Raw genomic sequence first — 72,089 nt, 5'->3', positions numbered from 1 at the left:
GTGTGGACAGACATAGTGCCATGCCTGACTGCTGCCGTGTTCCCCTCCATGAGAGTCATGGACTTCCCTTCAAAACTGTGAGATTCAACGAACTCTTCTACAAGTTGTCTTGGTCATGGCGTCTTTTCACTATTGAAAAGTAACTAAGACAAAAGTTGGTACCAGGAAACACCGAGAGACCCTATCCAATGCAAAAGCAAAGAGTTCTTAATTAATTAATGAGTTAACTGTATTAACTCCAGTCCTCTGTCTGTCCAACACAGCAGGTGGAGTTAGAAGGACCTGGAGGGACTGTAAGTAGGGAATATATTGGGGTACAACAAGGGGAGTGTCTGGGGTCTGTAACAGTCTCAGGATTGGTGGGCTTCTGGGCTTTGGCAGCCTGTCCTGTGTCGATTGGTCATCTGCAGCTGTAGCAAGGTTGCTATGGCCTGTAGGCCCTCCAGGGCGGTTGCTATGCTCTGCATTCCTCTGTTACCATAATGCACATCCAGAGCCTGAGAGCTAACTTGTGATTGGTTCTTTGCCACAGGGGTGATATCTGGCTTCCTAGAGACTGGGGCAAGGTCCAAAGCTCAGCACATGTTGCTGAGTCAGAGGCTTACATCTTTCTGGGTCCTTTCTGCAACCTGTTATGGCTGCCAAAGCAAGGGGCTGGATGAGGGTGTAGTCCCTTCAGCCAGAACTGGAGACCTCTGGGAGAGTCCAGAGTGGACATGAACAGACTGATCTTGGTGATATGAGGAGATGGGGAAGTGGAAGGGAGAAGGCAGAGAGTAGAACCAGGTGCTGCAGCCGGGAGGCCCAAAGGTACAAAGAGAGTGGACAACCAGAATGGTTGGATTATATAGGGAAGGGCAGCCCAGCCCCCTGGGCTGTAATGTTCAGGGTAGGGGGGCAGGGTATGCCAACCAGGAGGGCCCTGTAACAGGTAGGGACTGGGAAAACCTGGTGGCTGGGCCCACTTTAAATAGGCACCTAAGCCATTTGTCCTAGGCTTGAAACTTAACAGTAGGAATTAGGGAGGATGGATACTACATAAATTACCCATAAAAGTTCATATATCTGGGACTGGAGAAATGGCTCAATGGTTAAGAGCACTGGCTGCACTTTCAGAGGACCCTGGTTCAATTCCCAGAACGCCCGTGGCAGCTCACAACTGTCTCTAACTCCAGTTCCTGGAGATACATCACCTTCGCAGAGACCTACATGCAGGCACACCACCAATGCACAGAAAAATAAATACCTTTTTCAAAAAAAGTCACATAGCCCCTTTCCCTTCCTTTTCTTGGCACTGGGCCACAGGAAAGATCTGGCACACACTGGAGCTACTCTGTATCTTGTTAGACCAGAGGGGGGGAAAAAAAAACAGTTCCACAACTGTTTGATTAAAGCAAGCTTTATGGAGAGATGCACCAGGAACTGGCCAGCTGCTGTGTCTCACATTTCAGAGAGCAGCCCCTCACTGGCGTTTGAGCTCCCTTTCACAGAGAAGGGTTGGGGTCAATGGAAAACAGCTGTGGGGTAATTGACTGTTAGGCAATGACAATGCAATAATCCATCCATCATGTGGAAAGGGCATCATCAAGCTATCTGGAAAGAGGTGTTTTCCCAAGACAAAAGGGCAATCACATATCACAGGTTTAGGAATTAAGCAAGGTGAAGGGGTGGCCATAGGTCATGGGGTCACAAGTTCAGTGTAGGACGGAAAACTTGGTTTGCAGGATACATAAGGCTTCAGGAACAGAAACTTTTGTAAGGTTCAGCTGGGAGTGGGTGTGGTCACTGTGGAAGAGGGCGTGGAAAGAGCGTGAGAGCCAGAGGCAGTGGATAATTACAAGGAAACTGTTTTCCAGTCACAATGGAGCAGCTGCTCAGACATCCAGTCTTGTGGACTGAGCAACTACATAATACAGTATGAACTCAGGGCAGTTGTGGCAGCATGCACAAGACATGCCCATCCTCAAGCAACCAGACAGAAATCCCAGGAGGGAGAGGCAAGGCGGGCACAAAGTCCTGCCCCTAGCTGAGGAGCTATTGGCAACGAGTAACTGCTGGGAGAGAGAACCGCTTTTCTTTAAGGGTATGTGCTGCTAGGTTGACCATGCTCCAGCAGGTGCCCATACACCCAAAAAGTATCTAGACAGCACGAATAGGTCTCTATGGGTGTGAAAAATGAGTACAAAATGGTGAATATGTCCAAAATACATTGTATGAAATTCTCAAAGCATTGACTTAAAAAATTAACAGTATAAAATCAATGTAAAACTTCTTTGTGCATCAAAGAGGATGAAAGTATACACAAAATGGTTAGAATCTGCTACATGAACCAGATGGGAAAGTAACAATATTTAGAAAAAATAATAAATCACCATTAATCACAATGGTTTAAAATAAGGTATTATTCCTGAGTTCTGAACTATTACAAATAAATATCAACTCACTAATGAGTCCAACACAGTTTAAAATAGCAGGAGAAATAATGACCTAATTGGATTAAAAAAAGAAAAACTATTTAAATGTATGTAATATTATTGTGACAAAGCTTACAAAATTGTCTTGTGTTAGTGTCCTGCATTTTATTTTTGTGGTTTATCCAGATGTAGGTCTCACTAGTCTCCATTTTCTGGTTTTAAGAAATCCTTCCATCTACCTTAGTCAGATAGAAACTTACTTCTCTAGAGTAAAAATTAAAAATGTGGAGTCAAAAAGGAAAAAAAGAAAAAATATGGAGTCCAGAAATACAATTTAAGAATGAGCTAGCCATGGTACACCACACAGAAGACAAAGGCAGGTGGATCTCTGTAGACCAGTCTGGTCTACAGAGTGAGTTCCAGGACAGCTAGGGCTACACAGAGAACCCAGTCTTGAAAAACCAAGCCTGGGGCTGGAGAGATGATGGCTCATGCTTCCTGCCATGATGACAATGGACTAAATCTCTGAACTGTAGGCAAGTCCCAATTAAATGCTTTCCTTTATATGAGTTGCCATGGCCATGCTGTCTCTTCACAGCAACAAAACACTAAGACAATGTTTTTATTGTTTATACATCACACAGCAATTCTAACAGTTAATTGAAGTTCTCAGATAAAGCAACAGCAGAATAGGTTCATCCTATGTGCTGGTAGGTTACACTAGTTTCTCTTTGTATACTGGGTCTGTTTAACAACTTTATAACAAATTGTGGCTTCCAAATGCCTATAAGAGAATAATAGCAACAACAAAAACCAACCAAATAACCAAACAAACAGACAGACAAGCAAAAAAAAAATAAACTCACCTATCATGAGACTGTACAGTTTTTGGAAATTTCAGAGAAAGAAATTTCTACCTCATTTGGTGTGACTGTTAGCTTTGACTGTCCACTTAACACAACCTAGAATTTCTTGGGAAGAGAGTTTCGATGAGGGGATGTCTACCATGGGTTGATTTGTGAGTGTGTCTGTGGGGGGTTATCTTAATTAGGTAAATCAGTATGAAAAGAGGCAGCCTACTGTGGGTAGTACCATTCCTTAGGTGAACAGGGATAAACTGAGTTGTACAAGAGTAGAGCAATCAAGCTGAGCACAGCAAACGGCAAGTGAACATTTATGCATTCATTTCCCTCTGCACTTGAGTGTGAAAGTGATGTGACTAGCTATCGGAAGTTCTTGCCTTGAGTACCCCACCTAACCCAAGCTTCACTCTCTCTCTCTCTGTGTGTGTATGTGTGTGTGTGTGTGTGTGTGTGTGTGTGTGTGTGTGTGTCCTTCCTTATTGCCCTTTCCATCCCTAGTCAGGATTCTGAGACCCAAGTTGTGCAGTACATGGGTAGATCTAAACTGAAGACTTTTTGTTTGTTTGGTTGGTTTTTGGTTTTTTGAGACAGGGTTTCTCTGTGTAGCCCTGTCTGTCCTGGAACTCGTTCTGTAGACCAGGATGACCTCCAACTCATAGATCACCAGTCTCTGCCTCCTGAGTGCTGGGATTAAAGGTGTGTGCCACCACTGCCCAGCTAAGTTTTTTTTTTAAGTGATTAAAAATATCTCTATGTGTGACTCTGTGTGTGTGTGCATGCACACACATACATATCTCTTACATATGCTTATATTTTGTGTTGTTTACATAGTACCTAATTGGCTAATAGGATGAATGAGTGCTCACATGAATTACAACTGTCAAACTGGTTCAAATTCCTTCTACTTTATAATATAAGTAGAGTTTAAAAATAAAAAAAAAAATCCTGACTGGCTGACCTGGCAGGTTAGATATAATTGGTTATCCTTGATAAGACTGTTACCTGTTTAATCTTCTTTTACCTTCATCATTGTCTCAATTCTGATTCTATATGATAGGCAAAAAATTCCATATTGTGGCAGCAGTGGTGCCTTTAATCCCAGCACTCAGGAGGCAGATGTAGGTGGATCTTTGCATTTGAGGCCAGCCTGGTCTATAGAGTGGGTTCCAGGACAGTTGGGGCTACCCAGCAAAACCATGTCTCAAAAACAAAAACAAAAACAAAAACAAAAACAAAAACAACAAAAGGAAAGGAAGGAAGGAAGGAAGGAAGAAAGAAAAAAAAAAGAGGATTTCTTAACTTTCAGGCTCTCGTGTGAGCCTGGTCCAGTTAGGCTCTGACTGAAATTGGAAATTCAAGAGAGCTACAGATTTAGAAGGATGATTGCCTCTGTGCTTGTAGTTTTCCCAAAGGACAAACTCCAGACAGAGACACCAGAGTATTATCTTGCCATTTTGTGGTCTTAGGGGTCAAAATAAAAGTTGAACTTTAAAACGAAACCTGTTTTGAAATGCTGGTAATGGAAAGACTTGAATCTTACACTAGTTAGTCTATGTCACCTGCTATGACATAAACTAGAGTCACGTGGGAAGAGCAACCTCAATTGAGAAATTGCCTCTGTCCGGCTGACCCATAGGCAAGTCTGTGGAAGGACGTTTTTGATTAATGATTAATGTATGGAGGGCCCAAGTAGCATCAGTTACAGGGGATTGGATTCCTTCTGCTCTCTAATGCATAGAAGTCAAACAGCTTACAACACTGCCCTACTATTATAGGCATGGCTCTAGAACTAACGTGGGAAAGGAGGCCAGGGATAAATTCAGGTGTATTTACTACAGTGCACTCACCGCAGACGAACTAACCCACTCCGCTGCTGATCCAGCGGTTGCCGCCTCTTCGTTCCCAAAGGAGATGCAGAAGGTCCAGAGAAGGTCACTAGACCGTGGCTCTGCCAGCTCCTACACCCGAGCCAGCTCGTAACTCCCCTCCAACTTAATGGGGCAATAGCTCCAGAGAAGACCACGCCCATGGGCCAAGCTTCCACATATGATTGGCTATGAGACCGGATTCCTACAACATAGCACACTGTTCTAGTTACCTTCGTAATGCTATGATAAACAGCCCGACTAAAAGCAAGCAAGGAAAGAGCAGCATTTACTCTGGTTCACAGCTCCCGAAGACTAGAGTCTGTACTGGCAGGGAGGGCATGGCAGAAACACAGTTAACAGAGACATCACATTCAGTCACACGGGAGTTCAGGTGAGCCAATCAATCCCCAGGCCAAGAAAGCCACTCCTCAGGAAGACAGATTCACTTAAAGCATGCAAAAAAGATGAGAGGCATAACTGTTCCCTTAACAAGGTAATGTACTCTTCCTTCCCAGAAGCCCCTACCATGCAACCTGTTTTCCTCAATCGGAAAAGTGTGACTTTTTTTGGACACCAACCCCCTGGCTGCTCTGGGCCTTCTCATTCAGTCTGTGAAGCTTATTATTCCCCTAACCACGCTGGTGCTTTCTACCAAGCCCCCACTGTAGACGGCTTTTCCTTCCTGTGTCCATCTTCCTATTCCAGCAGCTGCCAAGGGTTACATCATGCCTATTGTGTTAGTCACTTTTCTATTGCAGTGATAAAACACCATGCCCTAGATTTATGTGGGCTTTTGGGTCCACAGGTGGAGAACCATGGCGGCAAGCGGCAGACATGACAGCAGGAACAGAAAGCTGAGGGCCCACATCTTGAACCACAAGCACAAAGCAGAGAGAGCCAACTGGATATGGCACGTGTCTTTAAACTCTCCAACCCCACTTTCTCCAAGAAGCCCCCTCTCATAGATGTCCCCACTAGACAACCCTGCCAACTGAGGACCAAATATGAGCCCCTAGGGGTCATTCTCATTCAAACACACCTGCTCTGTTAGTTTTCCTCTTAAATTCTAATACAGTTGTCTTTGTGCCCCTTCCTAAATTCTTTTATTCTTTTATTAATAAAACTAAGAAAACACACACACACACACACACACACAGAGAGAGAGAGAGAGAGAGAGAGAGAGAGAGAGAGAGAGAGAGAGAGACTTGTAGGGAAACTTGTGGATCAAACGCTCGGGCTTTCTCTTACTGCTACACACATTTCACGTACAGTCATAGCCTACCTCTACCAAGATTTTGCATTTTAATTGAATGTCTAATCCTATTACTTAGTGAAGCAGAAGCAAGAAGAGTTCCAGGCCAGGCCGAACTACATAGTGAGACCCTGTCTCGGAAAAAAAGTAAAATGTCCTAAACAGTCCAAGGGCCGATACCTGTCACCCATGGATGTGGATATCCTTTTGCAGTTAGCTTAGCAATATTGGAAATTCAGGTTATTGCTGCTAGTTCTAAGAATCACTGTGGGTAAGGGCACAGGCCAATAACCTTTAGGAAGTTCCCCTCCAATCTGTGAGTAAAAGCAGGTGCCACCGACATGACAGAGGGACAGGGTGAGAAAGACAGGCTGATGGCTCTGGGGTTACTGTATCTTTTGTTGTTGTGCCAAACATTGGCTCTTTCAATTAAGCAACAGTGTTAACCTGATTTGCTTCATTTTAGTAGAACATGTGCCAAGAAAGATGAACCTTGTTTACAAGTAAACAGCCACCCTCTGGCAGCACACTGGAAGATAAACTTGACAACTGTTGTACTGATAAACAGTATCAGAAACTCCAGCCAGGTGAGTTTACCAACAACACAAAGTGCAATAATCTTTTTATCCAAGGCTATAAAAGAAGGATCTCTGGGCTCAAGAGATGGCTCAGAGGTTAAGAGGTCCTGAGTTCAATTCCCAGCAACCACATGGTGGCTCACAACCATATCTTATGAGATCTGGTGCCCTCTTCTGGTGTGCAGATATACATGGAAGCAGAATGTTGTATACATAATAAATAAATTAAATCTTAAAAAAAAAGGACAACCCCAAGGCCAAAGTGTGGCAGGCACTGAGTGATCTGCTCAACTGTCCAGAGCCAGGAAACTTAGCATAGGAAGGACTCCTGCTACTTCAGTCCCGCAGAGCTTCTCCTGCTTGTGATACTAGGGCCCCCTCAAACTCACAGCCTGCTGTCCCCACGCACATTTGCCACCTCTGTACCTTTTCCTTGCTGCAGCCTCAGCTCTCTGCTTCGACTTCAAGACAGGATCTCTGATCTCCGCCACTTGTTTAACTCCTTCTTAGCCAATCTGTGACCGGCACGATAGCATATAACTGTGTAAAACATTAATGTGTGATCTGCCAGTGAATAACAGCGGTTAGGTTGTTACAAACTCATCTGTGATTGCTACCTGCTAGCTAGCAAGCACAATATGGCCACGAAACAGACATACTTGAGAACTTATTTATCATTCCGTCTACCGGTCTCACATAAAAAGTTCAGGACCCAGGATCACCACATGAATTCCACCAGCGCATGAATTCCAAACTGCAAATATCCTCACCGTCTCCGCTACCACTGCCCAGACTGCAGAGACGCAGGCTCCCAGAGCCCAGCTGCTCAGAGAGGCCGCAGAGCTCAGTGAGGGACTGGACAGGGCCTTTGTCTGCTGCCTAGCAGCGGGACCCGCCCAGCAGAGCCAGACTACTGCTTCGAGGAGGTTAAGTCCCCACTGTGGCTCCCGCTGGCAGCAGCCTCCTCCTCAAACCCAGGACGCTCGGCAGCAGCCACCTTTTTCAGCCACTAGATGTCCTAGGATCCTCTTGTAACTATAGCAGCCGGTGGACGCGATGCAGACATGAAGGGGGAAAACCTGGAATCTCTCTTCTCCTTGGACAGACATTTAATATGGCGAGTACAAAAGGTGGCACCCCACGTGTTTTGTAGCATCTCTCTCCAAAGGCCTAATCTTCTGGCTGGACAGTTTATTTTTGGTTCTGAGCCTAGCCTTTAACGGCTGAGCTATCCCTCCAGCCCCTGGGTGGACAGTTTATGCAGTATGAAACAATCCCCCTCTCATCGGGCAGCAATCCACGGGTCCACTTCTCAGTGGCAAGAGACCGGATTACAGAGTCTTTGCACAAAGGTCCCAGACTGCCAGAGACAAAAGCCTGAGTTCGTTCACTCGCAGAACTTTGTCCTGGCCTCCAAGCAGCAGGCGATTTCTGCTTCTTGTTAACGTGATAGGGCCACCATGCTGGGGGTACCGCATATTCCGTATTGTTACACATTTATATTTCATTTTGTAGGAAGGAGTCTACAGCACACACGGCTAATGATTTGTTTTTTGCATGTTTTTTGCCCCTAACAAAATGTCACATTCTATGTCCACCAGACAAGCAAACAACCCAATAGTCTCTAAGATGGCCACCACAGTAACTCTCCAAGATATAATAAATGAAAACAGAGGGTAAGACAGAAAATCATTAGAATCCTCATCCCACCGAAGAAAGAACTCTATGTAGCAATTAGGAATAAAGTGAGAGAGAAAGGGAAAACTTAGAGGAAACTGAAAAGTAAAAAAGCCCCTCAGAGGCGTCCTGGTTAAAACCTCTCGTTAGGGAGTTAAGAATTGTTGCCCAGGAGCCTGGTAGCTTAGTGAGTAAGCCACCAAGCCTGCAGAACAAGCTGAGTTCACTGTCTGGAGGGAGCGAGCTCTGCCAAGCACACATGCATCCATGTACACATGGACAAAAGTACACAGTTAAAGGAGGTATCCAAAGAAAAGAATTCCAGCACAGTTAACATTTGTTGTGAAGGCTGTCAATACCATGACAATACTTTTTGTCAAAACAATTTTTAAGGATTTATTTAATTTTATGTGTATAAGTGTTTTGCCTGCATGTATGTATGTGTAATACATGTCTGTCTGGTGCCCATGGAGGTCAAAAGAGGGTAACAGAACCCCTGGAACTGAAGTTACTAATGGTTGTCAGAGGTCTGAGGCATTGTAAAGAGATTGAAGGCAGAAAAAGACAGAACTTTTCAGCAGATGGGACTATGTTTATTGTGTACACAGCAAGGGAGCAGACTCCCTTCCAGGAAGTTGAAGGATCTGCCAGGAAAAGAAAAGATGGTTGTTGTAGGGAGACACTGAAACATGCCTCCTAAGGGCTGGCTACAGGTGTGCCCGACCATGCCCATCAGGGTGTGGTCAAGGTGATGTCAGGGTGACAGGTGAGAGGTTTAAAGGGAGAGACAAGGCACATGGTAGCTTTTTCTTTCCTTGCTGCTTTGGCACTCTCTGTCTTCCTGTTGGTTGGTATTTACCTATTAAAGTTATCCTGGCCAGGCGTTGGTGGCACATGCCTTTAATCCCAGCACTCGGGAGGCAGAGGCAGGCAGATCTCTGTGAGTTTGAGGCCAGCCTGGTCTCCAGAGCAAGTGGCTCCAAAGGATAGGCTCCAAAGCTACACAGAGAAACCCTGTCTTGAAAAACAAACAAAAAAAAAAAAAGAAAAGAAAAACCAAAACAAAGTTATCCTGGCCTTACGGGCTACGCATTATTCACCATAATAGGCTGTGCCCCTTTATAGGGGCAGAAATGGTTCTTGCCTGCCTAAGGAGACATGCTGTCCCAACATGTCCCACTCTATCAGTTGCAAGCCACCACATCTTAACCACTGAGCCATCTCTCCACACAATAAAGACAATATTCTTTTTATATAGACATATTCTGAGATAAAAATTTTAAAATTCCAATGAATCATGCTTTAGATGTGAATATATATGACCTTGAATATGGCCTGTTTCATATACTCCATATATTCCTGCCCCAGATATTTTATGAGACTCTCCCAAGTAAGACTATTAACTTCTAGTGGTGGTAAAAATAATCTGGCTTACTCATGCAACTCTGTATCATAAGGATTTCTGTTGTCAGATACAGTCCTATCCAATGTGCCTCAGAATCTAGCCTGCAATGTCTCTTGTAAAGGGCTTATTTCTGTTGTTGTTGTTGTTGTTGTGTGTGACCACGCACATGTATGCTGATGCTCGCAGAAACCAAAAAAGGACATTGGATCCCTGAAGCTGAAGTTACAGGTGACTGTGAGTTCTCTAAGGCCCTGGGAACTGACCTTGCAAGTGCTCTCAGTTGCGGAATCATCTGTAGTCCTCACTCTGTAATTTCATTTAAATTTTTTGCAGTCTTTGAAGATATAACTAAAGAACACATTATAATCACATCTACGGTCATTATAAAAACAATTAAGTGTAATATTCTCCTCCGGGAAGTCTGCAGTCAGTCTTGGGTGTGTCTTATTCTTTTCTCTTTCTAGTAGCCCTAGTGCTTAAATCTATTTCAAACATACAAATGGAAGAAAGCACTCCTTAAGAAACACCTGTCCACCAGGTGGTGGTGGCGCACGCCTTTAATCTCAGCACCCGGGAGGCAGATGGATCTCTGTGAGTTTGAGGCCAACCTGGTCTACTCAGTGAGCTCCAGGACAGCCAGAGCCAAGCCATGAGATAAATATATGTATATCTGAAACTGAGGGTGTGGCACCAGATGTATAAACTGAGTACCAGATTTCTCTGAGGTGTGGTTGGGGGGAACATTTTTTATTGTAGATATGAGGGAAAGTACAGTCAGAAGCATCTAGAAGAACCCAGAGCAGAGAGAAAGTAGTACACCAAACATGCCAGGAAGGAAAGAGAGAGGTGGAGAGTAACAGAGGAAGACGAGGGTGTGGGCAAAGGAGACTGAGAGAGAGGGGACCAAGAGAGGAAGACAAAGAGAGAAGAGGACTGAGAGAGGAAGGTAAAAGAGAGAGTATAGCTGAAACACCAGAGTTATAAGGACAATGAAAAGCTGGGGGAGGAGTAGGTAGGGAAGCCCATGAGTTAGAGCAGTTTAGGGTAGGGGGCAAGGTGAGAAGAGCCACAAAAGTACTGGTAGTACTGAGAGACCCTGGAGGCCAGCAAGTGCTTTTGTGTGTTAATAAACACCACAGATAGCCAAATATTCCAAGTGTCTTTTGGACTTGACATCAAGAATTCTCTAGATTTACCTGAGTAGAAGTCGCTGAAGACTGCACATGATGCTAAGGCAGAAGCTTGGAACCACGTGTCACCTGCACCCAACTGCTGCACACAGGAGCTAAGCAAGAGCATTTGCTTAGATCAAACTCCAGATGCTTTGGTGGAGATTTTCTCACTAATCTCCTTTAGTGGAGATTCTGGGGTGAGATCCAATCTCTAGATTACCTCTTTCTGTCTAATCTCAGGTCTGTAACTCCCTTGCTTCTTTCCTTTGCTCCAGGTAGGAGAGAAAGGGGCTCTGTCTTTTCCTCTTTAACCAGGTTCTTTACCTTTTACCTTTTACCAGGCTGGGACACTCTGTAAGTTTGTCTTAGGGTTTCTATTGCTGCAACAAAACACCATGACAAAAAGCATGTTGGGGGGGAGTTTTTGGCTTACACTTCTTCATTGCTGTTCATCAGTGAAGGAAATCAGGACAGGAACTCAAACAGGGCAGGAACCTGGAGGCAGGAGCTGATGCAGAGGCCATGGAGGGTGCTGCTTACTGGCTTGCTCCTCATGGCTTGCTCAATTTGCTTTCTCATAGAACCCAGCACCACTAGCCCAAGGATGGCACCTTCCACTATGGATTGGACCCTCTTCTACTGATCACTAATTGAGAAAATGCCTTCCAGCTGGATCTCATGGAGGCATTTCCTCTACCGAGGCTCCTTCCTTTCTGATGACTCTGGCTTGTGTCAAGTATCAAAGTGACATGCAAAACCAGCAGGTACAGACATGCAGTACACATGCAAATCCTTTCTTTCTTGGGATCTTGTCCCATGTGCCCCAGTGGCTAGCAGCCATGATGGGGAATGTAAGGAAGACTAGAGCTTTTGACTCCCTGTAGCCTTCTTCTGGTGCCAGGACTCACTCCCTTTATTGGTTTTTCTCCACAGTGCCTTTGGCCACCAATTCCAGACTAAGAATTGGATGAACACTAAGGGCTTCCAGTTCTTTGGATAGGTAGATTCATGGCAAGGGAGGTCATCTATGTGTATTTTGATGTTGGTGGTGGTAGTGATAGTGGGCTTTTTGTTTTTGTTTTGAGAAAGGGTCTCACCATGTGATACTGGCTAGAATGGAGCTTGGTATATAGACCAGGCTGGCCTTGAACTCATAGAGACCCATTTGCCTCTGCCTTCCGAGTGCTGAGCTTAAAGGTGTACACAATCATGCCTGGCTCATCTATTTGTATTCTGTGCACACATGAGCAAAAATTATAGTGCAGAATTTCAGCTCATACTTTCACAAGCTAAAATACCAGTCATTTCCTCTGTTTCAGGGCCCAGGCAAAGAATTACAGTGGGGACTATGTAGTAGAGTCCAGTGGCTCACCTCATGGCAGACATGAGGCAGGGAGCACCTATGCCAGCGTGCCTCCTTGCTCATTACTCTTATTTTGCATCTGGGAACCTATTGAATGTTACAACTTACATACCCCAACAGTGTCTTGCATTAATTCTGCCCAGAAACACTTTCATAATTACATCTGCTAGTACATTACTAATTTTCTAGACATCCATAATCCTTAACCATCACAGCTGGCCATGCCGAGTCAGGGGAGTAATCTCAATACTTGCAAGTTTGTGGCAAGTGGATCAAGTGTGAGGACAGCTGTGGTCATCTGAATGTAATTTCTCCCCATAATCTTGGGGAATGGTGCTATTAAGATGTGTGGCTTTGTTGGAGAGGTATGACCTTGTTGGAGGAAGTGTGTCACTATGGGGATGGGCTTTGAGGTTTTCTATGCTCAGTGTCAGGGTACTGCCCAGTGTCTCAGTCAACTTCCTGCAAGATGTAGGACTGTCAGCTACTACTCCAGCACCACATCTGCCTGCCTCCATGCTCCCTGTCATGGTGATAATGGACCAAACCTCTGAAACTGTAATCGAACCATCCCAATTAAATGTTTTCTTTCTAAGAGTTGCCATGGTCATGGTGTTACTTCACAGTAATGAAAAACCCTAATTAAGGCAAGAGCCTTGGCTACAAAGCATCTAAAAAAAATTAAGTTACATAGATCCACCGTTTCTGAGAGAAGGACCATTTTCCATGTTTTCTTTGCTATTTAATTCTTCAGAAGATCAGGTAACTTCACAGGTTATGAGTGTTTCTGTGGACACTTAGGTTGTTTCTTTCCCCCAGGTAGTTCTCAGGAGTTAAAATTAATTTGGGCTGGTAAGATCACTCAGCCTGCCTACTGACAAGCCTTACACCTGTGTTTGACATCCAGAAGTTACATGCTGGTAAGAGAACAAACTCTCGAAAGTTGTCCTCTTACCTCCTCCTGAGGTGTGCCTTCTCTTTAAGGACAGATGTCAAGCTTGGTTTGCTTCCATCAGTCAAACAGTGGTGCAACACCATGAGTTTGAGACATTTGTTTCCTGTCAGTCTTCAGATTAGAGCAGGGAAGGCTCTGGGAGGAGCTTTTGATTCTGACAGGTGTCCCAGATATGAAAGAGAAGCCTGCAAATCCAATGCAGCCTCAAGGTAGACCTGACTCTTGATGGTGGTCGGCAGCTCTTAGATGCCAGTTAAGAAAGAATGACAGGACTCCATCTCAGCCTCACTTCCTCCTCTTTAGGTAAGCTTTCACTGCTGAAGAACAAGAATGGCCCCCATGGGCTCATATATTTAAAAGCTTGATCGCTAGTTGGTGAAACTCTTTTTGGGAAAGAATATGTGTGGTCTTTGTTGGAGGTGTGCCACTGGGGGTAGACTTTGAGGTTTCAAAAGCCCACACCAGGGCTAGTCTCTCTGTCTGTCTGTCTGTCTTTCTGTCTGTCTGTCTCCTGAATGGTGATTTGAAATGTCAACTCTCAGCTACTACTCCAGTGCAATGCTTGCCTGCCTGCCACTATGCTCTCCACCATGATTGTCATGGATACATCCTCTGAAACTATAAGCAGGCCTCCAATTAAATGCTTTTTTTTGTAAGTTGTCTTGTTCATGGTGTCTCTTCATAGCAATAGAAAGTAACTAAAACACACAGTATTGGGTGAATTTTCCTGGGGATAGATGCACAAATATACATCTATTTAAGTGAATCAAAGGTAGCTAGCTGCATTGTTAAAGGTATCAGAACAAGCAAAATCTTTCCCACAACACTTGTATCTTAGGGTTTTCTCCATTGTACATCCTCTCGTGGAAGTGAAGAGAACTGTAGTGAGTGAAAGCTTTCCTACATTTTTTCATACATAAGGTCTCGCTAGTGTTATTTTGTGTTTTATAAGGGAATAAGAACAAGAAAAGGTTTTTCCATACTGCTTACACAAATAGGATTCTCACCAGTGTGACTTCTTCCATGTGTTTTTAGGGAACTGGAACAAGTGGAGGCTTTCCCACATTGTTTACATACATAAGGTTTCTCTCCAGTTTGAATTCTTTCATGTCTTTGTAGGATATGGGAATGAGCGAAGGCTTCCCCACATTGCTTACATACATACATACATGGGATTTCTTGGCATGGTAATGTCATTCATGCTTTTGAAAAGACCTGAAAGAACTGAAAACTTTCTGATATTGCTTACATATTTCTTCAGTGGAAGTCCTTTCATAATTTTCACCAAATCTGGAGACTTTATTTATCACAGTGTTTATTTTTACAGTTTCTTTCCATATTCCTGATCTTCATATGATCTGTGCCCTGTGTCAGGTTTAAAGTGTATACGTAGAGATAAATGGCCAAAACTACTTTTCATACTCATTGCTTTCAATATCTGTGTACTCATGGGTAAGAGTTCTGACTTACAGGGCAGGAGAGACGACACTTGTTGCTCTTCCACAGGACTAGGGTTCAATTCCTAGCACTCACAAGATAGCTCATAACTGTCTGCAACTCCATTTCCAGGGGTCCAACACCCTCAACAAAGATATACACGCAGGCAAAAAGCCAAAGCACATTTAAGGTAAAAATAAATAAAATTTTTAAAAGAAAGTATGAGCTGGGCAGTTGTAATACACACCTTTAATCCCAGCACTCAGGAGGCAGAGGGTGGCCTCTGAGTTTGAGGCCAGCCTGGTCTACAGAGTGAGTTCCAGGACATCCAGGGCTACACAAAGAAACTCTGTCTGGAAAAACAAACAAACAACAAAAAGAGTTCTGATTCACAATACCCTCAGTAGAGAAGTTGAAGACTTTTGCATACTGATAACCTTTTTTGCACCCACAGAGTTTCTCCACTAGTTGATTGCTGCAAGAAAGCAAAGGTGCATTGTATTTTCCTTGTTAATGATTTACTAGTAGAAATATTGGTTCCATGAGCTGTGAGAATTTTTTAACATGTCTGAATGTTCTGTGACTTTATTTGAGGACAGCTCCAATAAAAACAGTGGTTTTCATGAGTGGTTGTATTATATTACTTCCACATCAGGCAAAAATGTCTATGTCACATTTAATACCCAATAGTATGTACAATTTGATACACTCTAATGGCCAAAATCATGCTGCATTTTCAATTTTTTATGTCCAAAATGAGATGTCTTAACAACTGGTCCCTGTCTAAAAAACTTATTTTTTGTTTCATATACCTTATACCAAAGGCTTTTAGATAAATAACTATTTTTATTTTAATACTGCATTATGGAATAAAGTTGATATATATGAAGCATGATGAAGTATCATTTTTGGCATCATGGTTCAGTTGTTTTCCTGTATGGGAATATTTTGAATGCTCTTCTGCTGATGCTAAACATGTTTGCCGTTTTTCCAAAAATTCCCAATCTTAACTGAGTTTGAAGCTGGATGTACATGTATCTTCTATTTCATGGTAACATGTCTGATCACAACATAGCCCTTAAGAAACATGGATGTCTCCCAAGGCACATGGATTCTGGTACTTATCTTCAATGTTTTGGTGTTTCCCTGTTTCCTAAAATACAGATCCAGAGAAACCATTATGAATTATTATGTTATAGTAGAAATATCAATAGATTTCAGATAAATTATCAGTACACAATAATCCCATCTGACATATTCACTGATGTTTCTTAAGCATTTTTTCAGTTCATGCAGCAGCAATGAAAAAGCAGAAATACTTTTTCTCTAATTGACCGACTAAAGGAATGGTGATATACTTAACCCACAGAGGCCAGTTTCCTCAAGGTTCCTGCATCATCTCTTATGGTGGTTCTTCTGGGGTAGAATCAGGACAGCCCACTCCTCCAGGGTGAAGTTTCCAGTGATGTTCTCAAAGGTCATTGACTCCTAAATGAGCCCACATACATTTTCACAGGAGGTATGACCCTCATAGTACTGAAACTCAAGGCTTAAGTCATTAAAAGTTGAAATAATACTATTTTCCATATGTGTTAAATTCTTTCTACTGTTTGCACATTCAAAGATTCTCTCACACAGCACTTCTGACAGTAGATAGGAGTTATCTTAAAACAACAGCACAATTAGACTTCCTTGACCTCAGAGGTCATGCTATCTTCTATTTGTATACTGTCACTATCACAAGTCATAAAATTCTGGGTTTTCTAATGACCCAAATACTGTATGTTCTTAAAAAATTCAAAAAGACTTTTTTTTTTTAACCTCTCTTGGTATCTGGGAACTGCTAGATTCAGAGGACTTCACATGAAAACTGAATACAGCAACAGAAGGTACACATTGATTTTAAATTTGACAGGAGACAAGCCGCCAGGTATGTGTGGAGATGCATTGGTTACATTAATTGAGGTGAGATGTTTTCCCTTAAATGTGGGCAGCATCATTTCTTGGGCTGAGGTCTTGAACTACAAACAAAAGACAAGAACAAGATAAACACTAGCATGACCACTCTGTTTCCCAACTGCAGATACAGTACTATCTTTTGCTTCAAGCCCTTGCTGCCATGCCTCCTCTGTCATGATGGTCTGTGTGTTTGAACACTGAACCAAATTAAATCCTTGTTCACTTATGTTTTCTTTTTAAGTCATTTGTCACAATGATGAGACAAGTAACTTATACAGGCCTGATTGAAGGTAAGTCACTGCACAAGTAAATTAGCATAACCATTTATATTTATGTTGTGTGCATGAATATGTGTGGGTTCATGCATTCTAGGGTGCAGATGTGAAGGCTAAAAGGCAACTGTGTAGAGTCTGCAGAAGTTTCTCCTTTCATTTATATGGAAGTTCCTGGGATTGAATTCAGTTCATAGGATTTACAATTTCAAGCAACAAGTGCACTTATTTATTTTTGGTTTTTCAAGACAGGGTTTCTCTGTGTAGCTTTGGAGCCTATCCTGGCACTCACTCTGGAGACCAGGCTGGTCTCGAACTCACAGAGATCCGCCTGCCTCTGCCTCCTGAGTGCTGGGATTAAAGGTGTGCGCCACCACCGCCTGGCAGCAAGTGCATTTATAAGCTGAGGCATCTTGCAGGCCCCACTATCATTGTTTCTATGAGAGAAATGCCAATGAAGAGTAAAACAAGGGAAAGGACGGTGCATATGCACATATTCTACAGAACAGCTCTAATGCAACAGTATGTCACCTTTCACAGATATGAGCAGCATTCTAGAACTTCTAAGGTAAACTTTTCAACAGTAAAAGTTGTAGTGGTCAGTATTCTCTAAAGGAACACAACAGAAAGCCCAAGAATATGGTAGTTGTTCAGTCCACATGGCTAGGTATCTGAGCTGTTCCCCAGTCTACATTGGAATCCTGAAGAAGCAGGTTCTCATATCAGTGAAATAGCAGCAGAAGAAATGAACTTACCAGTGAAAATGAGGGCAAGTAGGAAAAAGCAAAAAGCTTCCTTCTTCTAAATCCTTTCATGTAGGCTGCCACAAGAAGGTGTGACCCTAGTTTAAGGTGGGTCTTCTGACCCATATGATACAATTAAATTCTTCACAGGTGTACACAGCTGCTTGGGTTTTAGCTGATTCTAGATGTAGTTAAGTTGATAACCAAGATTGGCTATGACAATGGTTAGTTATTACCAACAGAACCAAGAATGATCTAGGAGACATGCCTCCAATTACACTGGCTCTTTGGCTGGGAAGGCTCTCCTGGCATTTCCTTCTGCCTGCAGGGACCTTGGAACCTGGTCTACATACAACAGCCTTCCTCCTCCGGATTGATGGGTCCCTCCATCCATGGGGGAGAACTTTGCAAGGTGAATAAGCCTCTCACATTCTGGGACAGACAAGATCAGATTAAGTCAATCTGGAGTGGAGAAACTGAGAAATAGAACTACCCATTCTCCCTTAGGACAGACTTCCTAACCAGTAGGAACAAAGGGACATAAAGTCTCTATGGACTGGCTCATATGAACAGTGATGAATTTTTCTTTTAAATTATGTTTTATGTCTACTTAGTATGTGTGCACATGTACATCAGGCTTGATGGTAGGGCTTTTATGTATTAGTTTTCCCTCATGGTACCACCTTGAAAAGGGACTCATGGACTATGGATAAGTTGGCCTGAGTATTACTGTGAGATCTTATAAATCCAAACCTACAGCCATCAAGTATTGACCCCTCTGAAGCTGCCCTTCTGGCACACACGGTTTGTGACTGAGTGAGACTAAAACCCGAGCCCACATTCTGGGGATGGTCAGTTTCCCATCTCCTCCGTCCTCATTAGCTTTAGCTTTAATAGTAAAAGTGTTTTTAAAAAGCAGAGGCCAGCCAGCCAATGGTGGTGCACTCCTTTAATCCCAGCACTCAGGAGGCAGAGGCAGGCGGATCTCTGTGAGTTCAAGGCCAGCTTGGTCTACAGATCAGGTTCTAGTACAACCAGGGTTGTTACACAGAGAAACCTTGTCTTGAAAATCAAAAAGCGGGCCAGGTGTTGGTGGCGCACACCTTTAATACCAGCACTCAGGAGGCAGAGGCAGACAGATCTCTGAGTTCGAGGCCAGCCTGGTCTCCAGAGCAAGTGCCAGGATAGGCTCCAAAGCTACACAGAGAACCCCCCCCCCAAAAAAAGGCAGACTTTGAAAATCAAAAAGAGGAGGAGGAAGAGGAAGAAGAGGTGGAGGTGGGCTTTTCCTTCCACAATGTGGTTCCCAGAGATTAAATGCAGGTCTTCAGACCTCACAGCAAGTGTCTTTACGCTTTGAGCCATTATGCAGGTCTAACAGATAACTTTTGGGGGGGTTGTCCTCAGCAGCCATGCAACAGCTTTAAAAGACAGAATGGCAAGAGCTCCTGCTTGGACTCCCATTTTTCCTCCTTGGAAGATTCCATTATTAGAGAAAATGTGGCAGTTCCAGGGCAGACATGAACAAATGACTGCTTAGTAAGGATAAGAAGCCAGCATCACACCAAAGTAATGACCCCACCAAAGACCAACTTGGAGAACAATGATTTTATTGAGATTTACTTACAGGAGTATGAATGAGGGGTTACTTACAGGCGTATGCGTGACTCAAAGTCAGTTGCATCACCAAAAAGTACACTGAGAAAGGGTGGTCACTCAAAAAAAAAAAAAAAAAAAAAAAAAAAGACAAAAACAATTCAACCCTACAGATGCTTCCTACACAACTTTCAGGCAGTCATAATATTTACAAAACTTTAAGTACTTCATTGTTTATTATCTTACATTTTATTCATATGAATAAAGTTAGAGTTGGAAAGAGAGAGACATTATAATACACAGTAAATAAAATCCAGATAACGATTTGAGGATACTTTAATACTTTCACAATAAACTGGAAAATCAAGAACAACCATTTCAAGATACTTTTGAAATTTTAAGTGAAGAGATGAAGTCCCATAGATGCCCCCAATATTATAAACTATTGCTATTGTCCTTGGTTACCACATAGAACTTGATGGTAAGACCCTATTACTAAAGACACTGCATACTGAGTCACAGAACACGAAGAAGTCAAGTTTATACTAACCTAGAGGCTTCATCCCATTGGCTGGCTCTCATGGTACTGGAAGGTGCTGTTCCTACCACCAGGGGAGAAGACTATTGTAGTGAGAGATCCAACTAGTCTCACCAAATGGGCGTGGTCACAGGTGTATATGTGGGCTTGTGGTATTTGGTCTGGGGTCTGGGACAGGTTTGCTCTCTCTTGGTTCCGGTTGGGTCATGGAGAACAGCCTGGATCCTTGGAGCTAGAATTTGCCGGTCATTGGTTTCTTATGTAAGTGACTTCTCCCCGAATAAAATTAACATATATTTAACCTAGTTTAATTATGTTTAATTTAACATCTTAATCTGTGCCGCTACAGATTATACGGCAAGTGTACCCAGCTGAGAACCCGCTGATCTACAAATGACCATCAGTCTGACAAGATATGACCATGGGTATGGCATGAATGTTGTGGGAATAACCAACAACTTTTTGACTAGGCTTAAGGCCCATTCCACACACTCCACAAGATGGAACTCATGCCCAGCCCCTTAATGTGGAGAACTTTCTACTAATCTACTATTATTCTGTTAAAATGACATCGTGCTAAAACCAACTCCTTTGGGTATCTTAACACTCATAGATACATTTATCTATCTCAACCTTCAACATGAAACTGGATTTTGTTTTTCGCAGTAGACAGCAATTAACAGACTTACAACTAGTCAGCACGCAGAAAATAAAGAGATTTTGGAGGGCTCAGTCCTAAACAGGACATCTATATCAAATCCCTTCTCTCAGAACCAGGGATCACTATGGAAGAAGGAGCAGAAAGACTAAGAGCCAGTAGATTATTATAGTCAAACAGTGTGTTCTGGACACAACAGTACAGTTGAACATATTAACTGCATACACAAGATCAATCCAGACAAGAATCCCAGCATAGAGGGAGGGGTTCAGAAAGCCCCACTCCTGAGTAGCTACTGGCAATTGATGACTGCTGGAGATGAAGTTTTAGTTTTCTTTAGAGAGGCTATTCATGCCACGGTAGGAATGGCCCTGCACCCATGTACACACTGGCAGCATTAAGGAAGCTCTATAGGTTAGAAATAGAAGAGAACACATGAAATGGAGAGGGAAAAGTGTTGGAAGAATAGAATTAGAAGGAAAGGAAGGTAGGTAGGCTTGATCAAAATGCATTATATGCATGTATATAATTTTCAATCAATAGCAAAATAAAATGAACTGATGAAGAAAAATAAATCAAGGGAATGTGAGCAATGTAAAAGGACAACATAACTAAGCTAGAAATGAATTTTGTCCCCAAAAGGAAAGCTTAGGACTTGATGAATTCACTACTGAATTCAACCAAGCTTCCTAAACTATTTCACCAAACATAAGGGGGAGAAACACTACTTTATTCTTGGAAGGTAGTATTACCCTGATAGCAAAACCATGAAGAACTCAACAATACAGAAACACACACACACACACACACACAAATTCCCTTGATGAAAACAGACCAAAAAACCCAACCAAACGACAAAACAAAACACCCCCACACACAACACAAAATTATATTTTAAAACAAACTCAATGTATTAAAAATACCACAAGCTATGATCAGGGTGATTTCATTTCTCATATATAAGCATGTTTCCACAGATAGAAATCAATAAATGTAATAGAAAACATTGATGTTCAAGGACTGAAATTCCCTGATCACCTCAATATATGGAGCAGTGGACTTTGTCCAAAGTTCTATGTTCCTTGATAATAAAGTCCTGAAGAAACTCTGAAAAGGAACACAAGTCACTGTAACAAGTTAAAAATGCCAAAACTACAGCCAAGATTATACCAGACAGGAAAACTAAGACAATTTTACCAATCAGGAATAACACAAAGGAGTCCACCTTCTCTATACTGCTATATGCATCTCTTGAATTCTCAACTGGAGAAGTAAGAGAAAAGAAAGGAAAGGGATCCATCCATCAGTGGTCCAGCACCTGCCTGCCACTCACAAGCTCCTCAGTTCACCCTGAACATGAGGAAAGAAAAAAGGAAGTGAAATGAAGTCAAATCTCTTATTTGCAGACAATATGATCATCTTCTAAAAAACTATTATTATACTGCATGGGTGCTTTGCCTGCATGCATGTCTGTATACCATGTGCGTCTAGTGCCCAGAGACTAGAAAAGGGAGCTGGGTTCCATGGAACTGGAGTTACAATTGTAAGCTACCATGTAGGTGCAGGCCCCCAGCCTCTACAAGATGAGCCAGGGCTCTTAACTGCTGAGTCATCTCTCTAGCCCAAAACGCCACACCAAAAGACTCTGCATCTGATCATTACTTCAGCAAACTAGTACAATAAAGTCAGCATAGAAAAATCAGTAACCGTTTATATGACAATGGAAATGGTGATAAAATAATCAAGAAAAAAATCATCTTCCAAAAGCCAAGGAAACAAGTTACAAGACAAAAAGTCAAATTCACCTATGAATATAGGTAGTCAAGCCAGTGAAAGGAAAATATAATGACAATTTAAAAACACTGAAGAACTGAAGGCTCTGGAAAACGGAAAACACTCCTATGCTCACAAATCAGCACCGTTATTATATGAAAAAGTGTAAAGTGTTCTTCATCGTCATCAAAGCTCCAATGCCATTATTTACAATAATACAAAACACAATCCTATAATTGTAAGAAAGCCAAAATACCCCAAATAGTCAAAGCAACAATGAGCAAAAAGAGCAATGTTAGCTAGAGTTATCACAACACTCAGCTAATTATGCTATAAAACCATAGTGAAACAGCGTAACTTAAAAACAGACACATAGAGCAATGGAAGAGCTCAGTCCCAGAACAACCAGGTAGCCACAGCCTTCTGACTTCAGCAAAGGCATCCAAACCATGTACAGTATAATGAATGGCCTCTTCAACAAGGAAAACAGAACCATATATACAAGAACATCCCTAAATCCCTCTATTATTCTGTACAAAAGCCACTCAAACTGAACCAAAGACCTTAACATAGGTCTAAAAAATCTGAAATTCATAGAGGAAAATCTAAAGAATACATGAAGCTAGGGGCACAGATAATGGCATTCTGAATCTAATAATTTACAGGAAGAATGGCAAATAGGAAATGGGCCTTAAAGGCCCATGATTACAATGTTAACGCCCAGGAACCAGAGGCAGGAAGACTGCTGTAAATTAGATGCCAACCTGGCGTGGGCAGCAAGCTCCAGACCAGTCAGGTCTCCATAGCAAGAAGCAATGTTAAAGACACACAAACAAAAAACCCCAGGGTATAAATGGGATTTAGTCACTGCAAGAAGCTAAAGAACTTTTACACAGAAAATGGAAACAACTGTCAGAGAAATCTACAGAATGGGGGAAAATATCTTTGGATACTCATTCATCTTTCAAGGGATTAATGTACAGAAAACACACCACACGCCACCCCCACACACACACTACAAACCAACACGTGACCGAATCTATACATGGGGAAACAATCAGTTCTCAAACAACGTACAAATAGCCAATAAATCATGAAAATTCTCAATACAATTACGCTCACCTCAATGTGATTAGCTATCAAGGAACCAAACTAAAACACAAGCTGTTGAGACTGTAGGGCTGGAAATGCACCTTAGCATGGTCACTCTGGAAAATAGTAGTATTTCATCAAGAACTCCAAATATAACTATTTTATGGTCCTACTTTGCTACTGTTTAATGTGTAGCAAAAGGGATCTAAGTCAAATCATACCATGCATGTTTGTATACTCGTTCATACACTACTACTCATAGTACTCAATTACAGAATCAGCCAAAGTGCCCATCAATAGATAAACTAAAAATTTTAAAATGTGGCATACATAAAATGTAGACTGTACTAGCTCACCGAGAACTTAACAGGAAACTTGACAGACAATGGATGGAACTAAGAACCATCACATAAATGGTTACTCAGCCCCAAATGGTGCTCCCTGGATACAAAACAGGATCCAGATTTTTAATGAACAAGAAAGATGAAACTGTAAGTGAGTTTATTAGGGAGAATGGGACCACTGGGGAGAAGGAAGGGAACAAGGGACAGTGCTTATGGCTAAAGTACATGGAAACCTGGGTCATAATGTCACGACAAAACCTTAAGTATGTCAACATACACACTAACAATTTTAAAACATTAAAAAACTTAAACATGAAGAAAAAGAAACTTTTGCCAACTTTAGGAAAATATAAGTGGGCCCAAAAATGTTGGTATAGGCTAGGTTAAGGTTTGATGATCAACAGGTTGAGCATAAAGTGCTTTTCTTATATTTTTCACTTTACTATGGGCTTATCATAATGTACTCCCATGGAAACCTATATAGGTGGATAACTGCATCCATCAGATTAAACATTAGTGTTTACATAGAAACTAAGAAATGCAAAAATAATCCAAACACTAGTTCACCTCACACAGCAAGACCACATTTTCTGCCACTGAAGGACATGCTGCAAGTCTCCACCAATGAGAAATGTTCCTTAATGACTATAACAGAAGGGCACTCCATAAGAACATCTGTAAGCTGAAAAACCGTAAAACATTCTGAATCATCAAAGTACCTTCTACTCTCTGATGGACTGGCTAGCACATGAATTGCATCCCCCTTTATCTTCTGGGTAACTACTACTGTGATTACAAGAGCAGAATTACATTTGCCCCCCAGTGCATCCAAATTGGGGGACATCTAACTACAGAATCAATCCTTGTAAGACCCCCAAAATAAAACACCAGTCCTGTCAGAAACTCTATGGAGAATGCTTTTACAGATGAGCCACTCACTTGTCATGTATGGAGAGAGTTAGTAGAATTTATTGAACATAGTTTTTGGCAAGAAGGCAGTAATACCAATATATCCTTTAGTATAATTACTAGAGAAATTACAATGAGAATGAAATATACAAGAAAACAAAATTCATACAGTGAAATTCCATAATCACATAGATATGATAATAGTTCATGACATAAAACAAAACTAAACACAAGTTGACAACAGCCTGGCCTATATAGAGTTCCAAGGCTATGTAGCATGACATCATCTCCAACCCCACCCCCCCAGGTTTCTGCCATCTACTCAGCTCTTGGCACCAACAGACACTGGCTACTCTCAACTTTGGTCAGAGCAGCTTCCTTCTACAGTGAACAGCTGTCAGTGGAGAGATGCATAGCTGACCAAAGTGCTAAGACATACTGAATGTTCACCTTTAAATGAGACAGCTATTAATTACTACCACCGCCAAGGCTCAGGGAAAGCCAAAGAAGAAGCAACAAGAAGGCAAGAACTAAAGGTTGGGGAGGATTGCTGTGAAATGCTGGCTTTTTTCTTTTTTTGACATGGTTACTAGAATCAGGAACTCATAGCAACTGTGGCTGCATGCACAAGACCTATAAAATTAAGCAAGCCAAAAATCCCAGTATAAATGGGTAGACAGGTTATCTCCAGGCCCCACCACTTACTGAGAAGCTACTGGCAGTGAATGGCTGCTGGGGTGTGGAGAATCATTTGCAAAGATGGAACTACTGGTAGGTCACCCATCCTACAGCGGGTGGTCCCATACCCATGCATGTATAGACTAACCAGACCTAATGGGTTATTTAAAAAGACATAAAAGAGGGGCATTAGGGAGAATACAGGGAGAGTTGGAAGGAGAAATAGTGGGTACATACGATCGTCTTTTATTGTATACATGTATGAAATAAGTAAAAACTAAGCCAACTTGGAAAAGTGCTCTGATCTATGATTACAATACTCTTATTCCTACCTTCTGAATAGGAAAAACAAAACTAAACACATCCTAGAACTTTCTATTCTAAAAGTATTTTGAAAATACTTCAAAGTTGAAAGAACAAGTACTCAAAGATTATGAGAACACATCACAGAGAAACAGAAACACAAGAGACAAAATCAATTTGAAAGCAGTTTAGGCCTGAGAAGGTTGCTGAGAAGGTAAAAGCACTTGCTGTGCACTCATGAGGACTCGAGCGTTATTCCCTGTCAACAAAAATCTGGGAATGACTGTGTCTGTACACCCAGCACCACAGGGAGTGAAGACAGGAAATGCTGGGTTTTCCTAGCTGACTGCTCAGCTCTAGGATCTGTGAGACCTGTCTTGGGGGAATAATATAGCAACAGAATAAGACACCCAATATATTACTTTGTTCACCTTGTGAACACCACCAACACATAAACCATACCATCAACACATAAACAATGTTCGAAATACACATTTGTACACTCAAGTGTTTTTTTTTTTCATGAAAAATAAGACTATACTCAAAATCAGCCACATGAAAATAATAGCACTATTCCGATATTCACAAAGTCATATTTTTAACCCATTAAACATGATTGAAAAAGAAGACATTTATGCAGGGGCATGAGGGATGGCTCGGCAGTTAAGAGTATTTACTGCTCTATCATGATGATTAGGATTTAGATTCCACCACACACATCAAGCATGTCACAGATATTTGTACTGCTAGCTCAAAAGATACATTGTCTTCAGGCTTCCACTGGTACAAACCTACTCTCTTATGTCTTTCTCTCTCAAACTCAGACATACATAAATACTAAAATGCTTTTTAAAGATATTTATGAGGACTGGCACATTTCAAGTATCAATTCACCAACAAATCCAACATAATTTACAATAAAAGCACCTACCTTAATTGATACAAAAAGACACCACTCATTAAACTAATAAATGATTGCTTTAAGAAACCTCACAAAATAATTTAATAAAATCCACTTTCTAGTTTTTTCATATGTAGGTCTTACTGGTCTCCAGTTCCTAGGTTTAAGCTGCAATCCATATTACACAATGCCCTTGCTCTAGGCTTACTTTTAAAATTTAGAAACCAGTCAAGAGATGAACTCTGAAACAGGAGTTAATGATGGTGAATATGGATGCAGACACCTTTCATTAAACATTCAAGAGTTAGAAGTTGGAAGATTACCAGTTCCAGATAAACCTGGGATACACAGCAATAGCTTTCCTGGGGGAGGGGAGGTTGAGAAAAACTTAAATTTTACTCTTATGTGAATCTATGTCAGGTGTGTGAGAAGAACTGGATCGCCTGGAACGGGAGTCACATGCAGTCGCCAGCCCTGTGATCTGGTAACGAAAAACAAGTGCAGGTCCTTTGGAAGAGCAGCAAATGCTCTCAAAGGCTAAGCCACCCCTATGTGCCTCTGAAATTTCCCAATAAATACAAAATCCTGTACTGATAACATTCTCTTCAGAGTATGCATTTCCTGGAGCATGCTACAAGAAAGAAAACAAAAAAACAAAACAAAACAAAACCCTAGTATGTCCAGTCCTTCATAACTCTGACATCAGATTAAACATGAAAAGATCTCAAGGGACTTTTCCTATAGTCACTACTGCTCTAGACTTCCTAATGTTTTTCAACAGCAAAGGTTTTCATCTGGTGTGTGTTTCCATGTGTGCCAAATGAAATCTCTTTCAAGCAAATCAGCACTTCATATCAGGTTCTTTCCTTATCTGTTACTTTAACCAAGTGGTGTTCATATCGGTTCTCCATTGATATGAATTCTCCCCATGTCCATTCTTGTGAGTGCTATCAGGATGACAATGAAGAGTTCACAAGTCCTATTTCTAAGATTTCTTTACAGTAGGTTCTTTCATGTCTGTGAGAGGAAGTGATGATAACTGAAGACTATCCACGATTGCTTATATGTGAAGGGTTTCTCTCCAGAGTGACTCCTTCCATGTGTTCCGGGGGAATGGGGAAGAAGTGAAGGGTTATTTACAACACCACATATACAAGTAAAAAGTTTCTTTAGAGTGCTCTTTCTCATGTATCCTCCATGATCTGGGATTTCAGAAGGCTTCACTGCATCACTTGCAGTCACAGGCCTGTTGCTCTTTCATGTACTTCAAGGAACTTGAAGCACAAAAAGCCATTTGCACATTGATTTTTGAAAAAACGTTTCTCTCCATTGTGGCGCTTCATGCTTGTTTCAATGAAACAAAACAAAAGGTTTTTCTGAATTGCTAGCACAAATCCAGTATTCCCCCCACCAGTGTGGTTTTGCTTATTTCTTTCAAAGCTACCAAGCCATTTTTTTCTTTATTATTAAAAAACACTGGAATCCAGGGTAGTGTGAAGTACTTCATGTCTATGCAAATGGTTCAAGGTGAAGAAGGGTTTCCCACAGTACTTACAATTGTAAGGCTCATCATCAATGTGTATTTTTTCATGCACTTGAAGATGACTGTAATAAGGGAAAGCCTGCCCGCACTGTTTGCACACATGGGGCTTTCCATCACTATGGGTTTTTTCATGTCTTTGAAGGGAGTAAGACCAAAGGAAGGTTTTGCCACACTGCTTACACTCATAGGGCTTCTCCCCAGTGTGAATCCTTTCATGCGTCTTCAATGACCTGGAAGAAGTGAAGCTTTTCCCACACTGCTTACAGATATAGGAAACTGGGACACTGTGAAGTGCTTTATGTTTTTGAAACTGACTCCAAAGCACAAAGGCGTTCCCACATTGCTCACATATGTAAGGTTTCTCATCAATGTGAGTTTGTTCATGTTCTAGAAGGTCAGTGGAAGTAGCGAAGGCAACCCCACACTGCTTGCATACAAAGGGTTTCTCCTCAGTGTGAATTTTTACATGTCTTTGAAGAGAAGCAGAACGAGGAAAAGTTTTCCCACAATGATTACACACATAGGGCTTCTCACCAGTGTGGGTTATTTTATGTCTTAAGAGGGAATTCAACCGAGTAAAGCTATACCCACACTGGTCACACACATAGGGCCTCTCGCCAGTGTGAATTCTTTCGTGCGTTCTCAGGGAACCAGAACAAGTAAAACTTTTCCCACACAGCTTACAAGCATAGGGTTTCACACCACTGTGAATTATTTCATGTTTTCGTAGTTGAATCCAACGCATGAAAGTGTTCCCACACTGCTTACACTCGTAAGGCGTTTCTCCAGTGTGAATTCTTTCATGGATTCGAAAGGAACGGTAAGTAATGAAGGCTTTGCCACATGGTTTACATACATAAGGTTTCTCTCCAGTGTGAATTCTTGTATGAATTTGAAGAGAACTATAATGACGTAGGGTTTTCCCACAGTAATTGCATACAAAGAGGTCCCTCACACTGTGAGTTCTTTTATGGGTTTTAAGGGAACGAGAATGTGCAAAGGTTTTCCCACACTGCACACACACATAGGGCTTCTCCCCAGTGTGAATTCTTTCATGTGTTTGTAGGTAGGTGGGAAAAGCAAATGCTTTCCCACATTGTTTACATATATAGGATTTCTTTGCACGATGGCGTCGCTCATGCCTTCGGAAGTACCTTGAAGAACTGAAACCTTTGCCACATTGCTTACATTGAAAGGGCTTCTCTTCAGCCAAAGCCTTTTCAAGATTTTGACCAAACCTATAGTCTTCATTACAATTCTCACTTTTATACAGTCTCTCTAGAGTGTAAGTACTTCCATAGTGCTCAAAGGACGGGAGAGAACTGGAGGTAGCCCCAAATTCCATACTGTTGTACGATTCTTTTCCATATTCCCGATCTTCATAGGATTCATGCTCTGTGTCAGGTTTAAGGAGCACGCTTAGAGACAAATGGCCAATGACTACTCTGGCACATCCACTGTTTTCACATATATGTACTCCTGGAAAAGGGTTCTGGTTTACAATACTATGTGTAGTGAAGTCAAAGATTTCTGTGCACTGATGGTCGTCTTTATAGTCATAAAGTCCCTCCACCACTTGACCACTGCAAAAAAGCAAACGTGTATCATTGATATTTTATTAACTACTCATCAGTACAAATGTTGCTTCTACACCGACTATTTTAATGCATTTGCTTGAATGTTCTCAGCAACTCTGAGGACAACTGTCACAAAAGCAGTGACATTCAACGGTGGCTGTATTATACCATCTACATATCTAGCAAACATGTCTTACATCACACTAAAGAACTGATGGCATCAATTCTTGATGCTATCTTGGTACCTGAAAAGGCCTACTAGAAACAGGACTTCTAAAAGGCAAGTATGTCTGGAAGGCTGTTGATGCAAGGCCATTTTTGCTGACTATAATAAATGAGGTCTCTAAAACCAAAGAAGGCACATGGCTTTTCTTAAAATTGAAGGAGTTTATGCCCAAGATGAAACCAAGTCTACTTAAGCAAGAGATGTGCTTATATGTATAAAGCATAAAACAACACAGTGACTCCTGGAAACAACACTAGCAGTTATTTGGGGAAGGTAACTCAGGTTCAAGAAATAGTGGCATGTTGCCAAACTGTGAAGAAAACTTGCTGCAAAGGCCACTGGACACGGAATCCAAGTGCTCCTGTACCCCTCATAGAGCAAGATGAATGAAAAAAATAAAGGTGGATCTGTAAAACAGTAACAACATATCTACTTCTCAATACTGTACAATTTTGATATACCATACAAATGATGTTACATTCTGAACTACCTGAAAGGCTACAATGAGATTTTGAGTCCAAGCCTAAAAAGATATCTGTCATATGTATTGTATATATCTTATACATAAGGTCTGTGGGTAAACCATTACTTAAATTTTAACAATATTGTATGGAGCATATCAAGTATGATAAAAAAAAAAAATCACTTTCAGGCATCAAGATGTTCCAGTTATTTCCAGTACTGGAATCCTTATAAGGTTTTCAGAATGTTGATGTTTAATGTCTCCAGTTTAAAGAAAATTTCCTGAGAGCAACTGAGTTTGAAACGGAATATATATGTGTCTTTTACTCCTTTGGACAATGTGCAACCACACACTCTTAAGGAGCATGGCTATTTCTCGAGGTCCATTATTACCTTAGTTTCCTCCAGGAATTTCGGTATATATTTTCAATGATATGGTGCTCCAAACTGCTTCCTAAAACACAAACCAAGTGAAATCATTATAAATTATGACATCACAGTAAATATGTTAATAGATTCTAGCAAAATGTACAGTAAAAAAGCGATACATCTCATGGGGGCTAGAGAGATGGCTCAGTAGTTAAGAGCACTGACTGCTCCTCCAGAGAACCCAGGTTCAATTCCCAACACCCACATGGCAGTTCACAAATATCTGTAACTCCAGTCCCAGTGAACTGGACACCCATGGTAAAACACCAATGCACATAAAATAAAAACTAAAATTAAAAAAAAGATCCATCTCACACATCACCTAATGTTTACCATATCACACTCATTCAGAAGCTTTTTCTCTGATTGACTAATTAAAAGAATGATGACATACTCACCTATAGAGGCTAGGTTCCTCAAAGTTTCCTGCATCACATCTTTGTAGAGGTTCTTCTGGGATGGATTCAGCATAGCCCACTCCTCCAGAGAGAAGTTCACAGCCACATCCTCAAAGGTTACTGACTCCTAAAAGCCCATATACATTTCCACAAGGAAGTGTGAGTCTCTTAGTACTGGACAGCTAATCTTAATTCATAAGAAGTTGCTAAGATTCAATATTGTATGTGCATTTAGGTCATACCTTGGTCATCACACTTACATTTCACACACACTAAGAATCTCTCACACAGTAGTTCGACAATAGACTGGAACCATCTGGTAAAGCAACAACAGGATAGGTCCATCTTTGTACAAATAGGTTGTGCTAACCTCTCTTTGTACACTGGTTCAACATTTACAATGAATTCTGATTACCTAATGCCTCATATGAGTCAACACCAGCTATCCCAAGACTGCAAGTTCTTAGTAATTCAGAAGACAATTTTACTTCTCCTGGTATTTGCAACTGCTATCCAGAGGGATTCTTCCCCTATCCCAATTGTAAAGAAGGAAGTGGCTTTCCCGACAGGTGATATTAATCACACGCTAGCTACTCTTACAATATCTATTTTCTTTCAGACTTCCTGTAATGTTTTTAAGTGTTCATCAGACACAGGTTAGAAAGCAATATATTCAGAGAACACAGAGATTAGAGAACCAGCATCTAGTTCCTGATGAGAAACGCAATGTCACAAGGTACCTCAAGCTCTTTCTGCAATGCCTTCCAGCCATGATGCTCTCCATCCTGGAACTATAAGGCAAAATAGGCTATCCTCCCCCAAGATTTCTTTTTAAGGGAGCCAAAGAGATAGCTTGGGGATCAGAAACACTTGTTGCTCTTGTGAGGACCAGTATGCTGGCTAGTTTTAGGTCAACTTGGCACTAGCTAAAAGTAACCTCAACTGAAAAATTGCCCCCAGTGCAATGTCATATCCACTTTGATGTGCATGGGATCATTCCCTAGGTATAGGACTCTGGACTGTAGAAAATGATGACAGTAACCTGAAAATCAGCATTTCTTCATCATTTTCTGTTTCTTGACTGGATGCCATGAGCATCTACTGTTACCTGACTGTGGCCCTGACTTCCCTATCATGGCAGACCGTACTCTATCTGTGAGCCAGAGGAAACCCTTTCTCCCTTAGCTTGTATGTCAGATTTTTATTTAATCACAGCTAGAGGAAAAATAACTAAGGAATATAACAAATCTATTTTATCAAAGTAGTTGAAGTCAATGTCTAACAGTTTACTATTTAACCAAGAAAATAAAAGCTTGCCTAACATAAACAAAAGACTGAAAATACAATAATCAGGGCACTAAGCTGTCAACGCAGACAGGCAAGTAGACTGCATTAAGGAAGGCCTTTCCTCAGCAATCTTGAGACAGAGGAACTGACTATTGAGTAGAGACGGCATATCACATACAAAAATCACAACACCTATACACATAAGGCCAAGAAAAACTGGCACCAACTTGGGAACATGCAATGTATTTCCCTCTACTCCATGGACAATAATAAAATATTCAGTCTTCAAAGTTACTGTCAGACTAAAATAATGGACAAATATAATCCCAGTGACCTGGAGAGATGGCTCAGAGGTTAAGAGCACTGGTTGCTTTTCCTGAGGTCCTGAGTTCAATTCCCAGCAACCACATGGTGGCTCACAACCATGCGTTATGAGATCTGGTGCCCTTTTCTGGTGTGCAGGCATACATGCAGGCAGAACACTGTATGCATAATAAATCTCTTTTTGTTGTTGTTTTGTTTTTCAAGATAGGGTTTCTCTGTGTAGCTTTGGAGCCTGTCCTGGAACTCACTTTGTAGATAAAGCTGGCCTTGAACTCACAGAGATCCACTGGCCTCTGCCTCCTGAGTGCTGGGATTAAAGTAAATAAATCTTTAAAGAAAAAATAATCCCAGAACTTGGGAAACTGAGGCAGGAGAATTTAAGGTTCATGGCTACTCTGGGTTATATATCCCACAAATAATCCTGAAGCAAGACTTTTGGAACACACACACACACCAACACCAAAAACAAAACAACAACAAAAACCCAACAAACAACAACATAGTAGGTCTGCAAAATGGGTGGGTCAACAAGTCTGACAACCTGAGTGTGACCCCCTCCCCAGAAGCCACATGCTGTTCTGACTTCCATACATGTCACAGCACACAACATACACAGCATTCAGTAAAATAAATGACTAAATAAAATGTAAACTAAAAAACATGAAAAAACAGCAATAAACCCAAATGACAAAGTCTGAGCTGAGCAGCAGACAGAGCCTTATAGTTTGACCATATGTGAGAAGAAAATTTTCACTTGTTCCATTATATCATAAACGGGAATTGAGTGGTAACTTCTGTTTAACAGGTCATTTTGCTTTGATGATACTGAAGAAAAAGAATCCAGAAGGGAGGAGAGATATGAATATGAATATGAATGTTAAACATATGTTAAAACAAATACAAGTAAAGACAGATTTTTTCTTCTTGCTTTAAATTACATGTATTTACTTATTTATTTATATGTCTGGCAGGGTGCAGAGAGGCAGAGAGAGGGAGAAGGGTGGGGAGAGGGACCTCCAGTGCCATAGCACACCTGTGGAGTTGATAGGACAACTTCCAGGAGTTGCATCTCTTCCAGGAGTTGGTCTCAGGGACCTAACTAAGGTGGTCAAGCTTGGTGGCAAATACTCAGGATCTAAGGGTGCATTTTTAGTAGGAAGTGTAACAGAAATGTAAAGGCTTTCAGTGAGAAAGGATTTTAAATCATGAATGTTTTTATTGGGATATATATATGTAAATATATACACATATACATACATACACATGCATATATATGTATATATACATGTAACACACACACACACACCACAAATAAAAACAATAATTAAATGAACAGTTTAGCTTATGACTGACAAATGATAAATCTAAGTAAATGCTATAACATTTTATATTTAAATCTGTGTATGGCTATGTGAGTATAAAACTTGTCTACATATGCTTATATTTTTATATTGTATGTATGACAACAAAATGGCTCATAAGAAATATGTGCTCACAAACCATCTTGAGTGAGGTAACCCAGACTCAGAAAGATAAACACAGTATGTACTCACTCATAAGTGAATATTAGATATAAAGCAAGGATAACCAGATTACAACCCACAGCTCCAGAAAAGGTAGAACCTTCTTCCAGTTACTGATGGAAGCAGATGCAGAGATCCACAGCCAAGCACCAAGCTGAGCTCTGGGAATCCAGTCAAAGAAAGGGAGGAGGGAACATATGAGCAAGGGAGGTCAAGATCATGATGGAGAAATCTACAGAGACAGCTGAACCAAGCTTGTTGAAACTCATGAACTCTGGACTGACAGCTGTGGAGCCTCCATGGGACTGAACTAGGCCCTCTGCATGTGAGAGACAGTTGTGAAGCTTGGGCTATTTGAGGGGCCTCTGGCAGTAGGACCAGGATCTATCCCTGGTGCATGAACTAGCTTGTTGGATGGAGCCCATTCCCTAGGGTGGGATGCCATGCTCAGCCTTAACGTAGAGGGAAGGAGATGTGGGAGGGAGAACTTTGGTTGGAATGTAAAATGAAATTAAAAAAGAAATAAATGCTCCCATAAATTAAGATAGAGGCTGGAGAGATGGCTCAGCGGTTAAGAGCACAGGCTGTCCTCCCAGAGGACCTGGGTTCAATTCCCAGCACCCATATGGCAGCTCACAACTGTAACTCCTGTTCCAGGGGATCCAGCACCCTCAGACATGCATGCCAACAAAACACCAATGCACATAAAATACAAATAAATTATAACAAAAGAAATTAAGACAGTTAAATTAGTACAAATTATTTCCTGGTTCATAACGTGACTAAAATAATTTAAAACTCAGCATTCTAACTTATGGTAATCATGACAGATTAAATTTGGCCAGCAGTCCCAATATGCCAATTAGAGACACAGTGACGAGAATGAACAAACAACAGTTCTATAAATCAATCTGGCTCTGTCAGGGGGAACAAATTAAAGGGTTTGATGATTCCAGATCTAGCTTTGGACATCTGGCCCATACTTCTATTTAAATAATTTCTAATAATTTAAAACGAGAAATGATTAAGACAAAACGCAAGTGGTATACAAAACGGTCCTAGCCAGGGTGGTTATCTGTCTGGTCTGTTTCCTAGCTGATCATTATCTCAGTTCTTATTTTGTAAGGTTGCCAAAAGTTTCCTGTTGGGCGAGTTCCCATAATGCTGTCTGGAGCAGACAAACAGAGGCAACAGCATGGCCTCAGCTCTAAGGAGAGGACTGTGGACCTGCCTGGAGGAGGTGATCTTACAGTTTTCTGGGGATGGAATTGGTTTCAAAGCAGGAGCCAGGCTGCAGGCTCTCAGATTAGCAGACAGGAGAGCCTGTGGGCCAGTGAGGGGGGGTGGTGAGCAGGATGTGTGGCCACTAGTACTCACTTTGTTCAAGCACACTTCTCCAGGTGAGAAATCCTGCAAGGTCTGTTAGCTATTGATTCAACAAGGTCTTAGTAAGGTGGATGTCAGTATCTGTGAGAGAGGAAGGCTGCTGGAGACGTTACTTCCTAATCCTAACATTACATTCCTGCAGCAGCCACTCAGATTGGCAAGATGAGTGGGGTGAGCAGGCTTAGGTCCAGGCCCATTGGCATTCATTGGCAGCAGCCTTCCCCTCTGGCCCAAGTGACTAATGAATGTATATTCTAGATGGATGCCAGAAGCTGGTAAATGGTCTAGACAAAGCAGCCAGCATATATAAGGAAAGGAATTGACAGCTCTAAAAAGAACTGACTGTGCCACCTTACATCACCACATGGGGCTCTAGAGCCTTCTGTTAACTTCTGTATATAGATGCTTATGCCTGTCCTCACTAAGAGTTAGAAAAGCCCTGTTCAGGGTAACCATGGGGAACTTAGGGTTTTCTCCTAATGTAATACTGCACTCTCACATAGTAAAGCCAACCTCTATCAGGACTCTGTCTTTTAAAATAATGTGTAGACACTGGAAAGGTGGCGTGGCAGGTAAAGGTACCTGCTGCCCGAGCCTGGTGACCTGAGTTCAATCCTGGGAACCCAAATAAAGTATTTCATGAAGTTGTTCTCTGACCTCCAAAATGCAAGTTGTAGCATGCAGGATATCACACACACACACACTGCACATACACAATAATACGTAAATAAAATTTATGTCCAGAAATATCTGAGGGCACTAGCAATTATGACAGAGTCCAACTCCAGTCATCCATGTATGTGGATCCCCCTTTCCAACGAGTATCAGAAGGTAAAAATTCAGGGTTTATTACTAGCGCTAAGACTCACTGACTTATGGGCACAGGTCATGGAATTTAGAGGAAGCTTCCCTTGAATCTGTGAGACTCATAAGAAAAGCAGGTGCCACCGAGAAGAAGACACAGCGGGAAAAACATGGCAGCTTGTACAGTGATACTCTACACCGTGAGGGATATTTGCTTTCCAACAGTGTCAAGCCTACAATGACTCCATTTTACTAAGGAACAACCTTGACCAGAGTGATTCCAAGTTGAAGTACAAGAGCTCCCCACCACCACTACCACCACCACCAAAAAAAAGGCAGTCTGGCTTGTTTACACAAGTAAACAATCGGTATCTGCCAGAACACCAGGCAACGAGGACACCTGAAAATAGACCAAATCATATTAGATCACCGCACAAATCAGTTTGTCGCAACCCTCTCACCTGAGACCATAGAAGGCCCACCCCCAAGACAGAGTGTGGCAGGCAACTGTCAGGAGACTTACCCACAAGGAAGAACTCCTGAGTCAGTCCTTGGACTCCAGCTCCAGTGCGGTTTCTCCTGCCCAGGACACTCAGCCAACTGAAATTGCCTTACTCATGCTCACTGCATATACGTTTGACATCTGGACCTGCGCTGCTAGGACATCATTTTTGGTCCCCTGTAGACTTTTCTTTGCATCTGCCTCAGCTCAATGCCTCGTACTTGGGAGCGGACTCACAACTCAACCATTCTGGGACCTGCACATTTGCCTATTTTCATGCGAAATGTTCATGTTACCCACCGGTTAACGCTAGTACTTAGATTGTTATATAAGAACCCATGACTGCCAATGTCTGGCCAGCAAGCAAAATCGGGCATACTTGGCTAATTGTTAACAACGAAACAGACAAAACTTGTGAAATTATTTATTATCCGATAAATTCTGGCACTGGGAACACCGACTTGTCCCTCTGTTTCTGACAACACGTTCAGGACCCAAGGTCACCACACCCTGTGGCCCCCTGCCTGCCCCCCCCCCCCGCCCCAACACACAGGCTCACACACTGGAACCCCAGAGTCCCGAGTCTCACGACACTGCCGCCACCGCCCTGGCTGCGGAGCCGCGAGGCTGCGGGTACCCGGATGCCTGGGGAGGCCACGGCCACAGGCCCGGGCGCTCAGCGAGGGACAGGCCGGCGACTCGGCCTGCTGGCCCAGCTCCACCCAGCGGGAGCCGGGCAGTGCGGCCCAGCCGAGCCAGATGAGCCGCAGCCGCAGACTCAGCTGCCCGGGGAGGCCGCGTCCCCACCGCCGCCTCCGCCTCCGCCTCCACCGGCAGCAGCCTCCTCCCACACCCGGGACGCCCGGCCGCACGCACCATTTCCAGTCACCGGGTGTCCTGGTGTTCTCCGGCGGCTCCTGCAATCAGTGGATGACACACAGACACCGGGGGGACAACCTGCGGGGCTCTCTCCAGAGAAGACACAACGCCTAAGATGGCTGGACGGGAAGTGGCATCCCCGCGGCTGCGCCCGCCCTCTCCCAACATCTGCACGCCTCATTGGACGGCGGAGGCAGCCGAGCAACTTTTCTTACTGGCCATCGGGTCACGTGCCCGCCTCCCAGTGCTTAAATGACAGAAAAGACATCCTCTGGCGTGCACTGTGGCGCCAAATCGCAAATCTGAGCGCAAGCCTTCCTGGGGTCTAGTCTGGCCGTGACATTTCCCCAAACTCTTCTGGCTTTACAAACAGGAGAGGGGCGAAACTCTGTTTTTACATGGAACTAAAAATAGGTAGAAGCCTATTCTCTAACAAGACAAAGATGCCCGCTGAGGTCTATTTGCACGCGTGAGAAATGGCCCAGGAAAGGGTGAGTCTGGGGTGAGTTACGTCCACTGGGCTCAGCATCTGACGTCCCCTCCCCTTTTGCTACAGGTAGATGGCTGTCACCGCCGTCTCTGTGCCTGGCAATTTACACATTCTTCTGAAAGTCTCTCTGAAACACACCGCACCACTATTGACTTCACACAGTCATTTCTATGGCAAAACATTTTGGGAACGAAGAGACACAGAGTCATTCGAAACATCAAAGATTCTTAAGGAATTGTAAGGGTTGGGCAGGTCCCAATGGAGCTCCAGGACACTCAAGACATAAACCTGGAAAACTCCATGGATGACTTCTAGGGCGGTCATTCCTGCTTTGGGGACCGTCAGCTTGACTAAGCTCACAAAGAAAGGAAGCCTGGAGGGAGGAGATTAGATCTGAAAGGCTGCTCTGGGTGGTGCGGGCATTGTAGGAGACCAGGGAAGAAGCAATGGAAAGACAAGAGATTCTTGCAGTGAGTCAGGTGGAGGATGCGCAGGCTTGGAAGAAGGTCCGGAGAGCTGGCAGACAGGTATTTTGAGTGATCTTTTAGGACGACTGGAGTGGAGAAGGCAAAGCTGTGAGACTTGAGACTGCAGCCAGCAAGCTGATTTAGATAGCATCTGTAGATTTTAAGAATTTTATTTTGGGGCTGGAGAGATGGCTCAGAGGTTAAGAGCACTGGCTGCTCTTCCAGAGGTCCTGAGTTCAATTCCCAGCACCGACATGGTGGCTCACAACCATCTATAATGAGATCTGGTGCCCTCTTCTGGCCTGCAGACATATGTAAGCAGAACACTGTATGCATGATAAATCTTTAAAGAAAAAGAAAAAAAGAATTTTATTTTTAAAAAATTTCTTTGGATGTCTGTGTGCCTGCCACATATGTGCAGGTGCCCATAGAGGCCAGAATAGGGTGCTGGATCCCCGGAGATGGAGGTCCAAGCTGCTGAGTGTAGGTGCCAGTAGAGAATTTGGGTACTTGGCAAAATCAGGACTGCATTCTAAACCACCGGGGAGACAGGTCTCCAGCTCCCTACATTTATATTTCACACCCCCATCCAGCTCTCTCTCCTTCGCATTTATAAAAGCTTCATTTACTATGCACTGTCAAATTAGCAGGGCAGTTGTGTCCTGCTCTGTCTTCTTTTCCCTCTATTCCTGTCTCTAATGTTTCCTTTTTATTTTCCTTTCACAGGCTTGTTGGGTTTTCAAAGTTTCTGGTGTCAGTCTCCTAATGGCTGGGACTGCTCTAGGTTATCTGATCCTATTTCTTTAATAAAATCCTCTACTTTTAATAAAATTACCTTCTCTCACTCTCATGTTGCTACTACCCCCTTGTATTTACTTTTTCCTTGTCTGCTGTTTGTCTTCAACAGAGGAATAATCACCATCTGTGTTTATTTATCTTTTCCTTTCTTCTCATACCTAATGTAACTGGTACACTTGTGCAAAAAGAAGTTATAATATTCTTCCATTTCCTAAAATGATTGGCATTTGAGGGATGATAAATTTGTGGGGGTTTTTTCCTAGATAGTCTTTTATTTTAATGTGTGGTCATAGTGGACCTACCCATGGGTAGTTAGTATTTTTGCTGACTACTATTTCCCATTTAGCATGGTAATCCAAACATTATAGAGCAGAGCTTTTGTTTTGTTCTGTTTTTTTTTTTTTTTTTTTTTTTTTTTGGTTTTTCTTGACAGGGTTTCTCTGTGTAGTTTTGGAGCCTGCCCTGGAACTCACTCTGTAGACAAGGCTGGCCTTGAACTCACAGAGATCCACCTGTTACTGCCTCCCCAGTGCTGGGATTAAAGGCCTGCACCACCACTGCCCAGCTTACAGGGCAGAGTTAAACAAAACTTCAACCCTGCTACAACCTGAAAATTGCAAACAGTTCCATTTGAAAAACACAATGTGATTAAACACACACACACACACACACACACACACACACACACACACACACACACACGATGATTTAACCCAAAATTTAAAAAAAGCTTTAATGCAAAACTATAGTAAACATGAAAAACCAAGACAACACAATGCCACCAAAATACTAATCCCAAATCAAGTGAATTAGATAAAATTTTAGACAATAAAATCAAAATAATTATTTTATGCACACACACACAAGCACACACATATAAAGAAGCTACAAATGCCTTACAAATTCCAACAGAACTTAAACACAAGTCAAGGACAACAACAGACAAAGGGGAAATCCCGTGGCTTTTGGGCCTCACTCGATGGAAACTTATAAAGAGGTCTGTCATCATTGACACTGTGATTTCATTCAGCAATTGTATAGCTTTTGGCCTGAATGCCCCCACACCACTGGGCTCCTAAGAATTTCACTGAGGTGGAAGGCTCTTAAATTTTGGTTGGATTTATTTACCATCCTCTGATATGCATATGATATCACCAATGAGTCCAAAATGGTTGCTGTCTCCTACTCACTTGGTCCAATAACATGTCATTAATATAGAGCACAAATGTGATATTTTGGGGAAGAGACAGACAATCACAATCCCTGCTAACTAAGTTATGACACGGGTCTGGAGAATTAATGTATCCTGAGGTAGAGTTGTAAAAGTATACCGCTGGCCATGCCAACTGAAAGCAAATTGCTTCTGGTGACCCCTTTGGACAGGTACCAGGCAAAAAGGAATTTGCTAGATGAATAGTTGCATGTGCCAGGAGATGGATTAGTCTGCTCAAGTAAGGACACCATATCTGGTATGGCAGCTGCAAGCAGCATCACTGCTTGACTGAGTTGTCATTCTCCATAGTCCATCTGTCTTCTGCACTGGGCAGATAGGAGAGATAAAGGGAGATGTGGTGGGAACCACCACCCCTGCATCTTTCAAGCCCTTTATGGTGGCACCAATTTCTGCAGTTCCTCCAGAGATGCGATACTGCTCTTTATTCCCTATTTTCCTTGGTGGAGGAAACTCAAAAGGTGTCCATTTGGCATTTCCAAACAGAATAGCCCTCACTCCACAAGTCAGGGAACTAATGTGAGAATTCTGCCAACTTTAAGTATATCTATCCCAATTACACCCTGGGAGTGGGGAAATAACTACAAGATAAGTTTGGGGACTCACTGACTGGACCTACTATGAGTTGGACTTCAACCAAAACTCCAGTAATAACCTGGCCTCTAGGGGCCCCTACTTTAACAGGGGAGGGGGGATCACAATGTTTCATGGCATCTCCTGGAACCAGCATTACTTCTAAACTAGTACCCAACAGACCCTGGAGAGTCTGATTGGTTCCTTTCCCCCAGAGTACAGTTATCCTTGTAAGAGGCTGTAGTTCCCTCCCAGGAAGGACTGAAGAAAGGCTAATAGCAAAACTTTTAGGTATTTTATCAAGGTCCTTTCTCAGGGGGACCTGGCCACCCCTTCATCCAAGTGACTCTAGGTCTGCTCAAATTTGGAAATTGATTCACAGGCTGAGACTCCCTTTTGCCACGATCCAATGTAACCTTTCTTTCATTTGTTAAGATTTTTTTTTATATATATAGATCAAATTCTGTAGGCTTTTTATCTGGTTCGTGCCTAGAAACATCATGATTCATTAACTAGGGTCAAAGGTCCATAGAGTCATGGGGCACAGTGGTTCTCAACCTGTGGGTCATGACTCCTTTGGGAGTTGAATGACCCTTCCACAGGGGTCACATATCAGATATCCTGCATATCAGATATTTACATTATGATTCATAACAGTGGCAAAATTACAGTTATGAAGTAACATCAGAACTTACGGTTGGGAGTCTCCACAATGTGAGGAACTGTACTAAAGGGTCACAGCACTTGGAAGGCTGAGAACCACTGGGTAAGGTCACTATAGACATTGCTTTGTCTGTACTGCCCCCATTATGATCACTATGATCACCTTGCCTTTGTGACTCAATGCTGCTACCTGGTCCCCGCTGCCTCGGTGCCCAGTTAAACCCATTGCATTTAATTCATCAAATTGAACAGCAGCATCTAAACCCCTAAAGTCTAGCACAAGAAAAGGGGTGGCAACAAAGCTCTGCAAATGTGCTGGTGCCTCTCTCACCAGTGTGTGTGTGTGTGTGTGTGTGTGTGTGTGTGTGTGTGTGTATAGGATTGGTGAAGGGCTTGTCACTTGGGCCCTCCCATTGTGGAAGATTAGGTTTTACACAGTGTATCACTCTAGCATTTCAGTTTCCTTCAGCTTTAAAAATCCCCCCTGGCAATAATACTAACACTTTTGTGTCTTAAAGACTTTAAACCATCTTGGAGAAAAGTAAAATGAGCACCCAAAAGTTTAAAATAGGGGACTGGAGAGATAACTCAACCTGCTCTTCCACAGGACCCAGGTTCAGTTCCCAGCACCCACATGAGCAACTCACGACTCTGTAATCCATTTCCAACGGGACCAGACACTCTCAGGCAGACATGCATGCAGGCAAAACACCAATGCACACAAATAAAAATAGTAAAAAATAGAAAATGTAGTGGATTTCCAAACTCATGTGTGTTCACCTATTGCCATATTGATAACATTAAAGAATTTGTTCAATTTCTTGGAAGCTAAAACATAATAACTTTCAAAAAGTTTAAAACAAAAGGGATCCAGGAAGCAGGGGTGGTGGGTTAAGGGTAGGAGCTGAGGTGGATGTGGGAGGGGAGTGGGGGTAAGGGCACTGTCCACTATCCATAAAATTGTTGAATGAAAATCACAGTGCCAGTGATGAGAGACTTCTTTGTAAGGACACAGAATATGCAGCTATTATCAGTGGTGCTGTTTGCATTCCCCAATTTCGATGGGCAAGACGCTGTTGGTGATGACAACACACTCAGCTATAGCACATGGGAAATTGGGTTGAGAAGGAGCTGGTAACCTGCCTCCTTGCTGACAGGCCTGCCCAGTGCAGACAGTGCCATGTGGTCTAAGGAAAAGAATTGTTGGCAGCAGTACTCCTCAGTGTGCACCAAGTGTTATTACACCAACATGCATGCCAGGTGATCTGTGCCCCCTAGAACAGCGGTGTTGTGATTGTCACCTATGGAACAAACTGCATTTAAAACTCCATCTAAGTCGGGTGGTGGTGGTACACACCTTTAATCCCAGCCCTTGGGAGGCAGAGACAGGGGGATCTCTGTGAGTTTGGGGCCAGTCTGGTCTACAGATCGAGTTCCAGGACAGCCAAGGCTACACAGAGAAACCCTGTCTCGAAAAGCCAGATAGATAGATAGATAGATAGATAGATAGATAGATAGATAGATAGATAGATCTCCATCTATAGGAAAGAACTCACAGTGCTGTGTGGCAGGAGCCCATCCAAGGCTTGGAAGACAGTAGGTTCCAGTGAGGAAGCAATGGCTATCATTTTGTAAAAATGTGACATGCCTGTCAAATGGCCTTCTACAAATTGGTGTTTATAACCAGAAATATCAGGTTTCTGCCTCTGTCATGCAGGGAAACTTCTTTGTGATGAGAAGTTACTACAGAGATTCATTGCTGGTCAAGCTCTTGAGAAGTGACTGTTGTTGTGGCCTAGTATCCTGACTGTCAGCTGTACCCTGATTATGAGTCTGCATCAAGGAAAATAATAAAGATATCTGTGTCCCCACCTCCAACATTACACTCTGATCAGTGAACATCAGAAGAGGAGAAGCAGAAAGAATACAAGAGCCTAGCTGGGTGTCGCTGGGTATCGTGGTGCATGCCTTTAACCCTAGCACTCAAGAGGCAGAGATGGGCAGATCTCTGTGAATTCGAGGCCAACCTGGTCTACACAGTGAGTTCCAGGGCAGCCAGAGCTACATAGTGAGACCCTGTCTTGAAAAAAACAAAAACAAAAAAACAAAAACGAAGAGCCAGCATGTAAGAGGCCTGGAGCCTTGTGTGACTATTGCCTGCAAATGGAAATCTTTCTCCCTAAGTAGGGGAAGGAGACTCATAAGAATGATTCTCATGAACCTTACAAGACCCAGGAAAGTCAGAAAGTTACCCAACTCCGAGGAAGCCATCGTCAGGGAAGGAAGACCCGGGTTCTGAGAAACCTGCAAGTTGTGGAAGGAGCAGCAAGCCGCAGCTCTCCTGAACTTCGTCTCTGCTGGGTGGGCTTTGCAGTGATGCAGGAGAATTTGCATCACCTGTGCTCCTGTAGTCACCACCGGAAGTTCTTGGGTTCACCGAGGTAGACTTGGGTGGGGTTGTTTTGGTTTCCTCTCTACACCCTATCTGGTTTGAATGGAGGTTTGTAATGTCTCCCCAGGAAGCAACCACACAATTACTGACATCAGCATCTGTCTCCTACCATGGAGGACCTCATGATTTCCAACACCAAGGGTCAACATCCTCTCTTCATTCTGCTGTGTTAACCACCCTCTCCACCCACCTCCAAAGCCAGTAGAGCACTGGTTCTCAACCTTCCTAATGCTGCAACCCTGTAATACAGTCCCTCATGTTGTGGTGACCCCCAACCATAAAATTATGTTCGTTGCTATTTCATAACTGTAACTTTGCTACTGTTAGGATCATAACGTAAATATCTGATATGCAGGATGTCTAGTATGTGACCCCTGTGAAAAGGTCATTCAACCCCCAAAAGGGGTCAAGACCTACAAGTTGAACTGCTATGCTAAAGCCTCTTATAGTTACTAAACCCCCACAAACCTAGTGTGGATCAATAGCTTGAACAGTGTTTACTGGAGACATAGGAGTTCTGCTGGCATCTGAAATGAGGGCTGTCTTGGCAGACTGGGAACTCGAACCTCTGGAGTCAGAACTATGTGCAGGTAGTGTGATGTTTCAATGAAGCTGTGAAGACACCAGCTTGTCTGCAAAGGTGGAGCACTAGTTGTAGGTGTGAAAACAGCAGACAATAGGTGACAGAAAAATAATGGGTCAGTGCAAAGTTTGAGTTTGGTCTCCTATGTTTAATACACATGATGGTTTGAAAAGAATGACCCCTTTAGACTCACATGTTTGAATGCTTAGTCACCAGGAAGTGGTACTATTTGCAAAGATTTGAAGAATTAAGAGGTATGGCCTTGTTTGAGGAAGTATGTCACTAGGGGTGGGCTTTGAAGTTTCAAAAGCTCATGCCAAGCCCAGAGTGTAGGAAGCCGGTTCCTGCATTATCCATTACAATAATAGGTGCCTGAAGACACCAAGATGTAAATTACTTCAACAGGCGCTGGGTAATTTCCATTCCTTTGATCTCTGCCTATCCCGTGGCTCATTTTGGCCTGAGGAGCTGAAGCCATTCATAGGGTAACACGTCCCAGGCGGCTGGCCAGCCTTTATAAGGGATGGTTTTCTTGGTTCAATGTCTCCGCTCTGGGAAGCTTATGCTCTCTCACTCTCAAGATGCATTAAAGCTTGTCTGCAGAAGGATCCGAGTGTCCTGCGTATGATTTCTTGCTGGCGAGAAATACAGAGCGGGCGCGGGACACCAGAGTCTTTCTCTCTCTGCCTAGGGAACAGGATATAAAACTCTCATCTACTACCCAGCACCATGTCTGCCTGCATGCTGCCATGCTCCCTGCCATGCTGATAATGGAGTAACCTCGAAACTGTGAGCAAGCCCATAATTAAATGCTTTCTTTTGTAAGAATTGCTTTGGCCATGGTGTCTCTTTACAGCAATAGGACAGTGACTATGACAATACATGACACTAACACCCTACTTCTGGAGTCATTCCCACATCAAGCCCCTCACCTCATCATTGGATATTGATATGTTGTGGAATATTAACTAGGCAAAGATGTATTACATTAATGGTGTAGAATATGACTTTAACTGTGTAAAGGTGTGTTACTTTTGTTTATGCAGTGTTTGTTTAATTATGTAAAGATGTGTTGCATTTGTTTCACCTGGCCTGCCTAAGGCACCTGATTGGTCTAATAAAGAGCTGAATGGCCAATACCTAGGCAGCAGAAAGGGACAGGTGGGGCTGGCAGGAAAAGAGAATAAATAGGAGGAGAAATCTAGCCTCAGGAGAAGAAGGAAGGATGAGAAGAAGAAAGAGAATGTAAGCGATGCCAGCCAAACATAAAGAAGCAGTGAAAGTAAGATACAGAGAAAAAAGAAAGGTGATAAGTTAAAGAGAAACTGGTATTTAAGTTAAAAGAGCTAGCCAGAAATGTGCCTAAGCTAGGCTGAGTATTCAAAACTAATAATCAGTCTCTGTCATGTTTTGGGAGCTGGTTGGTGGCCTAAAAGAAAAAGCCTGGTACAATGATACTCATCACTTTCAACCTTATCCAAGTATCCTCAAGCCAAAGTTTGTCCTCTGCATTGTGTTTTCCTTCCAGCAATGCCAAAGCTTTGGCAATCAGGCTTCTACCTCCATGTCCCATTGTTAAATACAACCCAATGGGCTTGTTCTGGTGTCCCACACTTTTAATTGAAGCATTCAGGAGGCAGAGGCAGGTGGATCTCTGTGAGATGGAGGCCTTCATGAGCCAGGCAACACAAACTAAATAAACTTGTAAACACGACCTGATCTATAATTAAAATATATTTATCTTGCTTAGTAATAAAAAAAAGTTTTCATTGGCTCTTCTAAAAGCAATTTAAAAATAGTTCAACCATAAAAGGACACTGTATCTACCAGGCTTCTCTAGAGAAATGGGATTAAGTCAGCTTTAAAGTATCAACAACAGCAGAATGACCAGAGAGCTGGGAACTTGGTCATTCCCAGGCCCTTAAGACTGAAGCTGCAGCACCTAGGATCGGTGGGTGGGTGGGTGGACAGGCTTCAGCAGTCCCAATCTGGAGAAGAGAGCCTAGAAGCTTCCTGAACCACCGTGTTTCCCTAACCACAATGAAAGTTTGGAAACACTAGGTGTGATACCTGTGCAGTAAACATCATTAGCAATAGAGCAAATGTACTAGGTGGCAAGAGGGATAGACAAGTGAGCAAAAAAGCAAGATGCTCTTCTTCTGCCCTACCCTTTTTATCTGGGCCAGCAGGGACCGCCCATGAGCGGGACGGGTCTTCCCACATCAACATAGAAAATCAGAACAGTTCTTCCAGGGAGGGTGCCCACTCAGGTATTTCTAATCTGTGACAAGCTGACATTAAAACCAACCATCACAGACACACGGAAAGTAATTCCAGAAAATAATCACCAAAGAGAAAAAAATAAAGATACACAAAACAGAAGCAACACAAAATCAATAAAAAATATCCATTAAAGGGATTCATTGATAGCCCAATGGGCAAAGCACTTTGCAGCACAAGGACCTAAGTTTGAATCATTAACACTCATGTAAAGTTGGGAATGACTTCAACCATGTCCATGCACCCAGCACTATGGGGAGTGGACAGAGGTGAACTGTTGGGTTTTGCCTGCTGCCAGATTAGCTCATTGTTCAGTAAGAGACACTTTCCAAAGAGAATAAGTCAGAGAGCCATAAAGCAGGTCACCCACTGTTATTACTACTCCAGCCTCAGTATGAACATGGACACACATGCACATATGTGTTCATTCATGAGCACACACGTACAAACATACAGCACATGGTCTTACATAACACACATACATTTTAAAATGGTTTTTGCTCATGAAAAAAAGTACAGGCAAAGTGCCCAGAACCAGACATATGAAAGCAATGCAAACATTCCAATAGTCTCAAAAAGTCATCTTTAATTAACCACAATTATTTGAAAGGGGGCAGTTATGCATATTTGCATGTTACAAGTTAATGTTAGTTCACCACATGAATCTGACACAATTTACAAGCATGTACCTGATTTGATGACCAAAAAGACACCACCCATTAAACTATAGATTGCTGTGTTAAGAAACCTTACAAAACCATTTCATGAAGGTGTGCTTTCTTTCTACGGCTGTTTGGTTTTGCCTTTCAAATGTGGGTCCTTACTGGTCTTCATCCCATGGGTATAAGCTGACATCCAGTCTCATGCACTTGGCTTATGCTTATTTTGTAAAGCAAAATTCAGAAATAAAAGTCCAGAATTAGCTACTGGGCTGAAGAGATTGCTCAATGGTTAAGAGCACTAACTATTCTTACAAAGGACTTGTGCTCAGATCCCAGTATCTACATGACTGCTCACAACCATCTGTAACTCCAGTTCCAGAGCTTCCAAGGCCCTCTTCATGGTAGCACAGGCACTACACACATGTGGCACACATTCATACATGCAGGCAAAATACTAATACACATGAAATAATACAAATAAGCCTAAATTTTTTGAAGTCTGTATTTAAAGTTATTCTATGGTAGGTTCTTTCATGTCTGTGAAAGGGATGGTAGTAATGGAAGGCTTTCCAATATAGCCCACAAGCAAAGAGTTTTTATTTGTGCATATTGGTAATTTGCCTGCATGTATTTCTGTGTACCACAAGCATACATGGGCCACTCCAGTCAAAAAAGGACACTGAATCCCTCGGAGCTGGAGTTAGACACAGTTGTAGGCTTCCATGTGGTTGCTGGGACTCAAACCTAGGACCTCTGGAAGAACAGCTAGTGCTCTTAACTGCAGAGCCATCTTTCTAGTCCCCTCTAGCTGACTTACACATATTTGGGGGAACCAGGGAAGAAGTGAAGACTTTCTACATTGCAAATGTGCTTAAGATTTCTCTGTAGTCTCATCTTTGTCTTGTCCTTTCCATGATGTGGGACTACAAAAAAGATATAAACAACACCTGCATTCATAGGGCTTTTCTCTAGTGTGAATTTGTTCATGGACTTGAAGAAAAATTTTAATACATAAACCATTTCCATGGTATTTTTTCTAAAGGGTTTCCCTGATTGTGCCCATTTCAAGTTTTTTTGTTTGTTTGTTTTTTTGTTTTTTGTTTTTTTTTTAAAGAAATCAGTATGATAGGAGCTTTCAGACATTGGTAGCAAAAAAAAAAAAAATCCCACTTTTTTCCAGGGTGAGTTTATTTATGTAAAAACAACCCAACCATTTAAAAAATGTAAACATTGCTTACAAGTGTAGGGATTTATGACAGTAAGAATGACTATCTTCGTAAAAGATATTAAGTAAAGGCTTTCCCATACTGTTTACATGCATGGGGTTTCTATTCAGTGTTGGGTTCTTTCATGCTTTTTAAGGTGACTAAGAGATCTAAAGCCTTTCCCACATGTCTTACATTCATGGGGTTTCTCTCCACTGTGCATCAATGCATGGTACTGAAGAGAACTCAAATGAGTGAATGTTTTACCACATTGCTTACATACACAAGGTTTCTCTCCAGTGTGAATCATTTTGTGTTTCCGCAAAGCACTCTCAGAACCCAAAACTTTCTCACATTGTGAACAAACATATGGTTTTTCTCCACTATGTATCTTTTCATGACTTCGAAAGGTGGTAGAACAGATAAATCCCTTCCCACATTGTTTGCACATATAGGGTTTGACGCCACTGTGACTTATTTCATGTCTTCTTAATTGATTTAAAGACAAGAAGGCTTTTGCACACTGTTTACACACATAGGGCTTCTCACCGGTGTGAATTCTCTCATGTATTTGTAGGGAACCAAAACGAGTGAAGTTTTTCCCACATTGCTTACAAACATAGGGATTCACACCACTGTGAATTACTTTATGCTTTTGGAATTGAGTCCAAAGCATGAAGGCATTCCCACACTCCTTACATACATAAGGTTTTTCCCCAGTGTGAGTTCGTTCATGGACTTGAAGATAAGTAGAAGTAATGAACCCTTTCCCACATTGCTTACATACAAAGGGTTTCTCTCCTGTGTGGATTCTGGTATGTCTTTGAAGGGAAGCAGAACGGGAAAAACTTTTGCCACACTGATTACATGCATAGGGCTTCTCGCCCGTGTGGATTATCTTATGTCTTAAAAGAGAATTGAAACGGGTGAAGGTTTTCCCACACAACTGACACTTATGGGAACTTGTGCCAGTGTGGATTTTTTCATGTCTCAGAAGAGAGCTGGAATGAGCAAAGGTTTTCCCACATTGCTTACATGTATAGGGCTTCTCGCCAGTGTGGATCCTTTCATGTACTTGTAGGGAACAGGGAAAAGGGAAGGCTTTCCCACACTGCTTACATACAAAGGGTTTCTTTGCATGGTAATGTTTGTCATGCCCCTTCAAGGACCCGAGAGAAGAAAAAGTTTTCCCACACTGCTTACATTCATGGCGTTTTTCTTTAGCAGGAGTACTTTCATGATTTTGACCAAGTCTTAAGTCTTCATTAGTCTGCTTATCTCTATTCGATTTTTCCGCAGTGGCAGTGTCGGAACTTGTAAGCTTCTGCAAAGATGGGGGAGAGCTGGAAGTGTTCTCAAATTCCTTATTATTATGCAACTCTGGTCCATGTTCCTGAACTTCATTTGATTTCTGCCCTGGCCTAGGTTTTAGCCTCACACTTAAAGCTAAATGGCCAATGACTACGTTTACAAACCCATTTCTTTTACATATATGTACTCCTGGATAAAATTTATGGTTCACAGTGCCCTCTGTAGAGAAGTTACAGATTTCTGCACACTCATGGTCTTCTTTACAGTCATGGAGTTTCTCCACCAGGTGGCATCTGTAAGAAATGAAAAGTGAACTGCTAAGGGTTTGATTATTAATGATTTACCAGTAGAAATACTGGTTTTATGTATCATAATAACTTTGAACATGTTTTGACTGAATGCCATGCAGCATGATTTAAGGATAGCTATAATAAAAGCAATGGTATAATAAACATAATGAGAGGTTATATTGTTTCCATGTTTGGAAAACATTGAATGCATGTGTCACATTTAAATACACATTTCAATACTGAATTTTGTGCACAATTTGATGCATAATACTGATGATGCAAATCATGTTGCATTTTGAACTACTTGAATGTTGCTGTAGTTTGAATGAAAATAATTCCCATAGGCTCATAGGGAGTAGGTGCCGCCATGTTGGAGGAAGCGTCTCACTGGGGATGGGTTTTGAGGTTTCAGATGCTCAATTCAGGTCCAGTGTGGCATCCTCTCTTTCTGCTGCCTGTGGATCCAGGTGTAGAAATTTCAGCTACTTCTCCAGCACCATGTCTACCTGCACGAAGCCATGCTTCCCACCATGATGATTATGGATTAAACCTCTGAACCTGTAAGCCGGACCCAATTAAATTTTTTTCTTTATAAGTTGCCATGGTTATCGTGTTTCTTCACAGCAATAGAAGCCCTAAGACAATTGTCTATATTGAGTTATCTTTTGGTTTTACTTATTTATTTGTTTATTTTTTTTTTGAGACAGGGTTTCTCTGTGTAATAGTCCTGGCTGTCCTGGAACTCACTCTGTAGTCCAGGCTGGCTTCAAACTCATAGAGATCCACCTGCCTCTGCCTCCCAAGTGCTGGGATTAAAGGTGTGCGCCGCCACCAACTATAAGTGTTATCTCAACTATCAGTTCCAGTCTAAAAGAGTAATCTTTTTGCTTCATCTGCACCTCACACCATGATTGCAGATAAACTGATATTTCATTTTTCGTAATGTATATGGTGTAAAGTTTGTACATGTCAAGTATGATAAAGTTCATTTCTGGCCTCCTGGTACTCCCGTTGTTTCCAATGCTGGAGTATCTGAGATGTTCTTACTGATGATATGAAACATATTAGCCGTTTTGGAGACAATTTCCTGAGATATATTTGTATCTTTTACCTCTTTGTAAAATGTCCTATGGCACCATAAACTGTGAGGAACCTGAATTACCTTAGTTTTCTCCCAGAATTTTGATATTCGTTTTCAATCTTTTGGTGTTTCCTTATGTTTCCTAAAATACAGATCAAGATGAATCATTATGAGTCATGATATTACAGCAAAAAACATTAGCAGATTCCAACTAAATTCATGGTATAAAGTAACCCCATACCACAAATTCACCTCCTGTCCCCATTTTTTTCATGGCAGAGTGTGAACACAGTCTCCCACTACCACATACGACTTTTCTACATTTGAGGAAATGGCAGGAGTCAGCACATGACAAATGGGATGGATGAGCTTCATTCTGAGAAAGCCACTTTTCCTGATCAAGGTGTCTCTCCTGCCAGGCAAGTGTCCCCAGATGCTCCTTTTACTATATTTCAGTTCATGTAGCAGCAATGATGAACTTTGTTTGATTGACCTATTATGAGAATGATGATGTCTTTACCTATAGAGACCATATTTCTCAGTATTTCCTTCATCACATCTTTGTAGAGCTCCTTTTGGGATGGATCCAGAATAGCCCACTCCTCCATGGTAAAGTGCACAGCCACATCCTCAAAGGTCACTGACTCCTAAAAGCACACACATAGATTTCCACAAGGTTGAACCTCACAGTACCAGCTATCTAGACTTCATAAGTTATTGTGGCACTATGTTCCATATATTTCCATATATGTTCAAGTTGTCTTGGTGACTGTTAATACAAAATGCGATTCTCTTATAGAGTAATTCTGACAGTAGATTGGAGCAATTGGATAAAGAACAGCAGAATAGGACCACCTTTGCCCTCATAAGTTGTGCTGACTTCTCTTTGTCCACTAGGTCACTGTGACAACTTTTATAACAAATTCTGGTTACCTAATGTCCTAAAGAAAATCCAGTATTAGCTGTCCCAAGACTACATATTCTTACAGATGCTGAAGGAAAAATTCCATTTCTCTTGGTATCTGGGACCCCTGATTAAGAGGGACTTGTCCTTATATAACTATAAAAATGATATTGCTTTCCTACACAGTTTATGCCACCCATATGTGACTTTGATATCCCTGCTTTCTCTCAGAATCCATATTACATTTCCATGTGATTATCAGAGAGAAACTATTTGGTTAGACACAGTATATTTTCTGAGTGATGAATCTTTAAGAAGCTGGTTCAGTGGTGTGGTGTTTTAAACAAGATTGGTCCCCCATAGGCTCATATATTTGATTGCTTAGTAATTAGGGAGTGACTTGAGGATTAGAATGATTGGGAGGTGTGGCCTTATTAGAGTAGGTGTGGCCTTGGTTGAAAGAAATGTGTTCTGGGGTGGACTTTGAGGTTTCAAAAGCCCCTGCCAGACCCAGCGCTCTCTCCCCCGCCTCTCTCTCTCTCTCTCTCTCTCTCTCTCTCTCTCTCTCTCTCTCTCTCCTCTCTCTCTCCCTCCCCCATGCTCCCCAGCCTACCAATCAGGATGTAGCATTTAGCTACTGCTTCAGCTCCATGTGTGCCACCATGCTTCCTACCATGATGAAAATGGACTAAACTTCTGAAACTGTAAGCAAACCCCCCCATTACATGTTTTCTTTTAGAAGAACTGCTATGGTCATGGTGTTTCATCACAGAACTAGATCAGTGTCTACGACAAGTGGATAGTATTTAATCACACTTCTTACTTGTTAGGGACTTGAATATTTCCTCTGTGATTCACTATAAACAACATTTAGAAGTGTGTATCGGCTTTCTCATGGAGCATTTTAAATAATAATCTATTAAGACTTGTGATGTGGGCTGGAAAGATGACTCAGATGTTAAGAGCACTGGGTGCTCTTCCAGAGGTCCTGAGTTCAATTCCCAGCACCCACTGGTGGCTCACAACTATCCGTAATGAGATCTGGTGTCCTCTGCTGGCCTGCAAACATACGTGCAGGCAGAACACTGTGGACAATAAATAAATAAATAAATATTTTTTAAAAAAAGACCTGTGATATAAGGCCAGAGAGATGGCTCAGCAGTTCAAGTTACTGGCTGCTCTTCCAGGGGACCTGAATTTGATTCCCAGCACCCACTAGGCAGCTCACAACTGTGAAACTCCAGTTCCAAGGAACCCGACCCTCTCCTGGTCTCTGCAGGCACCAAGCACACACCTGGGTATAAATGCAGGCAAAATAACCATATACATAAAATAAAACAAAATAACCATTTTAACTTTTTTTAAAAAGATTTTATTTATTTATTATGTATACAACATTCTGCTTCCATGTATATCTGCACACCAGAAGAGGGCACCAGATCTCATAATGGATGGTTGGGAGCCACCATATGGTTGCTGGGAATTGAACTCAGGACCTCTGGAAGAGCAGTCAGTGCTCTTAACCTCTGAGCCATCTCTCCAGCCCCTTAACTTTTTTTTTAAAGACCTGATGCTGCATATTTATTTTCAACTTGACAGGATCAATACTCGTCCTATGTATGCCTGGGATTATCTTGGTTACATTTTAGGCAGAAGGACTTACCCTGTATGTGGGATGATCACCATTCACTGGGCTGGGTAAAGTGAATTGAGAGGACAGAGGTAGCTAAGCATTGGAATTTTTGTCCTCTGCTTCCTGACTGCAGATACAGTGTGAGCAACTGCCTCCAACTCTTGTCAAACTTCCCCAAACACGATAGACTAAAACCTTGAACTAAATCCAAAACAAGCCCCTGCTCTCTTAAATTCCCTTCTCTGGAATTTTGTCATGGCAACAATACAAGAACTTGTATAGGACAGATTAAGAGTAATTCATTTTCTAATAAATTAGTATTGTCTTTTTTATTGGGAACACAAATGAAGAATGAAAAATAGCACATGTTCTTAGAAACAGCTCTTACCACCAGGTGACCCCCTCATAGACATGCATGAAATTCTATAGTTACTAAAAGTGTGATGGTGCCAGGCAAAGGTGGCACACGTCTTTAATCCTAGCACTCAGGAGACAGAGGCAGGCGGATCTCTGCTGACTCAAGGCTGGCCCAGTCTACAGAGCAAGTTCCAGGACAGCCAGGGCTACACGGAGAAACCTTATCTCAAAAAAAAAAAAAAAAAAAAGCAAGAAAAAAAGACATCTTGCTTACTTAGGGTCAAAATGATAAAATGACATAAGGCCTATCATTTCCAGCACAGGCCTTTCATAGCTGAGTCAAACACTGCCCCTCAGAAATCCACCTTACTTTGTTTACAAAAGAAGATTATTTAAGATAGCAAATATCTTACTTCAAAAATAAAATAAAATAAAAAGGCCTACAGCACCCATTTTCCCAGTGGATATCCCATCCAAGTATTAACCAGGCTAAACCCTGCTTGACTTCCAAGAACAGACAAGACCAGGTGTGTTCAGGGTTGTCTTACATTTTTTTAAGATTTTATTTATTTATTATGTATACAACATTCTGCATCCATTTTATCTGCACACCAGAAGAGGGTACCAGATCTCATAATGGATGGTTGTGAGCCACCATATGGTTGCTGGGAATTGAACTCAGGACCTCTGGAAGAGCAGTCAGTGCTCTTAACCTCTGAGCCATCTCTCCAGCCCCTGTCTTACATTTTAAAGATAAAATTTAGCTTACAATTTCATCTTTAAGGTATGAGAACTATTGCTTGAATGTCTGTGCTTTCTCCACTATAAAAACCAAAACCACAGAGGCAGAGGCAGGTGGATCTCTGTGAGTTCGAGACCAGCCTGGTCTACAAGAGCTAGTTCCAGGACAGCCTCCAAAGCCACAGAGAAACCCTGTCTTGAAAAACCAAAAAACAAAAAACAAAAAAATCCACAAATTAAAAGGAGGGGTGTTTTTACTCCTCCCATGCAAGTTTCCCAATTTCTTATCCTAGCCTTCATAGGAGTTAAAAGAAAAACATATATAAACATGTATGTATGTATGTATGTATGTATATTAAAACCCTGTTACTGCTTGTAGATCAGGGTAGGCTCCGACTGTTGAAGATATGAATTTTTTAGACTATTTATATGAAAATCATGTCTTTAAAAAGGACAGCTTTTGGCTGGGCTCCTGGCACATACCTTTAATACTAGCACTGGAGAGGCAGAGAGAAATTCAAGTCTAGCCTGATAGCAAGTTCCAGGCCAGCAGAATGCAGAGTTACACCGTGAAACTCAAAAAAAAAAATCAAGTATGCAGCTGGACAGATGACTCAAAAGTTTAAAAGGACTGTAATGAGTCTTTTTCTGTCCCAGCTCCCAAATAATGACACAGAAAATTTTTATTAATTATGAAAGCTCAGCCTAGTCAGGCTTTCTCCAAACTAGCTCTTACAACTTAAATTAACCCATTTATATTCATCAATGTTCTATCTGGCATTACCTCTCTTTTATTTTGCACCTCCTGTTTTTTCTACTTGTCTCCTAGTGTCTTCTGTGCCCCTAGATTCTCCTCCTCTTACTCTCTCTTCTCAGAAATCTCACCTATACCTCCGACATAGCTATTGGCCATTCAGCTCTTTATTAAACCAATCAGAAGGCACTTTGGCAAAGACACATCTTCACAGTGTACAAATATTCTGCAACAAAGGACTGTCTTTTCTCTCTTCCAGAGGACCTAGGTTTGATTCCTAGCACCCAAATGTCTCATAACGGTGGCTTGTAACTGCCTATAACTATAGTTTCTGGGGATCCAATGCCCTCTGCCAGAACCAAACAGATACATTAAAACATCTATACCCACAAAATAATAAAATAGTTTTATTTTTAAATTCAAATTAGTAGCCTAGGGCTTAAGATGGCTCAGAGGTTAAGAGCACTGGCTGCTTTTCCAGAGGTCCAGAGTTCAGTTCACGGCAACCACATGGTGGCTCACAACCATCTGTAATGAGATCTGGTGCCCTCTTATGTAGGACAGGGGTACATGCAGACAGAACACTGTATACATAATAAATACATCAATCTTAAAAAAAAAAACTTGGTAGTCTAGCTTTGGACCCACAAATTATAGTTCTAAATAAATGAAGTAAAATGTTTCTGTTTAAATACATACATTTTATGTATGGCTACATGAATATAAATATTGTCATGGTTGCATTTTTATATAGTGTGTGCAAAAACAGAATGGCTCATAAGATGAATAAGTTAAATTAATCCAAACATTTCCTAGTTCATACTGTAGCTAGAATTTTAAAACTGAACATTCTAGATTCTGGCAGTCATGAAAAACTAAGCTTGGCCACTGGTCCTGATACAAAAGAACAGCAGTTCTATATATCAATGTGGCTCTGCTTGGGGGAACAAATAAAAGAGTCTGGTGATATTAAATCTGGGTTTGGGAAGATAACATGAGCTTCTATTAAAAGGAAGAAGTTCAGAGTAAAGAGGTATACACAAATCTGTCATGTCTCTTTTCTGTGATCATTACCTCAGTTCTTAGTCTGTAAGGTGGCCAAAGATTCCTATTGGTGGGACTGGAGTGATGGCTTGGTGCTCTTCCAGAGGATGGGTGTTTGCTTCCCAGCACCCATATGTGAGCTCACAACTGTCTCTAACTCCAGTTCCAGGGGAATCCATTCCCCTTCTGGTTTCCAAGGGCACCAGTATATGTGTACATACATATAGTTGGTCAAGAAGCTAATACACATAAAATAAAAATAAATATTAAAAATGACTCATTGTTTCCTAGAATTAACTGGTCCTCGGGTGGGGCCTCATGTGGGAATGGTTCAAGGATGCTCTGCAGCTCCGGAAATCTAAGACAGCTATGGTGTAAAGACAATGGCCATCTCTGTGCTTTCAACCTTCCCAAAGGAAAAGAGATGGATACCAAACTAGATGGAAATACTAGAGTTTTCTTCTGCTTTCTGTTGTCTTACAGGCCAAATTTAAAAGTTTGTCCTTTTTAAACAAAAATACTGTCTAACTGTCTGTTATAAGAGAACATAAATCTTTTGGTTTTTTGTTTGTTTTGAGACAGGGTTTCTCCGTGGAGTCCTGGCTGTCGTGAAACTTGTACTGTAGACCAGGCTGGCCTCAAACTCGAAGAGATCCACCTGCCTCTACTTTTCAAGTGGTGGGATTAAAGGTGTTCACCACCACTGCCTGACTGAAGACTTAAATCTTTAACACATTTGTTAAAGTTGGTTGAAAAAGATTAATTAATTACTTAATTAATTAATCATGTATCTTAAAGATGATTAACATGTTTCAGAGGCATGTCAGATAGAGCTTCTAGGTTTTCATTAAAATATGATGTTATGGGGCCTGGAGCAATGACTTATCAATTAAGAGCACTGGTCTTACAGAGAACCTGAGCTCATTTCCTAGCATTGACATCAGGTGGCTCACAACCGTCACGGCTCTATAGGCACCTGGGAGAATGGGGCCAGTAAATGAGAGCTACTAAAGTCTCATGTAATAGCCAACTTTATTCGGAGCATCGACAGTTTATACTCTAAGGGTTAAGAGAAGTCACAGGAATAAAGTGCACAACCCAAGGGCAAGCCACACGTGGAAAAATTGTATTTTTCCATAGAGGCATATAGACAAGTAATGGTAGCCAGTTGTAATGAAAAAATCTATAGTAAACTCATTCCTGTCTGCTACACCTGGGAAGGGCACAAAAACATATTTGAAGAACAATTTTGTTGTTTTGAAGAAACTGAGAGGTCACAAGACTTGTTTTTTGGAGTTTTCTCACAAACTCTCAGAAATCTCCTCACAGACTGCATTCTAGAACAGTGTTCTGACAACAACCACCTGTAACTCTTCTAGCATCAATGGGCACCTACAGTCACAAGTGCACATTTACACTAATAAATTAAAATAAATATTGAAAGGTTCAGGCATTATGCTGGCCTGCCCCTGTTACCTGGTGGAATCCACTCAGGCAATACCCTGGTCAGCCCAAGGTTCCATGGGAAAGAAGTCTGCACGCAGGTGCAGAGGCCCCTTTAAAAGATAGGCCCCTGCCCCTTTACGCTCTCTCTCTCTCCCCCCTGTCTCTCTCTCTCTCTCTCTCTCTCTCTCTCTCTCTCTCTCTCTGTGCTCTCTGTTTCCCCGCTCTGTCTCTCTATGGCGACCGGCCATGGCGGTCAGCCATTTACCCCTGTTCCTCTTCTTAGTCTCCCCATTCTGCCGGGCCTTATAATAAACTTATAGTCTTATGTCTGTCTCAGCAATTTCTCTTTTCTTCTTTTTAAACAAAACAATAACAAATATATCTTTAAAAATAAGAAGTTAATTTTTAAGAAAACGTTTTCTAAATTCTGTAAGACAAAGAGGAATCAAAGGTATTCAAAGTTATAGCAATATGATATAATTTTGGAAGAAGACTGTTAAATCGTAAAGGGACTGTTGCTGGGTAGTGGTGGTGCACACCTTTAATTCCAACACTGGAGAGGCAGAAGCAGGCAGATATCTTGAGTTCGAGGTAAGCCTGGTCTATATAGTGAGTTCCAGGACAGCCAGGGCTACACAGAGAAACTCTGTCTCAAAAAAATTAAATAAATACAGTCTAATATATTCAGGGAGTGTTTATCCATACAAGAACAAACCTGACTGATACCCTTAGCTCTGGGAAATGATATATTGATCTGGACACACTGGCTGCTGAGAGAAACCAGAAAAAAGTTTTCTAAATTCCCACAGTTAACAGACTTAACAGTTAACACCTGAACTGGTTGCGACACAAAACACTCACCTAGGCTGATTTTCCTTATGTTTGTCTCTTTCCTCCAGGCATCTGATCACTGACCCACAGCTAGCCTGCGCCAACAAATAACAGTCCTTGACTGTAACCCTGAAGACAGGCTGACCTCAGAGAAAGCTGCTCTAACCTAGTTTAATAACTGTGGCATCCTCTAGCACATCAGGCTCTCCTCTGTTTTGGGCACTCTTGTTTAAGAACAGCCTAACCGTAGGGAAGCTTGTGGGCCCAACACTTAGGGCTTTCTCCTCTCTCGATGCTTCATTCACATACTGTCAGGGCTTACTTCTATCAGTACTTTGCATTTTCAAGCAATATTTTGAAACAAACCAAATACAATAACAATTATGACAGAGACCAGCCCCCATCCACCTCATGCATATGGATCTTCCTTTCTGCATGCCTGACCATGTTAGGAGGACTTGGGATTCACTGTGAGTCCTAAGAATCCGTGGCCTACAGATACAGGTCAGGGAATTTGGAGGGAGAATTCCCTTGAATCTGTGTCCCGGTTAGCTTTAAATGTCAACTTGACACAGTCTACAGTTATCCGAGAAGAGACTCTCAACTGAGAAATTATCTGAATCAAATTAGAATGTGACCTCTCTGTGGAGGATTGTCCAGATTCATTGTAGGTCCCAGCCCTCTGTGAAAGGCACCTTCCCTAGGCTGATGGTCCTGGGCAGTACAAGGAAGCTAGTTGTTACTCATGAGTTTATTAATGAGCCAGCAAGTCGCATTCCTCCGTGATTTCTGCTTCAAGTTCTTGTTTATGACTCTCTTTGAAATTCCTTCAGTGATGGACTGTGACCTGGAAGGATGAGCCAAATAAAGCCTTTCCTCCCCTATGCTGCTTCTGGTCAGAGTATTTTATTCCAGCAACAGAATGAAACCAGAACTGTGAAAGGCTCCTTGGAAAACCCGATGCCACTGAGATAAAAGAGACATGGTATGATGAAAAGAGAATGGCTGCTCACAACTAATTTATGCTGTAGGGGGACAATTTTTACCTGATTTACTCGAATTTTAAAGCAGAAAACCCTAGAAAGGGCAAACAGCCACCTTCTGCCAGCACACCAGTAGGAACAAAGTCACTCCATCAATAAACAACTCCTGAAAACATACCACATTTTATCAAAAACACCAGACACACGGGCTTATCAGCAACAATATATGCAACCCCCTCACCTGAACCTATAGAAGGAGCACCCTAAGACCAAAGTGTGCACGACAGAAATTACAGTGTCAGCTGTCAAGAGCCGGGGAACAACCACAGGCAGGGACCTTGCCTTTGTCCTAGGTTTCAGCGCTGTGTCTCCTGCACGCACGGATTGATTGATGAGTCTTACTCGGTCCCCAACAGACCTTTCTTTGTCCCCGCGTTAGCTCAATGCCGGGACTTCAGAAAAGCCTTGTGGGCTCCCAAGCCTTTCTAACACTTAACCAGTCCGAAACCTGCACATTGGTTTCTTTTGGGGTGAAATATTATTATATGATTTAATATGAGTGGTTAAGATTGGAATAAAAGAGCTGCGATTTATTGTCCAGGGTCTGCGAGTAAGCAAAATCGGTCTTACTTGGAAAATCGCAGCCAAAAAAAAAAAAAAGAAAAGAAAAGAAAAGAAAGAAAAGAAAAGAAAAAAAAGAAAGAAAAAGAATGTATAGGTTATTTACTAAATCGTGACAGTTTAAAAAGACACCTCATGTCCCTGTATGTTTGTGACATAACACGCACAGGACTCGGGGTTCATCACACCTCCTTTCTCCTCTGGTGTACGATCTCCCCACCAGCAAACCTAGTCTCCACCAGCCTCTGCCGACACCGCCCAGTCTGCGGAGCAAAGCCGCGCTCGCCCGCCCGCCGGCGGCACTGAGCGCTCAGCATGAGACAGGATAGCAGCTCTGGCTGCTGGCCCAGCTCCACCCAGAAGGATCCCCACCCAAGGCTCATCCCAGCCAGACTAGACTGGCTAGACTCATCCGCAGACTAGAGCTCACCCCTCTCCCACACCCAATCGCACGAACCATTTCCAGCGACACGGTGCAGTGGTATCTCTTGTGGTTCCTGTTGTCAGTGGAGGGGAGGCCAAAAGGGATGGGAAAAACCTGGAGAATCCCTCCACAGTCGTAAAGTCCCAGATCCCAAATATGGCAGGGACCAAAAGGGACGTCTCAGTGACATGTAGCAGCCATCTTCCTAATGTCTGGTTTCTCACTGGATATGCATCCCGAAACAACTTGCCTGGTTGGCCACCAAGCCACAGACCCGCCTCCTAAAGCTTAAGTGACAGGAGGAGCACACCCACCTAGCAGAGATTCAAATCAGGAATTCTAGGCACAAGCCTGCCCTGCCAGTCCAGAGCTGCCCTGGTTCCACTAGGGGAAAGGGACATAAGCACAGCCTGTCCTGGCTTTCCTCACCGGGCGTTAGCTCAGCGGGCAATTCTTGCTTCCTCCTTTTCCGAGGGGGTTATAGATGTACTCAGGGAATTCCAGACTCTGCGTCTATGGGAACACCCCATTTCATCATAGAAGACAAAGGCCGACCAGGTCTTGTTGGAATAAGAGAAAGAGAAAAGACTGATGTTATCATACTTCAGGAGTTGAATGACACAAATTTCTCTACCTACCCATATTCAGCAACATAGAAAACATACATACAAAGGAACACATTTATTGAAAAATATAGGGAAAGGGAAATTTATAGACAGAAAGAGGCCACATATACTAGTAAAGTTCCCATACTTTAACAGTGACCAAGAGCTTAGCCTGACCCAATGACTTCTGATGTCTTCTACAAACACAATGTTACCTGACTCCAAATAGGCAGCCTTGAGAGATAACAGGTACTACACAATTCAGCCCATGCCCTCAGATATACATGAGGGTCAGATTCAAGAGGGAATGAGTCTGACACTGAATCAGATTGATTCTGGTGGCTGTCACACAACTTGAGGTCATAGTCTATCTGAAGCCAAGTTCAGCCACCCAACCTTGTGAAGACAGTTAAAACATGCAAATTAATAGGAAAAAGCAGGGAAAGGGAGATTTATGCAATATGGCTACATTGGGAAGAGGAACAAAAAGATCCAGGGACTCTCCATCAGTCCATCTTGGGATTGTTAAAGTGGGATGGAAGTTTAAATAAAGGGCGATGACACATTAAGCAGTCCAGGACGAGGCATGATCGCACCCATCACTTAACTGTCAGTATCTCTGGGAGGTTGTGAGTCTTTCTTGGAGAGGAGAAGAGCCCCAATTCTGGATGACCCAGCTTTTCTTCTCCCAGCACAAGATGGTGGGGGGTGGGGAATGTTTGTTTTGTTTTGTTTTGTTTTGTTTTGAGACGGATTTGTGTGTGTGTGTGTGTGTGTGTGTGTGTGTGTGTGTGTGTGTGTGTGTGTGTGTAGCTTTGGAGCCTGTCCTGGAACTTGCTCTGAAGAGCAGGCTGGCCTTGAACTCAAGATCCACCTGCCTCACCTCCTGAGTGCTGGGATTAAAGGCTGGGGTTCACTGTTTTAATACTGTTAAAGTTAAAGCATCTCTTTAGAAAATATTCACTTCTTCCAGGTTAGTGACAGGGACAAAAGATTTAATGTCAATCAGAATGGTGGGGCCTGAAAGGAAATAACTTGGGACTGCTCACAAAAAGCAAAGATATCTATTTAAGGCTTTGGGTAAAGAAGAGGCGATCTTGCACTTGAAGGAACAAGTCTCGTTAATGTGTGACTTAGAAGACATAAGGGAAGTGAGGGGTATGCCATAAGGGAAGTGAGGGGTATGCCATAAGGGAAGTGACGGGTATGCCATGTTGGTTTAGGATCTGGTTGTCTGAGGAGCTTGGTAATTTCATTTGTGGTGGTGTTAGGTTTTGAGGGGTTAATCAGACCACATTTTCTTGCAGTATTTCAGAAATTGGCAGGATCCCTACTGAGAATATGTCTGTGACTCTCTGACTGGTTCTCTGGTACCCAGATGCTAGGAAAGAAGTGCTAAGTCCTAAAGACAAAGCAACTCCCTCCATCCCGGTTCTCAGAGCTGATTCTGAGGTACCTGGTGCTTCAAGGGGTAGTTTAACAGATTAACTGAGTTTGTAAACAAACTCCCTAGGTGTCCGGATTAGAGAATGACAAGCCAAGGAATTTAGAGACAGGCCATGTCATACTCTCTCTGGCACTAAATCGTGTGGTCTCAAGGAACAATCTTTGTTTCAGCATTAAAGGTAAAGAGAGGCAGCTACAGAGGGGTGTGACCTCAGCCATATCTAGCCATACCTAACAATATGGATCTTATATAAATGTCTGTGAGATGACTAAATCCCCACTCAGTTGCTATAATAGACTTTCACCAGGGCTGGGCATTTAGCTCAGTGGTAGAGCACTTGCAGACACAAGTGCAAGGCTCTGGGTTCCCTCCTCACCTGGGAGTTGGGAGAGAGACAAAATAACAAAAAGGCACTGGAGACATGGCTCAGCAGTTAAGAGCACTGTCTGTCTTTCCAGAGGACCTGAGTTCAATTCCCAGCACCCACATGGCAGATTGCAACTGTCTGCAACACCCTCACACAGACATGCATGCAGGCAAAACACCAATGCACATAAAATAAAGTAAAATAGTTAAGAGATTTCTACTCAGGACTTGGAAGGCAGAGGCAGACAGATCTCTGGTGAGTTCCAAGCCAACCTGGTCAACAGAGTGAGTTCCAGGACAGCCAGGGCTGTTATACAGAGAAACCCTGTCTTGAAAAACAAAAAACAAACAAAACAAGACTTTCACCCCTTTCAGCCATGTGTGAGGCCAAAAATACAACTCTCACTCCAAAGGGGATAAGAGATAATTTATTCTGGAGCTGAGAGACCATGACCTGCAAATATATTCATGTTACTCCAGCAGCATGTTCCAATGTGGTAAGAGTATCTGTGATGTTTTACAGTTACAAAACAAAGACAAGAGACTTGAAATATAGCTGTGGAAACATTGTATAGGTAGATTACAGAAAATGGGGCATTTGTTTGTTTGTTTGTTTTTTTCGAGACAGGGTTTCTCTGTGTAGCTTTGGAGCCTATCCTGGCACTCGCTCTGGAGACCAGGCTGGCTTTGAACTCACAGAGATCCGCCTGCCTCTGCCTCCCGAGTGCTGGGATTAAAGGTGTGTGCCACCAACGCCCGGCTAGGGCACTTCTACTACATATCTCAGACTACCTGACCACATGCTTAGCCTTCTGGTTGCTAGAAGCAAGTAGTGGGCTAAATTAATATCCTTAAAAAGATTTTACCTAGCTGGAGAGATGGCTCAGTGGTTAAGGGCACTGGCTGCTCTTCCAGAGGTCCTGAGTTCAATTCCCAGCACCCACACGGAAGCTCACAACTGTCTGTAACTCCAACTCCAGGAGTTCTGACACCTTCACACAGATATACAAGTAGGCAAAATGCCAATGAACATAAAATAAAAATTAATTAAAAAAAAGATTTTACCTGATAACCACAAGGATATTAGGTCCGACACGGAAGTGGACAAAAAGTGGTTAGCAAGAGGGTTTAAAGACAGCCAAAGCCAAATTATAATTAAGCTTTTGTATGGGCAGTGTTCCAACCTCTGCAGTCATTGAAGCTGTAATCACCTTTATAGAACATTCAACGTTGTATGGCTTCTTCTTTTGAATTGAAAAAAATATTTTTGAGGCAGGGCCTCTCTCTACGTCCCTTGCTGGTCTGAATTTGCTATGTAGAGTAGGCTGGCCTCTAATTCAGAGATCCACTTACCGGTCCATCCACAATGATAGGATTCAAGGCATTCACCACCAGACCCAGAAAATTATATATGTACATAGTGTGTGCCTGTGTTTCTGAATGTGGGTGTGTGCGCCTGTGTGGGGATCTGCAGAGGCCCAAAGGGGTATCAAAGCCCCTGGAGCCGGAGCTACAGTTGTTTGTGAGCAGGCTGATGTGGGGGCTTGGATCTGAACTTGGGTCCTCTGAAAGAACAGAAAGTGTTCTTAACCGCTGAGCCATCTGTCCAGCTCACTCCTCCCTCCCTTCTCCCTCTCTTCCTCCCTCCCTCCCTCCCTCCTCTTTCCTTCCTTCCTTCCTTCCTTCCTTCCTTCCTTCCTTCCTTCCTTCCTTCCTCACATTCTCTCTTTCCTTTTCCTCCTCCTCCTTTTTTTTGAGGTTGTGGGTGCTTTCCTTCACAAATGCAATGAAATCACGGAGCCAGCTGTGACTGCAACATTGTATACCTAAAAACATTTTCAAAAAACAAAAAACATTTTCTACTTCTGCCTTTTTTTTTGGTAAGTTCATTTGTAGCCTGTGTGCCACTGGCCCATCAGCTACCTTTGGCAGAATTATAAGGTGCCTGTATTAAAAGATGAATCAAGAGGAAGCAAAGGAAATGTTTGAACATACTCAGTTAAGCAGGCTCGGGAGGCAGAGGCAGGCGCATCTCTGTGAGTTCGAGGCCAGCCTGGTCTACAGAGTGTGTGCCTGGACAGCCTCCAAAAACCATAGAGAAACCCTGTCTCAAACACCCCCCAGCCCCCCCCCAAAAAAAGAAAGAAAAGAAATTCAAGGTCACATACATCCTCAAATCCAAGCGCCAGACTTAATGTTGAAATTGAGCCCCAGAGCAGATCACTGGAGAATGGTCAAGGACACACAAGAAAGTAACTGGGGTGAGCATGCAATCCTCTGCCATGAACAACCCCAGACTTGAAGACTGCTCAAATCTTCAACTTTGCCAAAGGCTCTTCCGTAGGTCACCTTAAGACTTTCACCTAAATGTTCACTTACAGAAACCCTTTATTCAAGGAACTGCCTATCCTAAAAGAGTCTTTCTTTAAGTCTGATTGTCACAGATTTTTCTTCTTGCTCTTAAGTTACCTGATGACCCCACTGACTCAGCCCTTAAGTCTGTTACCGCCTCAGTAGGCCAGAAGCTCCGTCTACCCCCTGACTAACCGCTTCATTTGCCTGCTCATGCTCTGCAGCTCCTCACAGTCAGCACTTCTCGGGTTAACAGTTCTGATCGGCTGGAAGCCGTGTGCTTCCAGGAGGTAGCTGAGCAAGAAATTCCAAGGAACGGTTAATTGCCACCCCCACTGAAGGGTCACAGTGTGCCCCTATTGTGGATTGAGGTCCCTCGGTCCTCTGCCCACTGCTCAGTGACCTGCTTCGCACCAACATGGGGTCATGAAAAAAGGATGTTGACTCCAAATCTTTTAGTTAAATGCTAGGATGCTCCCCCATTCCACTTCTACCTATGAAACAGAGAAAGCCCTAAGACACTTCATACGGATCTAAAAATGGGGCAGAAGCCTATTGTTTGACAATGTAAAGATGGCAGTTGTTTCTAGGTAAATATGCCAGCATGGAAAAGGGCACAACTGGTAGAAACTCTCCATTCTGCTCAGCTTCTAGTTCTCCTTTTCCCCAGCTGGTGGTCGTCCGAGAAGTTTCTGGGCCTGGGGATTTACATATTCTGCTTACCCCCTTTGAAAGCATCTCTTGAATCCACCCCCCCCACTACTGACTCATGTGCTCATTTGGGTTTGAGACAGAGCTTAGAGGAAGATAACCTTGAACCCCTGTCTTAATCCTCTTGCCTCCACTCCTTGTTTCTGTCATTTCTGTAGTCACGCTTAACAGTCCAAATAAAGTGTCATTAGGTAGCTCTGGGACCCTGAAGACACACCTGCAAAACTCCATGGAGCAGTTCTAGGACAACTGGAATGTGTAGCAGGGAGGGCTGTGTAGGCATCAGAGCCGCTAGTGTAAGGAACCAGCTGCTGTGTGTAACAGAATCCTTGAAGCAAGGGGAAGACCAGGTTTGAAAGGCAGTCTGGGAGAGGAAGCAGGCATTGTTCAGGGTCAATGCAGAAACAGGGGACAGGCAAGAGCCTCTTGAAACAAGCAGGTGACAGAGTAGGGGAGCCTGCTGGAGGGGGGCCATTAGATCTTGAAGGCTCTTTTATATTGATAGTGGATGATGTAAGGGGAGTTTGGGGCCAGAAATAAACAGAAGAGTACCTACCCTCTGGCACAGGGTGATAGCGAATCTTCATTAGTTTGAGTGCATCACCATAGAAACACACCTCTTGGTCTATGAAGGGTGTTTTCAGGGAGACCCACCCTGAAGATGGGTGGCACCATTTCAAGCACTGGGATTCAGGACTAAATGAATGGGTGAGGGGTGGGTGCACGCTATGAGCACCAATCTGACTATAGAGGCAATATGGTCAACCAGTTGTCTCATTTCCATTCACACAGCTAAGGCTGCTCTTCTCCCCATGTTTTCCTTCCATGGGGGACTACATGCCTTCTTAAATCTTGATTGAAAACACAGGCTTCCTTCCTTAAATTGCTTTCCACTTTTGTTTTATCTTTTGTTGTTGTTGTTTTGTTTTTCCATACAGGGTTTCTCTGCATGACACTGGCTGCCCTGGAACTCACTCTATAGATCAAACTGGCCTTGAACTCCACAAGCCAACAGCGTGTATGTTTTCAAATATACAGACTCTAATATGGTAGTGGTGGCACATACCTTTAATCCCAGCACTTGCGAGGCAGAGAGGCAGGCGGATCTCTGTGAGTTTAAGGCCAGCCTGTTTTACAGAGTGACTTCCAGGTCAGACTCCAAAGCTACAGAGAAACCCTGTCTCAAAAACACCAAAAAAACCCCAAAACACAACAAAAGAATATAGACTCTAGATTTTAGCAAGCGAGAGATGAAAATATAAGTTGATGTGGAGCCAGGTGTGGTGGCGCATACCTTTGATCTCAGCATTTGGAAGGCAGAGGCAGGCAGATTTCTGAGTTCAAGGCCAGCCTGGTCTACAGATTGGGGTCCAGGACAGCCAGGGTTATACAAAGAAACCCTGTCTCAAAGAACAAAAAGTCTATTTGAGAGGAGAAGTGATCATTGGGCAGAAGGGAGAGGAAAAAAGATTTAAAAATGGGCACGAAGAGTCAAAGTACCTAGTATACATGTGTCAAAATATCATGACAAAACCCATTACTTTTCACAATAATATATGCCATTTTTCTAAATTTAAGGAAGAAATTACTTCCCCCAATTTGGACCTAATGTAAACATTCTGAAAATGACTAATCTAAGGTTTAATGTTCACTAGATTGAGTGTAATTTCTTCCTATATTTACCCTTTCCTGTGGGTTTATCAGAACATAACCAAATGGTTAATTGTGAACATCTGTATTTGTGAAGAGCAGTAAATAGTATATTGGAGGAAATACTGTAGTGTTGGTATAGTAACTCAGAAAAGTAAAAACTGGACCAGAATAATGGTGGTCAAAGCAAAGTCAAATCTGCTGCTGTGAAGACATGTGTCCCAGACATACACCACTGGGCACCGCTCCTTAATAACTATGACAAGAGAAAAGGACACTCTATAAGGCTGGCTGTAAAACTGACAAACATTTTGAATTATGAAAACGAACACAGTGCCCCCTCTTCCCTAATGTGAGTAGTAATTCTCATGAATTCAGATTTCCTTCACTGCATTATTTGAGGCCTTCCACATAACAACTCCTTTGATTGCCAAATACAGAATTATACTCACATCTTAGTATGCCCAACACAGAAGCCTCTCCCTATATCTAACCAACCCCACAAACCCCTGCAAGTTAAACGCCAATCCCGCCAGCATGTCTAGGAGTGTTCTTACTGACGAGACACTTGTTTACTGTGTATGGACAGACTCAGTACAATTTATTACATGGTACTCATAGTCTTTGGCAAGAGGCACTATGCCAACATATCTCTTAGTATAATGACTAGAGGAGAAATTACAATAAAAATCAATGATACAACCACATAAGCATCAAAACAACATTTATATGAGGAAAAATCATTAATTATATATGTACAATAAAAATGGCTGGTGACATGAAAAAAACTAGGAAAGCTTGTAAATGTGATGTGATCTATGATTATAGAGTGTCATTAATACCTGCCTTCTAAGTAGACTAAGAATGAACACTTGTTAATGTACAAGCAGTCTGAAAATAGTTTAAGGGACATGGAGACCAGAAATGTTGGGAAAAAACACCAGGCAGAGAGAAAGTTAAGAAATAAAAACATATAAAAGTGGGTTTTGTTCATGGAAGAGAATGACAGTCTACAAAAACTGGTTAAGAACTTGCCATTAAATTAAAAGGGAAAATCTCAATAGTCACAAGGTCATTTTTTCCATGATACATTAATCTTAAGGGCTTGAAAACAAGCTTTTTAAAAATACCTCCTGGAATTAAGTAACTATCAACTCATCAGCAAAGTGAAAATAAAAGGAAAAAAAATTACCTGACTTAATGCAAAAAAAGATTTCACCGATTAAACTTGTATGCACTATTGCTTTAAGAAACCTTAAGCCGTGCGTTGGTGATGCACACCTTTAATCCCAGCACTCATGAGGCAAAGGCAGGCAGACAGCTGGATCTCTGTGAGTTCTAGGCCAGCCTGGTCTACAGAGTGAGTGCCAGGATAGGCTCCAAAGCTAAACAGAGAAACCCTGTCTCGAAAAACCAAAAAATAAAAAAAAAAAAGAAAAAAGAAAGAAAGAAAAGAAACCTTAATAAATTAATGTAATGATAGTGCACCTTTTCTTTTCTTTTTGGCTTCCGTCTTCTGTATTTAAACTACTCTCCACTTCACATATTCTGTTTAAAGATAATTTTCCAGGGGTTGGAGAAATGGCTCAGTGGTTAAAAGTGTGTAATAGTCTTGCAGAGAACTGGATTCAGTTCCCAGCACCTACATGGGGCAGCTCATGACTGCCTGTAATTCCAGCCTGGAGTATCTGACACCTCCTTCTGGTCTCTGCAGGCACTACAAGAATGTGCACAAATTCACATACAGACACAGACACATGCATATGCATATACTTTAAAAAATAAAGAGATCATTTTTTTTCTAGAGCAAATGTGAAGCATGGAGTCCAAAAGTGTTCTTTTAAGAATGAACTACTGGTGATGGATGTGGAAGCAGACATCATTCACCCAAACATTTTAAAGGTTGGAACAGGAAGATAATTGGACTAAGGCCAGCCTGGGTTACATGGCAAGACTGTCTCTTAAAAAATAGAAACAAATCCCTAATAAATTCCAATAAATACAATGTATTTACAAAGTTTTCTTCAGATTTTGGACTTTCTAAAAGAAAAATTTGTATCCAGTCCTTCACGTTATTGACACTTATGGAAATTAGCATATGAGAAATTTTCAAAGGACTATGCCACTATTTGCTACTACTGAGTTTCTTGTGCTTTGACAAGGAAAGATTTTTAATGGGGAAGCAATTGCACATGTGTCCACATTTGGACATCTCTTCTAGTCAAACATACAAACATGTTTTTTTTTTTTTTCTTTTTTTCTTGAAACAGTCTTACTATCTAGCCCTGGGTGGCTGGGAAATCAGTATGTAGACCAGGTTGGCCTTGAATTCTGAGATTCCCTGCCTCTGCCTCTCAAGTTTTGGAACTAAAGGTATGCTAAGATCATGCCTAGCCCAAACATGTTCTTTCTTAATCCATGAATAGGACCAAGAGGGGTTCTACATGCTTAACCTTTATAGTTCTCTCTGAATGCAGTCTTAGGTTATGAAGTCTTTTCAAGTTCTGTGTTCAAGGTTACTGTCTGGTGAGTTCTTCTATGTCTGTGAAAAGAACTATAATAACTGAAGGCTTTCCCACATTCTGTACATACAAAGGGTTTCTCTCCAGTGTGGCTTCTTTCATGTGACTTGACATAACGAAAAGAACGGAAGGGTTTCCCACACTGGGAACATATAAAGGGCTTCTCTCCAGTGTGGATTCTCTCATGGATTTTGAGGTAACTAGGGGAACGAAATGCTTTTCCACATTGCACACATGCATAAGGCTTCACTGTAGTGTGAGCTTTCTCATGTCTTCTCCATGATATGCGACTGCAGAAGGCTTTCCCACATTGCTTACATAAATAGGGTTTTTCTCCAGTGTGAGTCTGTTTATGACTGTGAAAGGTACTGAACCAACTGAAGCTTTTCCCACATTGCTTACAAACATAGGGATTCATGCCACTGTGAATTACTTCATGTCTCCTTAAGTGGTACAAAGAAAAGAAGGCTTTCCCACATTGCTTACATATATAGGGTTTCTCTCCAGTGTGAGTTCGTTCAT

General features: G+C 42.2%; 4 protein-coding genes and 1 pseudogene across 5 annotated transcripts in view; all 5 read right to left on the bottom strand.

Moving 5' to 3' along the window:
- Positions 1-19,551: 19,551 nt before the first annotated feature.
- On the bottom strand, positions 19,552-38,244 carry LOC100755677 (zinc finger protein 878). 2 transcript variants are annotated; one of them, XM_027419529.2, is made up of 5 exons: positions 38,088-38,244; positions 37,233-37,479; positions 31,386-31,512; positions 30,952-31,012; positions 19,552-29,876 (listed from the first exon to the last, which is right to left on the bottom strand). In XM_027419529.2, exons 3-5 carry the CDS (start codon positions 31,456-31,458, stop codon positions 28,217-28,219), a joined length of 1,794 nt encoding a protein of 597 aa, XP_027275330.1. In that variant the 5' UTR covers positions 31,459-31,512; positions 37,233-37,479; positions 38,088-38,244; the 3' UTR covers positions 19,552-28,216. The 2 variants fall into 2 exon arrangements, with proteins under 2 accessions (XP_027275330.1, XP_027275329.1); XM_027419528.2 differs by lacking the exon at positions 37,233-37,479.
- A 9,998-nt stretch (positions 38,245-48,242) lies between these two features.
- Positions 48,243-51,130, bottom strand: LOC118238938 (zinc finger protein OZF-like; the record flags this gene model as incomplete). The annotated part of the gene is made up of 1 exon (XM_035445858.1): positions 48,243-51,130. A coding segment is annotated over one exon (1,509 nt), but the record flags the coding sequence as incomplete, so codon positions are not given.
- A 1,123-nt stretch (positions 51,131-52,253) lies between these two features.
- Positions 52,254-61,873, bottom strand: LOC118238937 (zinc finger protein 554-like). The gene is made up of 3 exons (XM_035445857.1): positions 61,679-61,873; positions 52,697-52,823; positions 52,254-52,318 (listed from the first exon to the last, which is right to left on the bottom strand). The coding sequence occupies exons 1-3, from the start codon at positions 61,871-61,873 to the stop codon at positions 52,254-52,256; spliced, it is 387 nt and encodes a 128-aa protein (XP_035301748.1).
- On the bottom strand, positions 52,450-52,603 carry LOC113836196 (annotated as a pseudogene).
- Positions 61,874-69,625: 7,752 nt separating the features above from the next.
- Positions 69,626-72,089, bottom strand: part of LOC100755972 (zinc finger protein 124-like) — an 11,959-nt gene continuing 9,495 nt past the window's right edge. The window contains exon 4 of the mRNA XM_027419530.2: positions 69,626-72,089. This exon is cut by the window's right edge and continues 1,199 nt beyond it. Coding sequence (XP_027275331.1) covers positions 71,530-72,089 — 560 coding nt within the window. The 3' untranslated portion in view covers positions 69,626-71,529.

Source organism: Cricetulus griseus, chromosome 5 (assembly GCF_003668045.3).
Source record: "Cricetulus griseus strain 17A/GY chromosome 5, alternate assembly CriGri-PICRH-1.0, whole genome shotgun sequence".
Taxonomy (NCBI): Eukaryota; Metazoa; Chordata; class Mammalia; order Rodentia; family Cricetidae; genus Cricetulus; species Cricetulus griseus.
This window is presented reverse-complemented; position numbering and strand designations above follow the sequence as displayed.

Coding starts and splice junctions, on each gene's coding strand:
- LOC100755677 (XM_027419528.2), bottom strand. Junction 31,013..31,385: donor GAGGAACCTAGCCTCTATAG/GTGAGTATGTCA, acceptor TTTGTGTTTTAG/GAAGCAGTTTGGAGCACCAT. Junction 29,877..30,951: donor AATTCCTGGAGGAAACTAAG/GTAATAATGGAC, acceptor GCTTTTTTGCAG/TGGTCAAGTGGTGGAGGGAC.
- LOC118238937 (XM_035445857.1), bottom strand. CDS start 61,873: ATGAGCCTTGGGTGGGGATCCTTCTGGGTGGAGCTGGGCCAGCAGCCA. Junction 52,824..61,678: donor TACACCAGAGGAGAAAGGAG/GTGTGATGAACC, acceptor GTGTGCTTTTAG/GAGTCAGTGACCTTTGAGGA. Junction 52,319..52,696: donor GAGAAATATGGTCTCTATAG/GTAAAGACATCA, acceptor TCTGTATTTTAG/GAAACATAAGGAAACACCAA.